The following is a 66,341-nucleotide window of genomic DNA, read 5'->3' on the forward strand; positions in this document are numbered from 1 at the left end:
GCTGCATTTCATTTCACTAGTGGCAACATTATAACAGAACATGGTTAAGCCTGGAGAGTCTGTTGAAGGTGGAGGGAGAACAAATGCATGAGCCTAGCATCAGGGTTGAGCACAAACATGACCAAAAACGTGTCCCCTATGTTATCAGAGTGCAGGTATACTGGTAACTTTGAGGAAGATTGAGTTATTTCTCTCCCAGACCCATCCAACGACCTAAAGATGAAGGTATCTGCATGATCTGCAAAATATGTGTGTTGGAGGACACAAGGTTGTGCTAGACATCATTTATTCTAACAAACATACTGCCATTGCATTTACTTAATGTGTGTGTGTGCTCTATAAGCTGTAAAAGGTTTGAAAACATTTTAATTTCATCTTCCTTTGTCTAACATGTACGACATGATAATGAACATGCAGACTGTGAAAGGGGAAATGAGAATGATCCCTGAAAACCCACAGAGATCTTGTTGTTAGTGGAAACAGAAAAGCAGTGAGTCAAACTTTTCAACTGTTGGGCATTGGCTTTATTAATGTGCAAATGGGTGTATTATACGCTATAACATCACCATCGGGCTGTTCTATGTTATTTTTCTCCCTCCAAACATTGAAATAGCTATTATTTTTAGTTAAGTTTGACTTTGATTGCGTCGCTCTCACACAAAGACTCATCTGGTTGCCTGAGGTGTTATTCCACCATGTATAATCATGAACAAAAACAAAGCTCAGCAACGTCTCACCACCCTCGGAACACGCATATGCAAACACACACAAACTATCACACACAATCTGACTCTCACTTAGAAGCACACGCACAAACAAACACATACACACATATATACGCACACACACTCAACATACGGACAGTGAATGTTTCAAACATCAGAGCTCCCTCATGCAAAGCCGCCGCCAGTCCTGGAAAATCAGTAAACTGGGTCATGAAGGAAATACTGGTGAGTTGGTTTACCACTGCAGCACATGTGGGCTGGTTTGTTTTTTCACACACACACACACACACACACACACACACACACACACACACACACACACACACACACACACACACACACACACACACACACACACACACACACACACACACACACACACACAAACTGTGTTAGCTGTCCAGTGCAGAGCTAACCCAGACCAAAACAAACTAAAAAGTGGACATAAATTACTGCTGTGCTCCACTAGTACACTACATAACTTGCACACAAAATTAAACAATAGATAATGCTACATGCAAATCACATTATGTCTGTAAATAGAATTTACAGTCATCCTGTGGAAATACAATTCATAGACAATTGTTGCCCCAAATGTTTTGTCTGTTAATTGTTTTTTACTTTAAATCCATAAATTCTTACTGTAATAAATTCCAACTATATTCATTATAACAAAAACAACTGAAATTAATTTTTCTGATACTAAACGTATTCATATGCAAACGCAAATATCAGCTCTGTCTGTCTATGGAAAAAAACCCTTGTCTGCATGTGTGTGTGTGTGCGTGTGTGCGTGTGTGTGTGTGTGTGTGCACCTGCACATCTGTCTTGTGTGCATGCATGTGTAAGTGATTATGTGGCAGATTTCCTTTCGTGCCACAGGGCTCTAATTACCAGCTTCTTTCCATCCCTGCACTGCTTTTTGCTTGTATGAAGGAATCATATAAAGGCAACTTTTATACATGAGCTCAGCGTGCTTAAGTCACTAATTACATATGACTAATGACTAAAGCTTTGCCAGGAAGTGATGTGTTACAGGCTTTTTTGAACTGAAAGGGCAGGAACTGGTGAAGTGTGAACAAGGGAGACAGAGATAGAGGCTCAATCTGTGAGCAAATCAACACCCAACAACATCTGACTTTTCTCTCCAATGGGAATGGATGCAGTCGGTGTTCACTCCCAGGTCAAATGACTTTGCAGTAGACACAGGTTTTAATCAGCTCCATCTCCGCTCTGCAGTGATGGTTTTGTTTCAGTACATAGAACAAGATGGAGATTATGTTTCAGGGTCTACCACACTAATTAATATACCAACCACCAGTTGATGTTAGCGGATGTTAGCGAGCTTCTTCTTTATTTTGTAAGTCTTGATAATGACGCAGCACAACATTACGACAGGCATTGAATTTCAAAAAGCCATGAGCGTTTGTGTACTAACAGTTTTAACATCTTGGTAACCATGTGCAACAACAATTTCTTTCTTTGTATCGTGCAAGATGGAACACTGGCAAGACATCACGGTTTCCAAAGCATTTGTGACGTCCAACATGACTCCCCTGGGAAAAAAACTACACAGGCAAACTCCTCTACTGGCAATGGAGAAGGAGGCAATTCCTTCTTTTAATGGGGTTACCCGTGTGTAAAAAGCCTTTGTATACCTGTTAAAAACTCGTTTCCCAGCTGTTCACTGTTTAAAGTCAGACTAGTTTCTTTCATCACGCAAGTTGAATGGTTCTCCACACAAAATACAAACAGTGATCCTTCTTGTCGGTGTTTCAGGTCCAGCCGACATGTTGACTAATCTCTATTAACAGCGATGAATTATACGAATGCAGAAAAATGGCTCGCAGCCCCGCAATCCTGTCCCTCACCAACAGACTCTGCAAACGAATAACTATGTAATGTGTCATCGTCCTGTATTGTCTTCGCAGCTGCTCATCACAGATCTGCATTCCTCTCAGTATTTAGAGGAGGACGTGTTGACTTGTTCTACCTTTGAACGTGTGACTGTGCATTTCCACCCCTGAATTATCAGCTGCTGCTTCCCAGCTCTCAGAGTGCGCAGAGGGAAGGTTGAGGAGAAAGAAAACTGTGGCGCGGAGGACAGATGGGAGCAGTCGAAGAAAAGGATGTAAATCTGCATTTTGGACCAGGGCGTCTTGACATGTGTAGCACAAAACAACAGTTTGTTTTTAGAGAGACACGAAAGGGCCATGCACTCTGTTCCAGCAGCAGCAGGTTTCCACCCTCTTTCACAAAAACACTGTTATTTTGCCCTGTGCTGTTTGAAATGAACCACGACCCTCCGCTCTCCTCTTTCAACCGCCGAGTTAAATAACAAAGCGAATACCTGTCTTTATTCCTCCTCTCTTTTTTGGTCCGTCTCTTCTCTGTTGCCCCTTCCACTGACATCACTCTCCTTTGTCATGTTCTCCACACCTTTGTCAGCCTCTTTCTCTCGCTCTCTCTGCCAGTTCTAATCAGTGCCTGTGGTAAATAATTCACTCAGTCCGGTGTGGACTGAAACTCTTTGATTGGCAGCTTTATTCTCCTGTCTCTTACATTATTAACATACCTCTATCAGGCATAGTTGCTATGGTAAAGGGCATTACCCACCAGAGAGGAGTCAGCTGTTTCATGCAATGACCACCAAAATACACGTCCTTAATCTTTTCCTGCTTCCATCCCTGATTCCTCCTTTGTCTTTGGTTTGGTTCCTCTTGAATGCCACTGCTCGATAGAGGCACACAGAGCTGAACTAATGAGTGTCAGGTGGCCTTTCAATGTGTGCTTAGTTAGTCTGGAGGCTACGCTAATAGACATAGAAGTCAAGTGTATTTGTGGTGCCTTTGTTGGACAGTCAGCAAACACACAATTTTGCATGAAATGAAATGCGAATTTTTTCACATTTTAAGCAAAATAAAATAACAGAGAAGCCTGATATGCACCTGATAAGGATCGACACATAGTCAGACCTGAATCAATGTTGTAAAAATAAAGGATAATTCCCTTGCTGAAGGAAAAAGAGAAAATAAATATAATATTAAAACCTTATTTATTATTATTGATTTAAATAATTTTAGGAATTTAAATTAGGTCAAGCAAAGATACGTGAGTGAGAAACACAGTTCAAGAAAACACTTCCCCAAGAACAGTCACGGCTCCTGGTTGCTTAAATATGTCTATTTAATACTGATGTGAGCACACAAACCGTGCACGTACACACAGTACACACCCATGACAAGCCTGGAATGGGAGGAGTGTGGATGAGCGGTGAGCAAATTGAAAAATGAGACAGAGGGTGAGAAATGGAGGGAGTGTGGGGAGAGACACAATAGAGGACAAAATGACTCCAGATCTTATAGAGATTGAGGCCACCACAGCTGCAATGTAATTGAGCTTTAACTGTGCCAATGTCATTCTCTGTGTACGGGCTGTGTGGGTCAGTGTGCATTTTTGTGCATTAGTGTGTGCGCATGTTTTCCTTGTTCTTTTTTTCCTTCTTGGAATTCAATTTACACTGTCTCACATCCCCTGGATGCCCGAGGACGTCATCTGTCAAAGTTGGTAGCTGGGGGAGGTCAGTGGTGGGTGGGTGCGTGTGTCTCTGCACCACGTCAATGTGTGAGGGTCTTTTGTGCGGCAGTTTTTATTTGCTCCGATTCCTCCAGTTGCTCAGGCCTTCCATGGGCTCAGTGCTATTAGCCTTTACCCTGTTCTGAATGGAGAGACAGAACAAAACACCCAATGTACTTACACTATAACTTCAAACTCATAACAGCCGCTTCTCTCTTCTCTTCTCTTCTCTTCTCTTCTCTTCTCTTCTCTTCTCTTGTCTCCTCTCCTTTCTCTCCTCTTCTCTTCTCTTCTGAATAGAAATAGCACAGGGTCCCAGGACAGCAGCCCGGCGTCCAGCAGAGGTGAGTGAAGAGCCCAGATGTATTGACTCTGACTCCGTGAATGATGCTGCAAACTAAAATAGGATCCTGGACTCATTCTGTTTCTATAGAAGTGTGCCGCTCTTTAATGATACAAGTTTCTGACCTGCTCAAAGAAATTGTCATTGTTGCAGCCTCTATGGGTCCATCAGGTGCCACTGCCTCCGTGTGTGTGTGTGTGTGTGTGTGTGTGTGTGTGTGTGTGTGTGTGTGTGTGTGTGAGAAAGTGTGTGTGCTTGAGACAATCAAATCAGCAGCCTTTTATGGGAAGCTGTGAGAAATTGGGTTAGTTCTTTCAACACATTGTCCTCTCTCGCAAGAGGGAACAGAAAGCTTGTGCGTCTAATTAACAAGCACAGAATCACAGGCACACAATGTGCCAAAAGACAATAAGTTTTAGAAAAGAGCAGTCACAAGAGAATCAGGGAATGTCTTTTTAAGTTGCATTACTGTAAAAAGAGAAATCTGTCATCTGTTGCAGAACTAATGAAGCAGTGACAGCGAATGGTTTCTGCAGCCATTGGACTTCCTGGTGGTGAACACCAGTAATAACAGATTAAAATGGATCTTCCGCATTCATGGAACAAGTGATGAGTTTATCCTCCAGCAACACTCAAGTTGCATGAAAACTGTGTGACGAGGGGATTAACGGTAAAAAATGTCCCCCTTTTAAAGAATGCAGTTGGAAATACAACTTCCTCCAATATTCCCCTTTTACTGTAATTAGTACCAGGCCTTCCTCCATCTTAATTTCCACGGTGGAATCACTTAAGAGCGTGGCTCAGATTCGCCTGTCAGAAGCGCCTCTCTAGTTACTGACTAGAAACCTTATTTTTCTTCATAGAGAAGACTCTCTGTTCCTTTCTGAGACAAAACTGATGTGATGTTTGGCAAGAACACGTCAATGTTCAATGCTGTTCAATGATCTTTCCTGTTTCAGTCAGGTACTTTCATTCGAAGGTCTACTGCATTCCAACAGTCATTGAGTTTTGTGCTATTATATTGGCTCCTGAGTGTGATGTTTGCATTTTCTCTTGTACCATTATAAAATAAATATAAAATAAAATATAAATATCAAATATTGGTTACAAGGACAATAATAAGAATATTGACTTCCATGATTATATATTTCTAACTTTTTTCACGATGATAATGTCTCATGTTTGTCACAGGTTCTTATGTTTTTCACTACAGTAAAATAATCCACTGTATGTTTCCCCCTTACAATGCTGATGTTGTCATTATCGTTGGTCTGAATTAAACATAGATCTCAATTAAATATTGACATTCTTTCCAGCTTGGTGTGATTTTAAATACAGTTTAGAAAACGCACATGCCTTGACGTCAGGATGTATGTGACACGCACACATTTAAATATGTGTTCTCTGATCACAAGGGCAGAGATTTCTAAATGCCACAACTGAATAATTTATCAAGTCACCTTTCAGAGAGGTCAGTGATGGGGTGAAGATGAGGAAAGGATAGCAGATGGGTGTGATGAATGAATGACCAGTGAACAAGAGGAGAACCAAAATGGTGGTGGAGAAAAACGATAATTGACACAAACACACACACACACACGCATGTACACACATCACAATAACTACACTTTTTTATTCATAAGATGACACAGTTGTATTGTTTTGTGACTCTGATTCAACACTAAACAAATTAAGTGACAGCTTAACTAATTACTGTTTTTGCAATTGTGCATTAAATAATTTACATAAAATGTAAAGGTACTTAAAATGATCAATTAAAAGAATATAAAAATCCCCCAAGTCATGGCACACATTTTTTTGTTCTTCAGCCCAAATCAAACCATAACGATGATCAGCATAAATCTTGGAGGACGTGCAGATAAGTGATACCTTAAGTGAGTCACCAAGAGTTCTTGAATTAGCATGGAGAGTCTTCAGAGGCGTAGGGCTGCTATCACACCAATTTACAAATTATATATTGTAAATTATAGCAAATGTCTTACTTCAATTTGGATAGTATTATAGTATATTACACATTTAAATTGTTATTATCAAAATATGCAGAGCCAGTTTAACAGATTGATATTATTTATACATCTCTTGAACCTCATCATCAATACACTGGGCCGGTTTAACTGTCTAAATGAGCCAGAGAGGCACACAAAATGATGTCTGCACACACTAAAAGTAGCAGAGTCAGCAAAAATGTATGATTTTTATTGACTAGAAAATATATCTATAAAAAGAAAAGCAATTCAAAGTTAATCAAATATTTATTCTCTTAATTTGCAGCCCTGAAAAGACCCAACATCTTTATTAAAATGTAGCAGATTATCACATGAAATTACTGAAAATCATTACAACACTCTTTTAATTACTAATACCATTAATCCAATTTTTCCGACTAGGTAAAAGTGTGTGCAAATGTAATGACTTGTAGTTTGCTGGCGTCAACACTTTCCTTTTTAAAACCCTTGTCTTTCAAAAATAACCTTGACTGTATCAATAGTTAAAGGGAAATGAATGTGAAGTCAAACGACATCAGCCTTTTTAATTAAACCCTCATTTGCATAAACAGTAGTTACAGTGGGTTTTACAAAGACCTTTGTCAAGCTGTTTAGATGACAACAGGTCTCGGGTGACAAACTCCTCATGTGTGCTTTAATACGTTAAAGAAAGAAAGCGGCTGCTGAATCTGCACCACAGTCATGTTGACAGTGTGACCTTGCACTCAAGGGGATTTACAATTGCCTCTGCACACTGGCATACATGCATATTTGTTGAGTGTACAAGGTTTACTGCCGAGGGATGATTTTTCAGGACTTGATCTTAATGTGACACAAAACATTTTAACAGGTGAAGAGCGTGATCGGAGGTGAAAGTAGAATAAGAATAAACTCGAGGAGAAAAGTGAACGTTCGGCAAAGACAGGCTGACCCACTTACTGTGGATGTGTGGCCTTAGAGAGAGCGCACGTGGAGGCCAGAGAGGCCACCAAGGAGCTCCAGCCACAAAGTGCGTGTGTTTGTGTGTGTGTGTGTGTGTGTGTGTGTGTGTGTGTGTGCGTGCGTGCGTGCGCGCGTGCGTGCGTGCGTGCGTGCGTGCGTGCGTGCGTGCGTGCGGGCGTGTGTGTGTGTGTGTGTGTATGTGTCATCTTAGTTCTGCTAATGACTTATTGCCTCTGCCTCTCTGGGGTCCATGCAGGATTTGAAAAGGTGTTGGACCTCCCATGGTACCATCAGCACACACACACACACACACATTCTCGGGTGTGAACACCTTCCTCTCCCTCTTTCATCTGTCTGTAAAACACAGCGGGAGAAATATCCACAGAAGGGAAGTATGGAAATTGGGATGATCAAGAGTTCATACTGCAGCTGGATTCTGTCCATTCCAAACTATTCTGCATAACTAGTCCTTTTCACATAATGATGTCATTACTGCACAAAAAAGGCTTAAGATAAAACTGACATTAATGCAGTCGGAGCAGATGGGATTTTGTCTCCGTGCTCGTTCAATCGAGTGTCAGTCTGGCTACGGGTGTGTTGGTTGAGAGTGAAATATCTCATCAAGTGCTGAATGGATTCCTCGTGGTCTCCAGAGGATGAATCCTAACCAATCAAAGTTTCTATTTTATGTGAAGTATCTCAATATCTTCTCAGTGGATTTGAACAATATTTGGTACAGATATTCATGGTCCCCAGCGGATGAAGCCTAATGACTATATGGTGGTCCCTTGACTTTTTCTTTTACATTTCTGACTGAAATGTCTCAACAACTTTATGATAGATTGTCGTTAAATTTAGTGCAAACATTCATGTCCCCCTTGGGGTGAACCGTCATAGCTTACTCAATGCCTTTACTTTTTATTTATCAGGTAAGAATTTTAATCTGGCCAACACTTTTGTTTACGACCAAACATCTGCAGATCTGATGACATTCCCAGCAGCCTCAGCTTCTCAATGCAAATTAGCCAGCATTAACATCCTACCATACTAAATGACCATCAGGAACACAGTAAACGTCACCTCACAACATTAGCGTGTTAGCATTGTCATTGTGAGCACGTTTAGCTCAAAGGTCTGTCAAGTACAAGCTCACAGTGCTGCTGTAGAAACTTGTTTTGGTGCATCGTTGACTCAGCTGATGTCTAAAAGCTGAATCTGAAGCGTCAGAATTTGATGGCTCCATCCTGCAGCAGAAGGAAGTGGTTTGCATGTCCTAACATCATTATCTAAAGGTCATGTGACTTCACTGAAACTGTGGACCTTCTGTAAATGTTTCGCAGTGGAAAACCGATCTCTTTAGGAAACGGTTTTGTGTTTCACGCTGCCTCAACTCTACACGTTATTGATCCGGAAAACCAGGGTGATCCGGCAGCATCTTAATTATTGGAGATGGGCTCATGTTCTTTTCTTGTTTTGACCACAATCCGTTATTTAGTCTGAGTACAAATTTGTAAATACATACTGCACATTAACCTTGTAAATCCTCTCACCTCTAGCAAGACAAAACAAACAATTAATAAAAAGCAATCCTATTAATCTGTGTCTGAAACGGTGTCACATGGTTGCTTAGAGAGGAAATCTACCCTGTGGTGTGAAGGACAGTAGAGTGTCTGGATGCACTGGAGCATATTTCATGGTGTGTACCTACAACCATCTGGACCAACTGGGGACACGGTGGTTTCCTGAGCGAAGCCTGGAAAGCCAGACAGCAGAGCAGAGAGGAACGTGTCAAACAGAGATGAACTGTAAACACAGATGGGCACAAATACGTTCCCTTTATAAACACATTCCATCAACAGATGCACTCAAATACATAAAACAACAGCTTGCATCAGCCAAATCCAATTCAGCTAAAATAAATAACCAAGCTTTGATTTGGCAACATCAAAATATATATTGAAATATTGCATAATTTATCCTTTAAACAGCATTTGTTCTTCTTTAAAGACAATTAGTGCTTCAGGCTCGGTACGAATTGCACCTACTTTTTCAAATTAGTGACAAAGAGATGGCAGAAGAGTGATTCCATTAATAATCCTAAAATATATCGGAAATAATGTGAATTTCTATCGACCGTCCTCTCCATGGGAGCATGAAGAAAGATAAAGCCATGCACACTTGCTGCAGGCAGAGAGAAAAAGAGATTAAGTACCTTGCCCCAAAGGAGAGGGCTGAAATATTAAAAAGTTGGGAAGATGAGGAAGGAAAAGATTAAGAGGTGTGGAAAGTGATGAGCGGAGGTGAGAGACATGGTGGGGGAGAAGAGGATGTGAGAATGTGAAGATGAAGAGGAGGAGGCGGAGGAGGAGGATGGAGGAGGAGGAGGAGGATGGAGGATGGAGGATGGAGGATGGAGGATGGAGGATGGAGGTGGGGCTCTCATATGTCATGGCTTCCCCACATCTTTACACCCAGAGCTGCCACCGAGAGACAGAATATATGCACCCTTGTTTATTTTTAATGGACTGACATGTGAAGTAGCATGTGATGCAATTATTTAGCAGCTGCTCTCGTGGCTGCGACTCTTTAGTTGTGAGAAAGATTTGTTTTTTAAGTATGTTCTAACTAGGACAGAACCCAGAGACAAACACTAATTAATAGATCATTACGAGGCTTTATAATTCATCAAAGTCCTGCGTGGTCTCCAGAGCTCCGATATGTATAACACAGTCCTCCGCCTCAATCAACCTCAGCCTTGCAGTGTTTTCTCCTGCAAAAGTGAATTTGTTGTTTTTCAGTTGCTGTCCTCATTCTGTTTCTAAATTGAACTCATGGTCGGTGTGCACGAAGCAGGGAAGCCCCCTCTTTCTCACTGCTGCAGCTGATATGCTGTGTTGGGACCATATCTATTATGCATACATATCGCCTGCCTCTACGTATTCATATTTATGACATTCCTGTCCTGGTGGAACTCTCCTACAACTTACTGACTGAAAGCAATTCCACATGAAAAGCAGATGTCTCATTTTTTTTATGGTGTTGGGAAAATAAGATGAAGCAAAGGTCAAATGGGTCATGTCTGCAAATATGCTTGCTCTTTTTCCTTTTTTTTCTTTACACCACATGTGGTGGTGCACATGCATGAGCTGCCTGTATCCCCGCTGTGTGTATACTTCTCTGTCTTCATCCAGGGTGCAGACAAGATCATCCGGCTCAAACGAGACTGAGTGTCAGACGTGTTCTTTCCTATCCCCTCGTACTTTTTCCACATCCCTCCTCTTTCGGTTGCCGGGGTTACAGCGGGACCTGATGCGGCTCCTGGCCAGACAGGCTTTGTTGTACAGATGGCCCCGTCCTCTCTCACTCTCTCCATCTCTGCCTCCTCTGTGCCTCTGTCATGTGCAGCTGCACCCTGGCCCCGATATTCATAGTTATGCTAATATGAGTAGTTGATTAATTAGTACACACACACACACACACATTGTCTATTGGGCCTCCTCTAAATTTGTTAATAGTACATTCAGCACCCCTGTGTGCTTTTACTGTTCATGTGTGAGAGGATAGGAAGGGGATGTTGGATGTGGGAGGGTATAGAAGACCCTGCTTGTAAAGGTGGAAGACTATGGTTGTCAAAGTATCTTCGAATGACCGATCACTGCATTACATGGCAGTGAAACCTTCACAAGGTTTTCGGTTGGACTCCCAGGTCTGTCTGTGTTTGCATGCTCTCGGGTCTGCCTGGGTTTTCTCTGGGTTTTCTCCTTTGGCTTTCTCAGATATGCACTGAACTCTACAATCCTCTCCTTTTCTCCGGAGGACGGGCATGTGTGAATGCAAATGTCTGAGTGGGAGGCTCAGGATTATCTGCGGACTTTCTCCGCCTGACCTCCTAGTAGAAAGTCGGTAGAAAGTCAGGAGAATCCGATGTGTGAATCATCGTGAGTGAGTCTAACACACGACAGACGCCGACAAAGATGTGAAAGAAGTTTGTGGTGATAAGAGTCGACAACAGTGTTGTCTAGAAAATGATGTGATCTCCCCAGCGGAATCAATACGTCACTTCCTGCCTCTGTCTGCTGCACCCGGTTGCTCAACGTCTCGCCTGAATGATACAGAAGATTTGTTGCTGTTGTAAACGCGTCTGTGCAGAGAACCTCCCCCTGTGTTGTGCATATGTGAAAGACAAACTGCAGGTAAACTCCAGACCCAATTCTTCGGAGTTTACGCGCAGGTCATGTGTCCACATGTGCAAGATTGCAGCATTTATATCTCGGATATTTTGACTTTATTTCTGGATACTGGCAGGAAGTGGAGACGTGTCAGATATATTGCTATGCCGTCATTGAGCTGGACTATTGACTGGGTGTCATTCCATAACGTTCTCACCCCAACTGAAGAGCACTTGGTTTAGCCAGTTCAAGAATGGATCACACTTGGGAATCACTGCATGTAAACATATGGTACAAACCTAATATGTGTACAGTAGTGTAGCCTACATGGGTAAGTCTTACGATCACAGCCTGAAAATGACAGTATAAATGTTTTAATGGGATACTTAGGATTTACTTTCTCTCAAGTATACTCTAACATAACTTAAACATTTTATTGTAACATTGCCAATTTTTGTAATATCAGCATTTTATCATAGGCATGCAGTTAAACTGTGTAATTAAGGTCTAACTCCCTCTTGACTACAAACTACTAAGGGGTAATGGGTTAAATTTTCCGTTACAGCTGTACTGGCAACAGTGTGGTTGTTTGTCAGATGTTAGTATTTCCTGATAAGATGGTCTAAAAGGTGCATTTTTTGAGAGAAACTAATGCTTGTGTAATCTACTTGTGAGGTCAGAGTGTGCAACCACAAGAAAGGCTGACCTGTAGGCGCTGGGGCAGGTTGCCTGATACATCATCCCAATCCTAAGTTTTCGCTTAAAGATATCAACGTCACCCTTTTTCCAGGAACTGTGTGAATGGAGGCCGCTGTGCATCCCTCACAGACAGATCCAAACCAGCCTATTTTCTCAAGTGCAACCAGATGTCCATGACCTCAGCCAGCTGAGCTGTTCATCCTGCAAAATGACCCATTTCCCCCTCACTCTCTGGACATGTTTCAATGCCTTTCAGTCAGCCACATTCCAGTTTGAGGCATTCAAGTGCAATGCGCAAGGTAGCCTAATTCTGCAGGTTAATAAGGGAGTTGGGGTGGTCCTATATTTAACATGGAGAGTGGAAACCACATTAGAAGGCCCTTTGGCCGTCCCTGAGCTATTCCCCACAGGACTGGCTGGCCCTTTTATTACAAGACAGCTTCAATGTGGCCTCAATAGAAAAACAGGCTCAACATTGTCATGAGTCACAGACACCCTCAGTTATTATATGAATAAAAAAAACATATACCAATGACAAGGGTGTAATTGGAAATACTGCCCTTCCCTATTGAACCTCATTTCACTTTCTTCTCTGTGTTGCCTCTGATAAAGGGACAATATGTATTTTAGTTCAAAGATGAACGAAGACAATGAACAGAAAGTGAAGAAAAAAATATGTAAAAGACTTCTCTGTATTGTGTAGGGAAGTTAGCATGCTAAACAGCTAGCTCCTGCCCATCACATCTTGTAATACTACTTTTTACCTCAAAAGGTGATGCTGAGTCACTGTTGCGTTCAGTCTTTCCTTCGTGCATTAAGTGAGTCCAAATATACTAAAAACACAATTTGCTGCCATCTTCCCTCAGCATCATTCGTCCACTCTTTCCTGAAGCTACTACTGCTGCTGCTCCATCTGCTCTCGCTCTTCCATCTTGACCCTGTGTGGCTCCGCCTCTACCCCTGCCATCGCTACGTCTTCCCTGTCTCTCTTTAGACATGACCTGTGGGTACAATCCGAAGAATTTAGTCTGGAGTGACGTTTTAACTCCGCTGCGTAGATCACGTGATTTTCACCACAAACTCTCCAGACATCTTCGTCTGTGTCTTCGTCTGTGTCTTCTGTTGCACGTTAGAAGCGTCATCACTTGCTCACTAGCTGGAACCACTGTTTTGAGGTTCCACCGATACACCCGCTTAACCAATCACGAGTCAGTCCCCAATATCATTCATGAGAGTTAACTACGAATTTAAAGCATCAAATAACGAATTAAAACCAAACTTATATGAAAATATATTTCATGGTTATATATCCATCAGTATTATAAGGACAGAAAACATGTATTTGACATGTGTTTTGACTTTTTAGTTTGGTCCATGTCCCATCTGCTAACATGGAGGACATGGGGTTTCTGGAGTATACTGAAGCCAACCACCAGGAGGCAAATAAGACACTTTGGCTTCACTTTGGGGGAGCTATCATGTCTTCCATCTTCATTTACAGAATAGAAACACGTAGAAGTAGAAGCTAACTTTAATAACCTTATACTGCAAAACTTGTTTCAAGTTGCTTGAAAGTTTAGTTGCTGACATATTTTTGATATTTTTTCTGCTACTGGGAATATAATACATTTTCTAAAATATAAATTCTTCTTAATAATTGAAACAGGGCAAAACACCACCCACACTATGAAACATTGTGTTAGAATAACTATTTGGGCCCTCTAGCTGTAATAGTTAAAAAATCCTCTGTGACCACAATTAGCATTTCACTTTAAAGTTACTGCATCAGTAATGCGGCATTTATGATTAAAGTTAAGGCCTGAAGGATGTCAATGTAATATCCTCATTAGTACAGTCCATCAACAATAATCCTGCTTTTGTGTGTGAGGGTGGGGTTGCATGTGTCAGGTTGGGTGTTGCCACATGATGACGGGAAACCTCTCAGATGAGTCCAATCATCCGAGGCTCATTTAATTTAATCTGGAGGAAGCAGATGTTCATTTGCTGTAAACACAGTCATCCCTCACAATTACCCCACGGCCTCTTTCCTCCCTTCTAAGTTTTGTTCCTTCCACTTGTTGATATGTTGTCTGAGACTGTGTGTGCACGTCTGACCGTGTTGTAAAGAGTGTGAAGGTAAAAGCAGAGGGATACAGAAAATGTAATGATACAGAAAATCCCTGCTAAGAATACACGACTCATTCTGTCTTTGTATGCAGATTGCTTTTATCTTTGTCCTCTCTGCTATTTATGTTAAACTATTTTATCTGTCTGTAACAACTTTCTGTTTTTATTCTCTTGTCTCTGTTTCATTTCATCCTCCGGTAATTTATTAGAATGACCTTGTTCAGTTTTTTTCTGTTAAAGACGTCAGAGGAGGGAAAGACTGAGAGAGAGCTGCTGAACATTTTTTTTAGGACACTCTTTTTATTTGTACTTTTCTTTGTTGAGCAGTTTCAGTTTTAGTCAAGAGAGAGAGAGAGAGAGAGAGAGAGAGAGAGAGAGAGAGAGAGAGAGAGAGAGAGAGAGATAAAGGAGGAGATAAAAAAAGTGTGAGAGAGCGAGCTTGGCATTGGCAGTAGACTTTAGGACATTCCATTCCATTTCTCCCCAAACCATCTCTTTTAGGAGTGAGGTAAAGTACATCTGTCCTCACCTCGGGGTATTGTTCTTGTTTCTTCTGACTTTGTAAGGAAGTTTCAACCTAATAAGGATTGTGGGAGATTCCCTTCAAATGTCCCTGTAAGCCTAACACTGTTGTATAGGTTGAACCAGGCGGCCATCCAGGTGATCACATCCATTTTTGTTTACTAAAGGAGTAGATTGCATAAAAGTATAATGTATTTCTGGAATTATGTTGAATTATTAAGAAAAAGTCAAAAAGATCTCAGAGGCTCTAAGGTCAGAAAATGTCCAATAGTTTTTTGTCTTATGTTATTTAATCTATATTATGTGATACCGTTGGAAGGAAAATGTAATTCATAAAAAGATATTGTAGTTTTGAGAAGCCCTGGTTCAGGAAAGTACAGGGGACATTAAGTGAACGTGGTATTTGCCGATTTAGTCAGAGCAGTTTCACTGATGCTGCCCTTTCAGACCGCTGCCACTCCAGCTGTGTCAAGTCTTTATAGGTTAAAGGTCATCAGTTAGCGTATCGGAGTTTTTTTTGGCACGGCTTAGTGACAGGGCTGCTCCTATAGGTTCGTTAAGCTTGATTAGTAAATAAATAATTTGGAATGAATTCTGAGACGTTGAGGCATTTATTACTGACAGTTTGAAATGCAACAAGGCTTCTTTGCTGTGTGTGAACACTTTCAGCACGTTAATACCAAGGCCATAAGGGCACCCATATATTAAATACCTATGTCAATTAAAAGTTAACAAGTGAAGCCAAAAAGACACTGTTTTTCTGGGTATAGTTTACCTATAGTAGCTATTATTTGACCAGATTAATTATGATCAATTTGGCAGCTTTTATGAAGGAGCTACAGCAGCTTACAAGTGGAAGCAAGTAAACTACACGTCTCTGCCCTCCAGTCCTTTTCACAAAGCTGTAGTGTAGTTATTGTCGTGCTTTGTTTATGCTTGTTCCTTAATTAGTGAGATTGCTTCAAGGTCTGTATAAGAAATATCTCCTTTTGAGAAACATTAAAAAAACTTTTGGCCTCTGGGAACTTTCACGTTTTTCATTTCAGCACCTCGGACAGCAGCCTCCAGGAGCATAGCTCAGAAAATCCCTGCAACTCATAATGAAAAAATCATAAATACAAAATGTAACCAAAGAGCAACTAGGCTACTGTTTGCAAAGAACACATTTCTGGTACCTATTTGGCACCAGGGAAATCAAATTGAATTATCTGAATGCACCTAAACTATAAAGTTCCATACACAATGTGTCACTTTTATTGTCTATCTATCTATCTATCTATCTATCTATCTATCTATCTATCTATCTATCTATCTATCTATCTATCTATCTATCTATCTATCTATCTATCTATCTGTCAGTCTGTCTGTCTACAGTTGCCCTTTTGACATTCACCATATTAACCTTTAAATATTACATGGGACTGGTGTGTGTGTGTGTGTGTGTGTGTGTGTGTGTGTGTGTGTGTGTGTGTGTGTGTGTGTGTGTGTGTGTGTGTGTGTGTGTGTGTGTGTGTGTGTGTGTGTTCCATCTCCATCCTCTCCTCCTTCCCCTTCCTCCTTGTTTGCTCCTCTTCACTTTAACACGTACCATCACCACTTTGGGATGCGGGCATCACTTAGGATCTCAGCCGGAATGCAAATCGTGTCTATCATAGTTTCTCCCTGCATTTCAGTCATAACAGAATTATGTTTAGTGTTCAACTTCCAAATGCATTCAATTTTACAATGACACACCCATGTGCGTCCTCCGGATGAACAAAAGATGTGACCAAGGGTGGCGCGTAATGTCCGTGCGTCCTGCAAGTGTGACAGTGAAAAGTGAAGCTCTGATACCTTCTATATTTATAAGTAGCCTATTTATATAAAATGCCCATATCCCTGTGCAATGACCTTGTTTCAAAAGGACATTGTTGGGATTGGTAAGTGTGTGTGTGCAGGAGCGCGTGTCTACAAGACGGAGGGGGGGGCAGAGGGAGGCGGGCACGCCCAAACCCTGGTGTTGAATGACGCCCGTCTGTTGCTTCTTGTGTACATCGGTGCGTCCTGCGATTGGCTGAGGACAGTGGAAGGTACCCAGCGTCGGAGCGCCGGGGGCGGGTGGAAGGCTTGTTTATAAACCCAGATCTCCTCCTGTGGGCGGGAACAGCAACAGTAGGGAGAGTGAAAGTGAAGCACTTGGAGAGAGTGAGAAAGGGGGGGGAGAGAGAGAGAGACGGTGGAGGAGACGAGGCTGTGGCGGCGGCTGAGGTTGACCGGGGTTCGCGGAGGGGGCGAGGCGGCCGCCCCTGTTTGCCTCTTCAGCCGCGCATGGACGACCACCTCAGCCTCCTGCAATCACCCCCGCCGAGCGCGACCAAAACTCGGGGCAACAACCTCGTGAACCACGGGTTCACGGAGACAGAGACCGACGTGATGACGGTCGTGGCGTGTGACAACATGCTGGAGGAGTCGGCGGCTCTCCCGGGCCACCACTCTCTGGACAGATACGAGCCGGATCACGAATGCTGCGAGAGGGTGGTCATCAACATCTCCGGGTTGCGCTTCGAGACGCAGCTCAAGACTCTGTCCCAGTTTCCAGAGACGCTGCTGGGGGACCCCAAGAAGAGGATGAGGTACTTTGACCCCCTCAGGAACGAGTACTTCTTCGATCGGAACCGACCCAGCTTTGATGCCATCCTCTACTACTACCAGTCTGGCGGGCGCATCAGAAGACCCGTGAATGTGCCCATTGACATTTTCTCTGAGGAGATACGCTTCTACGAGCTGGGCGAGGAGGCTATGGAGAAGTTCAGGGAGGATGAGGGCTTCATAAAGGAGGAGGAGCGGCCGCTGCCAGAGAATGAATTTCAAAGACAGGTGTGGCTGCTGTTTGAATACCCGGAGAGCTCGGGTCCCGCCCGGGGGATCGCGATAGTGTCTGTTCTGGTCATCCTCATCTCCATTGTCATCTTCTGCTTGGAGACTTTGCCGGAGTTCAGGGACGACCACAGGGAGCCGATCACCATTGAGCCCTCGATAAATGGCACACTCCCGTATTTCATCAGCCCCTTCTCTGACCCGTTCTTTGTAGTGGAGACGCTTTGCATCATCTGGTTCTCCTTCGAGCTGCTGGTGCGCTTCTTCGCTTGCCCGAGTAAAGCCACGTTCTCCAAAAACATCATGAACATCATAGACATTGTGGCCATCATCCCCTACTTCATCACCCTGGGCACGGAGCTGGCGGAGAGGCAGGGGAACGGGCAGCAGGCCATGTCATTAGCTATTCTGCGCGTAATTAGGCTGGTTCGGGTATTTCGCATCTTTAAGCTCTCGCGTCACTCCAAGGGGCTTCAGATTTTAGGACAGACTCTAAAGGCCAGCATGCGTGAATTGGGCCTGCTCATATTCTTTTTGTTCATTGGTGTCATCCTCTTCTCCAGTGCTGTTTATTTTGCCGAGGCAGACGACCCAGAATCGGGGTTCAGCAGCATCCCAGACGCCTTCTGGTGGGCTGTTGTCACCATGACCACTGTGGGTTATGGGGACATGCACCCCGTGACAATCGGGGGGAAGATAGTTGGATCTCTGTGCGCAATAGCCGGCGTGCTTACCATTGCCCTGCCCGTGCCCGTCATCGTCTCCAATTTCAACTACTTCTACCACAGAGAGACGGAGGGCGAGGAGCAGGCACAATACCTACACGTGGGCAGCTGCCAGCCCCTGGCGGACACGGAGGATCTGAGGAAGAGTCGCTCCTCTTCCTCACTCAGCAAGAGCGAATATATGGTGATAGAGGAGCATGGGATCAACAGCGCGTTCAAACAACAGCCCAACTTCCCCACCACCGTGCACAACAACTCGCAGAACTGTGTGAACATAAACAAAAAGATTTTCACCGACGTGTAGCCACTTTTTAAGAGTTATGGAATATGTATGGACACAGGCGGGGGGATGTGTCAACATACAGCCGGTTCTGTTGTTGGAATCCCCGGTTTATCAGACGAAGAAAGAAAGGAATAAAGAGAGAGGGAGTGAGGAAAAGAAAGAAGAAACCCCTGTCTGTTCAGATCCGCTGCTTTGTGCTCCATTTAATCCAGAGACAATTTTATATCAGTGATCTGAACTCATAAATCTGTATGTTTCCATGCGCAATGGGAGAGAAAAGCTCCTTGAAGTATTAAGCCTATACTATTCCTTTCTGAGGGGGTGACCTGTTGTGCGTTGTGCAAAAGCCAATATATGATCACAACAGGTAGAAATAGAAGCCGTAACTGTGAAGGATGAGCGCAAATGTATGCTGCTCCGAGAACACTCACATTGTATTAACATGCGTTATGAGTCGTGATTCGTCAGTCATAGCCTGCGTATAATATTCGGCATCATTTAAGTGTGTGTAATGTCTGAAAACACAGTTCAGAATATATAATCTCAATTAGACCGTTCTGTGCTATTTGCCTTTATCGTGCGTTAAAGTCCGGGTGCTACTGTCTTCAAAAGAATAACCCTCTTTGTTTCCTGATAGGCTCTTCAATGCGTAAACGGCACCATGTAAACACAGGGGCCATGCAGCCAAGTGTCAGGGTCTCGTCATCGGTGCAAGACACACGTGAGAGAGGAATAAGACACACAACACACTCAGTCACGCACGCACACAGCGATCAAAGACGGAGCGTGCCTCCCTTTGGATGCCTCAAATATAGCCCGCTGTGATGTAGTCTCCATGGCGACGTTCGCTTCCGCGGTAACCCCTAGTCGCCGTTGCCATGGCGCCCTTGTTTCCACAGTAACCTCCGAGATGGCTTGGGAGCTTCACATGGAAGATTCACATCTAAATGGCTCGTCTCCGGTCTGTAATAAGATTGTTTTGCCATCGTGCGTAAAATACGAGCCCCTCAGACGTGCCTGGCGCCGCTGACTCTAATCGGTGAGCTCACTACAGTGCCACGAGAAAACAAAGAAAAACAAATTGGAGTAAGGAGGTCTGTTTACAAATTGCAACCACGAACTGTCCCATAAACATCAGAGCTGGAAAAAAAAGGCGCAACTCAGGGAGGCTCTACGCCAGGAGACAGCATGTGAGGAATTATGAATGGGACTGGGTGCACGATGGCCATGAGTGCGCTACTGCGGGTGCTCACCAGAGGCCGCTGTTGTCCCACTGATTGAAATGGTAAGTTGTGGTTACAGTCGTGCCCCTGTCTCTTCGTGGATTATTGATTTGTCTTTGTGTACTGTTTCAAGATATTCGCAAGTGTTTCATACACTAATCACCTCAGGAAATTCAGAATGACTCTTTTAAGAATTGCACTAATTGGAAATGACACGATCTCTGCAAAGATGTGTAGATCCAAATACTTTGACTTGCAGAGACACAAATGTGTGTGTGTGCAGTCTGTCCTCCTTTGTGCACTGGGCGTGATGCTCCTGCTGTGAGCCCATTTCGACTTTCACCTTCATCTGACTTTGTCTGTCACATGAATAAGGGCAACAACAGCATGCCCATCCAGCTTGTCTCACTGCTGCCCCCTGGTGGCCAATAAAACAGGCGACTCACGCCTACTTTGTGACCTCTGCCCTCCTTTGCCATCGACCTCCTACCAAACCCAGTGTTTCAAATAACAGTGGAATACCAGGTAGTTAGAGTAAACATAGATCTGCTGGATTGACCCTGCTTTGTTCTGTTTCTTATACAGATGATTCATTCTGTATTTTATTGGGTAAAAACAGTAAATTATCATTTGTACACTTATATATTAATATTAATATATAATATATTTTCTTTCATAAACATTGGGTTGAAAATGGTCTTACAGGCCACAGTGTAACCCTCTGCCTTTTTCCTGTACTGGATTCCTGTCTGCTACTCTGCTAATCTCACAGATTTATGTTTAGATTTATGTTCAGTGTCTTCTCTCCCTGTGATTACTCCAAACTGAACTGAAACACAGGCGATGGTGTGAAGGAAACAACATTAAAGTAAAAGGCAGGGCGGGGAATCTATCAAGCAGTTGGGCTCTGAATCTTTTTAATGTGGCTCTGTGTTCACCTGCATGTGTGCTTTTGAGCAGGTGTGTGGTAGTAGACTGATAACATGTATACCTCTGCAGTTACAGTTGAGAGATCAGTATAGGGCAGTCTCATTAGCCATGGTGCCCTAAAGTGGGACATCCCAGTGAAGGACTTCTTTATTGATTATTCCTTCCCACGTTGACCCCGAACCTTGACTTCATACAATTTAGGTGAAAATCTCCATATTTGTCGTCAGTTAAATCCCCCTGCTCATTTCTCATGTCGCGTAAAAGTCCCAGTGACGAGAAACCCAGGTCTATTGATCAGTAAGCGAGATACATTGTCGAGGACACGGGAGCCGCTCGTTCATCTTCTAATAAGATTGATCAGTCTGGGAGCTGCTCTCGTTGGCCCTGGCAGGATGGATTGTTAGAGACAAAAGCATGGACGTAACGCAGGATCATGCCGAGTCATCTTTTCAATTCCTACTCTGTCCACCTCCGTCTGCTACTGCGAATCCCTGCAGCTCATTTGAATTTTACATTTGTTTCTGTCGGACTGTAATCGCATCTCTTTACCTCTGCTCCTCTCGGTTTAAGTTTGCCACAGTGTAGTTGATGCAGGCATGTGTGTAGCTCTGAAGTCCGTGACCTGGGCGTTATCCAGGACTGCACCCTCTCATTAAAATCCCAGTCTGTCACCAAAACAGCCTTTCAGCACCTCAAAAACATCTCCAGACTCTGACCCTCACTTTCAGACTCTGTGACCGAGATGCTAATCCATGCCTTCATCACCTCCCGCCTGGAACAATGCAATGGAGTCCTCTCCGGTGTACCCAACAAAGCCCTGGACAGACTCCAGACTTTTGGGGACAGAGCTTTCAGCGTGGTGGCCCCCACCCTCTGGAAAGCTCTGCCAATGTTGATTCCCAATGCCACACCCCCTCTGGACATTCCAAAAACTGATTCCATCTGTACTTGTCTTTGTCTCTGTCACCTTAAATATGTCCTCAAACATGAAGAGTGCTCTTGGGTGACTTAAAGGTGCTATAAAAATTTAAAAAGTAAAAAGTAATTATTATTATTATTATTAAAGAAAAAATTGACCTTGGACAGTCCCTCTCCTCTCCTCTCCTCTCCTCTCCTCTCCTCTCCTCTCCTCCTTCCTGAACTGACAGTGTTTACAGTTTGACTTTTGCATGAGCGGTAATGAGACAGCAGGGAGAAGAGGAGCAGCCTTGCATTGTTAATAAGACCACAGAGCTGTGTGATGGGGCTGTCTGCGCTGCCTGGCTCTAACACTTTTTTTTATCTCCTCCTTTATCTCTCTCTCTCTCTCTCTCTCTCTCTCTCTCTCTCTCTCTCGCTCTCTCTCGCTCTCTCTCTCTCAGGTAAAGCTTGTTCCGTTTTTCTGCTCAGACCTCCTGGAACCCCTGACGACCCCAATTAGACTACATCCCATTCAGGTAAATAGACTATTTGATAAGGATGTTGAATCTGGGTGAACTTCAACTGACATCCACTGATAATTACTCTAAGAAGTTTTCTCATTTAAAATCTGTATCCATTAACCTGCAGTGACCCTGTTTTTTCTGTAGGGGTGCAATGAGTCTTCCTGTTGGGCCGGATTGGCCAAAATTAAGAGCTGAGACCGAACACGCACTGGATCTGATTTTCTTCCCCCAGTCCTCGTCCTCCCGACTCTTCAAACCTTCTAACAAGTGGTGCCTCGCATTTCTCCTCCTCCAGTGGACCACCATTCAATCCAAAATGGAAAGAGAAAATGCAATCACAACAATGACAGATGAATAACATATTCCACTTACAGCTTTGTAGCTGCAGCTTTATGACTGTTTCTGTTGTTGAGTTAACACAGTGTGAGTGTAACCATCACAGGATCAGAAGTGATTAAGACAGTGACAGAATTCCGAGGGAACTGTTACGGACTCTGACGTTTCTCCAAACTGCTTCTGTGTAACAAATCCAAAAGGACTGCTTCAGGAAAACAGCCAGCAGTTTTGCAAAGCACATTTGCATTTCTGAACTTTCTACTTTCTGTATCCATGTTTCTGGCACATGATGTCCATTACAGACGAAAACTGTCAAACAGCTTTTGCTTCAAGTCAAAAAGTGGCAAAAAATGAAGCCAAACCGTGATTTGCTGATATGAAACTGTGATACAAATCAAAGACTGTTAGCCATATGCCTTTGTTAGCTCTGTGTGCTCCGTATTGCTAACATGTGAAACACATACTGTACGTGTGCTGGTTGCTGCTACTCCCCTGACCTACACATGAAGAACAAAACCAAGGAGTGCACATACACATGGACACAAACACAGACACAAATGTATACACATGCTTGTGGATGGCTGTCTCTTCAATCCCAGAGTGCACTGGTGTTTTTCTGGGATGGGGCAGGATGTTGTCATGGGGAAAGCTGTTGATGGCAGTATTTGTTCCGTGTTATTCTGTGCTGTCTTAAACATGACCCATATAAAGAGAACATGAGTTGTACTGTCCTTATTTAACAAGAGCTTTGGTCTGCTTCGCTTTTCTTGGAGAATATCTCGGTCCAATCGCAGACCTACACTATATTTAAATTACGGCAAACATGGCTAGAGAAGTTTGACACAATAAGACCGATTTTTTGTGAATGTTTGTACAAGTAAAAAACTTATTTTATTCACTCTATATCAAATTTTTTGTAAAAATATTACTTCACAGGATAAAGGTGAAATAAAGGCACGGCAACAACACATTGAATAGTTCAGGGCATTAGAATAAGTAATTAGGTAACACTTCTACTTTATAAAAATGTGATTCTGTCGCTTAATCAGAGAATTATATAAATGCTGTTAACACACAGGAAATGTCACTGTATAATAAGTGTTTCCCATGCAGAGCCTTGCACAGTGGCAGCTTTTCAGAAGTGAATAGCAGCATCTGGCTCGCAGCCCTTTAGAAAGAGCGCTTACAGAAAAAGATCCTAATACAGCACAAGTCTTTGTAATGCTGCTGTGCATGAACAGAAATAACATCCTGACCATAACAGGGTGACCAGGGTCAGTCCTTTATGAGAGAATACTTCATACATGTAAACATCAGCGAAAATTATTAAACCAAAAAGACAAACATCAAAAGTACCACTGATTTCACACATTAATTCTGTGAGAGAGCGATACAGCATACTACATGACAAGCTGCTCCCTGGAAGTGAAGGTCTGGGCCTAAGCGAGAAATGAGCGCCGAACGAGTTCAGTGGAAAACTTCTGATCATCTCTGGTCCGAGGAGGTAAATATTAACATTCTAACAAGGGTTTACAGCCATCACAGTGTCACGCTGTGTATGAGCAAGTGTGCTTTATTGTTCCAGTAAGCCCACCAGCTCGCTAATAGCTCTGACATCTTTGTGTAACTATCAAACAGCCTTTCTAATGTCCTACTGAAAATGTGGTGAGAGACCTCTATTTTTTTGTGTCTAGATTTACTACTTAAGATGTTAGTGAAGGTGTATTACTGCCTTTGTGATCCCTTAAAAATACCTATGATGTCATCAAACCTCGCAATCAGCCATGGTGCGACAGCAAGAAATCTCCATAGCAACAAGGGACGGTTGTTGGTAAGATAAAGAGCCATAAAGAACAGATCCAGCTCTCTGCAGGTGCACTGGAGAGATCGCCACTTGACCTGTCTGCTGCAGCATTAACGTGCACACAGCAACGGTGGCGGTGTATGATTTCGCCGGTGCCAGTGTGTTTATGGGTTTTGTTTATGTGTGTTTTAGTGTCTCTGGCAGAGGATCAGTGTAGCGCCCCACAGGCAGATTGAGTCTCAGGGACTCCATTTGGACGGCAGGTCTAAGTGGAGTAAAGACAATGCCAGCAGACATTCATGAGCCAAAAAAAACAGATTATAAGAACACACAAATACCACACAGGTGGGGCTAAATGCCAACAACAGCTGTAGATTAAAGGGAATCCCAGCATCTCCAGGCAGATGGAATTATTGAAACTTCCAAGAACTGATTCTTTTGTGCCACTTGAGGGCAGCAGAAATAAGTTTGAACACTGTTTGAGTTGTTTCTCTGACCATCCCGCAACCTTTAGCCCATTATTTCTTGTCTTTCAGCTTTGTTTTTGGTCTCTAACATCTCCTGAGGCAAATATGATTCTTTAGCTTCTTCTATATATGTCTTCCGTTTGTCATTAAGCAGTTGGAGTATACCGCTAAAGAATCTCAAGCCAGGATCAAGGCCCGTTCTGTGAGATCAGGGTTGAAGGAGGGATTCACCTGCCTGTGCAAGGGGAGGAGTTTTGAAGGGGAAGTTATTTAAGGTCTGTAGTGTATCCAGCCAAATCCCTTTGTTTGAGACCATGTGGCCATGCACCAGTCAGGTTAAGTTTCTATCCTTTGTATTACATCCATCTATCATACATGTCATCTCATTTTATGTTTGTTATGTTTGTAATGGTCCCTAATGTGGTGATTTATGTGAGAAATTTGTGTTCCTGACCAAGAACTCAGCTGCTTTGTTGACAGACTGCAGGACGTATTTAAGCAACCTTATGTTTGTTTTATTAATTTTATTATTGTTTTTTAGAACTGCTGCTTATGGCAATTAATCATGTTGTTTATTATCCAGAAAAATAGTCCATTCATCCTCGATTCATTCATCCATTCCTCCATCAACCTATTGTGACCTCAATAAATGGTTGAATGGCTCTTGGATACTCTCATTCAAATGTACGCACCAGCTGGGAGATCTGGGAGATCTAAAATGAAAAATAACGGGGAACTTTAAAGCTCTCCAAGAGAAGCTGATAATTCTCTGTATGTCACATTGTTTTCAGTTTTCCGGCTCATGGTGCTTGTATTATTATCTTGTTTTACTTTTTTTCCAGATTCCAAGGGTGTTAAAGATGTTAAATGATGCTCAGGGTGTAAAGCCTCGTGCTTACAAAATTACCCAACATACATTACATGACACACACCATTTATTCTTCACACCTGCCTCCTATAGAGGATCACCTTTTCTTTGTCACTTTCAGTTTTGTGATATTTCCGTGTGTCACCAGCAGTCTCACCACTGGCAGTGCAGGGAAGGGTGGTTGCTAAGGCGGATGATGCTGTTGCTAGTGCTTCGGCAAAAATCTGATTATTTCTTGCTGCTGATTGGCTAACCAGTTCCAGTTTCGAGACACAGGCACAGCATACAAGGTGGGGACTCCCAATCCACATGCACAGTATGCCCCACATGCACAAACAGAAAACACTCACATGTACTCTGATGCATATTTACTCACACAGGCACATACAAACACACAGTATAAATTATGTATGTATTATACTCAGACACAGATCTTAAGGCACATTTTTTTTCTCGCTGTTTGAAGAGGTGATCTGCTGCCTGTCATTTGCTTCAAAACAAAGAGACACATGTTGGAGAGGGTGATGGTGATAAACGTGGAAATGGACAGAGCGAGTGATGCTGCTGTGCTCTATCGGATGACTCATCACTCTGTCAGTGCGACCTTTCTCCTCTACCTTCTCCACCTCTATTGTTTTTCATTTTCTGCCCACCTTTCTCTAGCAGCATTTCTTGATGATCTTACTCTTCTACTCTCCCTCTTCTTCTCTGTGCCGCAGATCGGTTCTTCCTGAACGAATTTCAACCCGTTCCTCCCTTTTCTTAACCTTTCCGCCCCCTCTGATCCCATCAGCATCAATGTGTGCTGGCTCTGACACAGCGGTGCTACATGTGGGCTGTCACACAAGACAAACAAACTACGGACAACGCGATGGCCGATGCCTGTGGCTGTCAGACTGTGGTTCTATACATTAACTGCTGATTTGATTGAACTGACTAGACAGGGAGCACTTAACTGTTGCCGGCAGTGTGGGAAGAAAACATTTGCAGGTGGAGATTTCCTTTGTCGGTGGAGTGCACATTCAGAGGATATTGCAAAGTCACACCAAGCCTAGCATATACCATACGTGTTCAGTCCTGCATATATACTCATGCAGTGTTGATATCATTAATATCAACCCTTAGATTTCCTCTCTTAGCTGCACCACACCCCCAAATCAGTTAAGCCATTGATTTTTCCTTGTTTTCTGTGGCGGAGAAAAACAACAGAAAGTGAAACCACATCCAGAATCAATACACACAGTACTCTACTCTGAAGGTGAGGACATATCTCATCTTAAAAGCAATGATCATCATCTGCCTGGCAGCACTCAACAGGCAGGTAGAGATCTTCCAAGGTCAATCTCTAAATAAAGGGGGAACCCAGAGGGCAGGGGGAGAGTGTAGAACATGTGGGGAAAAGTGGGACGAAGGGTGAAAATAAGCTGGTAATGGCAATGAAGTTCCTTGGCTTGTTGTCATAGTTGAGGATGTCTGTTGTGGAGAGTTTTTTTTGGATGCCTACATGACATGATTAATGAGGAATAGATGGATTTTGTTCTGGTCACGGGGGGGAAGGAAAGGTTATGAGGGCATGTGCTGCTGTCATTCAGGAACTTATGGACATCAGTGGAGGAAACAAAGCAGCTTTGTGTGTGTGTGTGTGTGTTTGTGTGTGTGTGTGCATTATGTTTTATAGGGGCGTGATCACCTCCAGCAGAGGTCATCCAGGTCACCTCTCCTCTCCTGCAGTCTGCTGTCAAAAGTTGCATCAACACCCTCCTCCACCCTGCCTTGTCCTCGCTCTCCTCCTCCCTCTCTCCCTGCTCCACATGGCCTGCTGCATAGAAAAGGGTGGGGATCTGAGGTGTAGGTCTGCTGACTCACTCACTCATGCACAAATCAGCCGTCATATCTCTCAATGTGTCATCTTAACTGAGCAATCTGTGTTGGACTGCAATGAAATGGCTGAATATGAGGATTAAAAGCAAGTTTAAAGAGCATGTTAACTGAGCATGTTTATATCAAGAGAGGGTTTCACACAGAGAACAGAGGTTTCTGTCTTTCTGACATTTTCGGAGGGGCCCTAATTGAAGGGCACAGCTGCCATAGTGCACCAGTGAGTCACAATCAAAAAATGGCGAAGATGTTTTGTACAGTGAACAATGCACTGACATGGTTAACACAGTCATGTTGTGTCATGAGTTTGAAAGCATTCTTGTGTTTCTCTGTGAGGTTCCATCTGGTCTGCTCGCCTGAACACAAAACAGAATCAATCCTCCCGTGCTGCCGAGACTTGGCACAGCCATGAAGGTGACAGGGAACTGGAGACAGAACTGGAGATCTTAAATAGTTGGGGAGTTAGTTGGCCTCAAAACCGTGAATCAATTGTTCTCCAGTACTTTAAAACTCTTTATCAAGTATACAGAGTTCTCAAAGTCTTACAATTTGTCCCCTAATTCAAGTTTGTTTCTTCTAGGATTTTTCATTGTCTCTATTCACAATTAATTCTGCAACACAATCATGTCATGGAAAGTATCGCGGTGAATAAATTAGACTGGCACTCAAAAAATTGCCCAACAGTCTACTCAAATTCAATCAAGCTGCACCTTCATCAAAATCCATTAATGATTCCCTGGGAAGTCAGTGAATATGTACAAAAAAAAAAAAAGAAAGCAAAACAATCTCACAATGTTAAAGAAAGTGAAAAAGAAATTCCTGGATCTGCCCCATGATCCGGATCCAAAATCGAATGGGTTCTTTCCTGACCCATATCGCATCATTCTACCAAGTTCTGCGTTTATCCATTCTGCAGATTTTGTGTAATCTTGCTTACAAAGACAACAACTTTCTTGGTGGAGGAACATTTTTTGTGTGTCTAGATTACACAAATTTTTGATTATAGTTGGACTCCCTGGGTTTTAAATTAATCTGTATTTGACCCCTCTCTGTGTCACAGTCCCTGTTGCAGCTCCAACAGCCCAACCATTTTGGTAAACAGGACAAAACAGGATGAACTACAATCAAGCAACCGTCCCTTTCACCTCAGGCCCACAGTTGGAAAACTCTGCTAAACCTGCCACCTGTATCTCTTGCAAATAATTTTCATTTGCAACAACTTTTTCAACATTTAAATCTTTTTTCTCTGTAAGGTTTTTATCAACCATTTCAGACATAGTGGATGAAACTGCAAAAACGAGTTGTGTTTTTGTTTTGTTTCTTGTCAATGAAGGTAGATTGGAGATATCAGGCATGATAATGTTAAATGACTCTTTCCTTTGGGCTCCAGTGTGGTTTGTGTTAGTCACCTACTACAGGTCAGATGAGGTTAAGAAAATGATTGAAGTCATTCTCATAAATACTAAATTTGAACATGTAATAGTTTGTGCATGCTAAATGAAATAAAACATAAGTCAATAGAGGAAATGACCCCCCCCCCCAATTCCAACAAACTCAATCTCATATCTCATCATCTAAGTGCCCTCTACCTCAGCCTACTAGTAAAACTGTTAGGGATAATTGCTGTGAATGTGGCGGTGGATGATGAATTGTTACACTGCTGACATCGAGCATTGGATACTGGTGGTTGCATGGGCTCTCAGCTGCCCAGCATTTGGAAATGGGGCTTCCTCATTTACATTCATGGACGGTGGGGATTTAAGAGTTCCCGGCCATCAATCAGGCTGCATATGCACAAGTGCCCAGTGCTCGTCGTCGAGACATTTAGCCAGAGAGGAAAACAGTTGCACTCTTTGCAGAGGATGAGCCACTGTTTGCACTCATTTTATGCAGAGTGATCTGCTGTAATCCCTGTGGTCCGATGTCGTCATCTCAATTTGTGCTTTGCACTTTATTGGAGGAGGATGGCAGACAGTGTTGAACCTGTCCTTGGACTGTGGCAGAGCCAGGAGAATGCATGGGGGTGCGTTGGGGGAGTCTGGGGTATTCCTCGTGTATTTCATTCATTTAGTCTCTTTTTCTTTCATGTGCAATTCTCGCTCTCTGCCTTTAGACATATCTGGATTTTCACCTGGCCCACTTCCAGTCAGCGGAGGAAAGGAGGCCATGGGGAAACACCGTCTGCGAGAGAATTTCCATGCACCAGTTAATTTCACCGCATATAATCACCAAATTCGGCATGAAATTTAACTTGGTTGTGATTGTATTAACAGCATCAGTCCAACCTTGAGTGTGAGTGCGTGCCTGTAATAGGTGTGGCCGGTAATAATGCATGTGATATAGTGCAGGTCTGTAAATGATCAGAATAAAATCAGCAACTCAAGAAATTATATTTGAGTCACTCTGCATTTGGTCAAGATTTAAGACCTTACAGGTGGCAGACACATTTCAAAGTACTACCACAAAGTTTGAGCACAGACTGTACTGTTGTATTTGTACAGATAAAACATAAAGTAAACACATAGAAGCACACAAACACATTATTCCAACGCAGGCACAGGGGTTTAGAAACCTGCACTCAAATCATAAAATATGATAGAATTACGATAAGAATGACTCACTGCTTTACAAAATACAGCTCTGGCATGAAGACTAGGGACTTTCTTGTTTTGTTCTCACAGTGTATGAACACATATTGAATATTCTGCCTCGACAACCCTTCAATTCACTCGCCTTATTTCAGTTCAAGGGAAAGATGTCCCTGTTGTAACGTTCCCCTGATAATCCTCCACACCATGAGGAAAATACTGCACGTGTTCCGTCTATCTTTGGACCAGAACTAATTTGCTTTACACAGGCACTGACAGTATTTCAGCTGTAAAGTGTAAATGCAGCCCGCAGTTCCTATTAGAACCATTTAGGAAACGCTCCTGCTCATTTTGTCGCCAGGCGCGTCCTCCACATGCTATTTTCTCACGTATCCTCTCCAGACGCACATGCTCGTGTTGAGACCCAGTGGTGGGCGATGCTTCCCCTTTAAAGTGGAGCGGTGTTGGACAGTAAGTGTCGGGGGGGGGCGCACGGACGGGGCGAGGCGCGCAAAAAGGAGCTGTTAGTATGCGCCGCGATGTCCAACTGCAGCCCACGCACCTCAACTCTGCAGAATCATGGCGAAATATGATCCATACGTGGGAAGAGCCGGCAGCTAATAGACGTTCGGTCGTGATGAGATGACACAGCCGCTGGACACATCAGTCAAACGGGGGAAGAGGGACAGAGATGAGGGACTCGCGACCTCACGGCACCTTTTAGGAGGAGACCGGGAGAAACGGGGTGAATGCCTGCATGCCGTTTATCTGAAATTGTGCGTTATGCTCCGACGGGTGATGCTGCTCTGCTGCTTCTGTTTAGTTTAGTGCATGGAGTGTAACGTGGCTGTCCGCGGTCCACGAGCATGCCTGGCACCTGTCACTCCAAACTAACCCAATAACGCGCAACTATACAGCCCTGCCATTAAACATGTGAATAACCCAGTGCATGGAACTTGGCTGCTTTGTCTCCCCCCTCCCACCACCACCTTTATTATCAGCAACCACCAAAGGACTGCGTGATTATTCATCCTTGGAATGTGTCGTGAAGATAACAGCCTCTGTGCATCATTGGTGTGTGTTCATATGGATAAAGGGGAGGAAAAAAGATGGTGGTTTATAATATTATAATCATACGGACCTGCGTGGATCAAACAGGTGATTCCGCCTCATGGATCCGCTGAAGCATCCTGAGAGCGTCGCCTCCCACAAAAAAGATTAAAAACTCCTTCCCCAGCAAAACCTCTGCAGATATCAGGCTAGAGCTGGGGTGTCAGTTTTTATTTGCACATGCCGGAATATTTGTGAGAATGTGCCCCCGTCAACAACCCCATAGCTTCATCATCACAACATGCATCTGCCGGTCACTGAGGGTAGGGAGGTAACCCCTGCGTCCTCACGCCTTGTCCCCCTTTCCCACTCCCCACTGCTGCGTTGCTGCAGAGCCGGAGCCGCGGGTGGTGATGTACGGTGGGCACAGGGGAGCTGCTTTGACCTGTGGGGACTGACTCTGGATCGGGGGGAACTTTCAGCTCCATGGGCACCCGCAGTCACACATAGACAGAGCGTAAACAAGCCTCACAAGTGCCAGTGAGAATAGGTAGGACTTCTCGATATTGCTGCTTTTATTAGCAAATTCCTCTGTGGTTGTGTCTCTTAGGTCAAATTAATATTCCTTTTATAGCTTTTATGCAATGGCATGTGAAGTTTAAAGGTTACAGCTCTGCAGTATCGCAGTGTAAATAACCGGCTGTGACAAATATCCCTGAATATAATCGGCTGATAAACTATTAATCTGTGACTTGATGACATGTTTCTTCTTTTTGGGACCCCCACAAGAAAAGAGGACATTTATCACAGAGATTGTATGGAGCACTCAGCATATAATCAGATTTGTTTGTTGTAATTGCACCCTGCGAGAGCTGATACATTATTAGTGCCGAGCATATTGATCCTGCAGTGAGCTGAAATGAGAGGGAACTCATAACCTAATACACATAGACACAATGGAGCCAATGCGCTGAAATGGCTCTGCCACTCCTGCCTGTTATTTTCAACTGCCCTGCTTGTGCTTGTTTGTAAGACGGTCGTAAAAACAGCAAGGCGTTTCTGGGAATTACTGACAATTTAGAACTGTGAATTGTATTTGAAGGAATGAACAGACAAGATATACATGCTAAAGAATCCAAGTTGTTGAAAGTCTGAGTTTTCTTGCTTCTTGCATATTAAATAGCACATAACATATGTTGATGATATTAATATTTGCAGTCTTCCCTTGCTTTCTCTCCTGTTCCTGCAGCTCCTCACTGGCTAATATCCCTGAACCCACAAGTTTGGGGCATCTTTGTCTCCTTGTGCCCTGACGTGGCCCCACCCTGTCTGAAAGCTGCAGGTCCCATCTCCCTCCATCATGACGGTTGCGACCAGCGACCCCTCGGATGAAGCAGCAGCGCACCCGGGCGGGCCTCACGACCACTATGACCCTGAGCCGGACCACGATTGCTGCGAGAGAGTTGTCATCAACATCTCTGGCTTGCGCTTCGAGACGCAGCTCAAGACTCTCTCACAGTTTCCAGAGACGCTACTGGGTGATCCCAAAAAACGGATGAGGTATTTTGATCCTCTCCGGAACGAGTACTTTTTTGACCGCAATCGACCAAGTTTTGACGCCATTCTGTATTATTACCAATCAGGAGGGAGGCTGCGCCGGCCCGTTAATGTCACCTTGGACATTTTTTCTGAGGAGATCCGGTTTTATGAGTTAGGCGAGGAGGCGATGGAAATCTTCAGAGAGGATGAAGGTTTCATAAAGGAAGAGGAGCGACCTCTGCCGGAGAATGAGTTTCAGAGACAAGTGTGGCTGCTGTTCGAGTATCCAGAGAGCTCAGGTCCTGCTCGCATCATTGCCATAATCTCCGTCATGGTGATTCTGATCTCCATTGTCAGCTTCTGCCTAGAGACACTGCCAGTTTTCCGAAATGACGATGAGGACATGTACAAATATCCATCCCAGTCCATGTACAATACCACCTATGTTGGCTCTTCATATTTCACAGATCCCTTCTTCATTGTGGAGACCCTTTGCATCATCTGGTTCTCTTTTGAGTTCCTCGTCAGGTTCTTTGCCTGTCCCAGTAAAGCTGGGTTTTTTGGCAACATCATGAACATCATTGACATTGTGGCAATCATCCCGTACTTCATCACACTTGGTACAGAGCTAGCAGAGAGGCCAGAGGACAGCCAGGCAGGCTCGCAGGCCATGTCTCTGGCTATTCTCCGTGTCATCCGTCTAGTCAGGGTGTTTCGTATCTTCAAACTCTCACGTCACTCCAAGGGGCTCCAGATCTTGGGACAGACTCTGAAGGCCAGTATGCGTGAGCTTGGCCTCCTCATCTTCTTCCTGTTTATCGGTGTGATCCTCTTCTCCAGCGCCGTCTACTTTGCAGAGGCAGACGAGCCACAATCCCAGTTCAGCAGCATCCCTGAGGCCTTTTGGTGGGCCGTGGTCTCCATGACCACTGTAGGCTATGGAGACATGGTGCCAACAACCATCGGAGGAAAAATCGTCGGGTCTCTCTGCGCAATCGCCGGTGTGCTGACTATTGCCCTGCCTGTACCTGTCATCGTGTCAAACTTCAACTACTTCTACCACAGAGAGACGGAGGGCGAGGAGCAGGCACAGTATTTGAATATGCCGAGCGTGCCTAAAGCCAGCTCAGCTGACGATCTGAAGAAGAGTGTTCGGAGCGGCAGTGGGTCCACTCTCAGCAAATCTGACTACGTGGAGATCCAGGAGGCTGTGAACCACAGCACCGAGGACTTCAGACCCGAGGGCATGAAAACAGGAAATTGCACACTGGCCAACACTAACTATGTAAACATCACTAAGATGCGTACCGATGTATAATGTGAGCTACTAAGGATGGTTAACTTCTGTCAGAGTCTACAGGGATTGTGACAGGAATGTCGGTCCCTGTGTTGACCAATGTATGGCGCCTCCAGTATGGGAGTCCAGAGCAGATGAGTGAGATTATCTTGGAGAAAAGGTCAGTAGAAAGACCTCATATTCTCCCATTATCCTATAAGGACCTATCATTGCATATCAAAGAACTGCTCCCTCTCACATTTAGGACATTGTCAGTGTCTGCATGGAGTTAGTCGTACCTATATGACGTAGTCGTCGTGCTCGCAACAGTAGCCAAATAGTAGCCTAACCAGTCATAACCAATATTAACAGTGTAAAGGGACCACAAGTTTCTACCTTCTCGCTCAAGCTGCCGCCTGGAGAAGATGCAAGATGACAATAATTCAAATCAGCTTAAAGTTTGTTTTTAAATGTAATTAACTTACTTGTGATTTAAAGAAAAAAAAACAGGCCATACTATCGGCTTACATAAGCGACTTTCATCGGCTGCTCAAACTGCCAAGGTCCTGACTCGGAGAAAAACCAAATCACTGAGATCACCGCTGTTCTGTCAGGGGAAAACCAAGAGACGGAGAGAGAGTATTTGTTGCTTTCTCTGTGGGAGAAACAGTCTGAGGGCACTAGCTTTACTCTCTTACCCCTCACTAGATATTCTAGCCTAGTCTATAGTACAAGCTAGGGGCCTCTGTGGAGATATATTAGGATTCTGTTGTGTAATTCAGGACCACAAGAGCACACCACCCTCTTTTTCCTGCCAGTTATTCCATCTTAACGAAACTCAAGTAGATTTATCGTACATATGTACTCTCTTGCCAAGACTCTGCCTTGTTTTTCCAGTAAATGCAGGCTAAGGGGTGGACAGAAGAAATGTTCCTCTGAACAAAGTGAATGTCTGATGTATTGTTGTATGTTCGTTTCATTTCTGGAAATGTGTGCTTTTTTTAATCAACATGATGAATGTGTGCTTCTTACCAACTTTTTTTAATGGTTAAAACGCATGATGTAGAAGGAAAGACTGAATATATAGTGTTCTGATTGAGTGCCTGTTTCTCCATCCTCTTGACTGTACCTCCAAGTGTCTCTTTGGCTACCACCTGCTCCACTGTAGCAGTGAGCACTAGTTTAGTTCGACACCACTGCCCAGCATTAACGTTGCTCTCCTTGACTTCACAGCATTCCATGTTTGTACAAACAGATCAGACGAGATTAAGGACCAAATTTGGTTTTAGGCTTTTATTTAACCCAGATCAAATGTTAGCAATTTAAAGAAGAGCTCATTGATCAACCCAAATGAAAACGTCCAACCATTTTAAACCAGCGATGTCGGCCACTGCAAGTCTGCTTATGATATCCAGAGTCTCACTAGCAATACTTGTAAAAATGATTGATCTTGCCCAATCAAACTGAGAGCTCAACACACTACCTTTTAAGAAAGCACATGGAAATAGACACCATACATACAACGGAGAATCATATCCATCAATTTGACAACACAGGCACGGCAAATGGAAAACATACTGCTACTCTGCCAATTCAGGGAATCTGAAAAAATCCACTTAATTTTGAAAAATGCTAACATCATGTTAGCTAGCTATGTAACATGCTAGCTTTGTCGTTTTCAGATCAACATGTCTTTACTGTGGCGTTGTTGATCTGGTTTTGGTTTTGTCGTCAATATTTGGTTGTGTTGTGAGCATATGGTTGCGTTGAGAGTATTTGGTTGTGTTGTGCAATGTGAGTATAGGGTTGCGTGGTGAGTGTTTGCAGCGCATACTTTATTTGCCGCACATGTGTTTTCAAATTGATGAAGATGTTTCTCCATTAACATGTGATGTGTCCATTTGCATATGTTTTTCTAAGTTGCTGTACGTTGAGCTCTCGGCCGTCGTATTGAAAAGTCATTCCATTGGGGCATTTTGCCCAAATAATGCAGGACCTAGCGTAAGTGTCCTCTATTAGCTTATTATCAAATGCTAAGATGCTATTCTGCTATTGTAGTGCTGCATGTCCTGAGTATTCATCATAGCATGCATTAGTATGAATAGTATTAAAAGGGCAAATTTCCATAAATATATATGTATTTATAGATACTTGCGCTTTACGCGATATATGGGAGACAGGTGTCTTGTTTAAGAAGTCTGAGTGATGCTTCACATATATGCATCTTTCTGCCATTGCTATTTGAAATGTTGTTGAATCCATGTGAAGTATGTACCCCATGAGGCTTGTGTGTCCATTAGAAGATTTAACTATATCTAATCGGAGGAAAGGAAACAGGTTACATGTACGGAAACAAGGAAGATATGATAGATTCAGAAAAGACATCAGGATTGCCAAACTGACAGTATGATCCACAGCCCAGATGTTAACTAATGTCCCGCTCCAGCTTTATAGTCTTTACCATCTGTTGCAGTCACAACCCACTAACTGTGTGTCATAGTGAAAGCACAACAACAGCTACTACTCTGTATGAGCTGCCAAACCCAGTGTACGCGCACAGACTCAAGCAGTTGGTCAGTGAGACTTTTTGCTCAGCCAAGTGTATCATAATGCTCAGAGGGACTGTCTCTGACATACAGGTCCATCATGCTAAGTGTGTTGTGTTGTCTGTGTGTGTGTGTGTGTGTGTGTGTGTGTGTGTGTGTGTGTGTGTGTGTGTGTGTGTGTGTGTGTGTGTGTGTGTGTGTGTGTGTGTGTGTGTGTGTGTGTGTGTGAGAGAGAGAGAGAGTGTGTGTGTGTGAGAGAGAGAGTGTGTGCGTGTGAGAGAGAGAGAGAGACAAAGAGATTGTGAGAAAGATCTTTTAGATACAAGCTGCTTGTGTAGTTTTATAGACAATGTGGCAGCAGTTATCCAAAACACTGCTCTCCTCGACTCCAGGCCTGTGGTTCTCTGTATGTTCGACACCATCTCAGCACAGTGTTTACAGAGCGTGTGCATACTTAACACATGCATCTAGTATATTAAACGAGGAAAACTGAAGGGAATGTCCCGCTTCACTCGCCAAAGGTGAGATCTACGAGCATGTGTTTACGACATACGCTGTGGTATCAATTACTGGGACTTGAAGAGAGGAAATAGAGGGAAAGTGAGGAATGATTTGGAAGGAAAATATGATGATGAAAGTAAATCAAGCACTGCCCACACCCTCCTCTTTACTCTGGTGTATTCTTGTATTTCTCCACACTACTGGAACGCCTATGTGACTTTATGTGAATCTTCTGGACCTCCGTCTTTTCCTCTATTGTTACCAAGCACACAGTTGAAGTGGCGCGCTCTGTCCAGACAGGCAAGTTCTCTCAGAGAAACCAACACGATCGCACATCAGGATTTGAACCAAGGAAAACACATCTCTGCTGTACTTTATTACATACAGCTATTGTACACGTGTGTACACACGCTGCCTGTGTGGTGACTTCTGCTGCCAAGAAAGACATGTTCCTGTGGTTCTATCAAACTTCAATACACACAAACTGAATGGACTTAAAGGCCACAGCTGGTGGTGAACACACATAGCCATGTAAACAATGTATTTAACAGTTATATAAAACGGCTGCTTTCAGTGATGTCTTAAAATGCCTAAAGCTTCTGCTTTAAAACGAGCTCCTGCCATGTACAGATCCCTATGTAGCAGGGAATCAAAGTGTATGCCTGCTGAACTAATCCAAGAAGCTAATGTTTCATAGATGATGAATTAGCTCTTAGGTTTTTATGCTCAAAGGACAAAGAATGGAAGTATGTTAAGAATTCACAAAGGGAATATCATTTCTATGAGAACTTTAATTTATTTGTGTTATCAGATGTCTAACTGATCTTTTGTTTGTTTCCTCCATGGTTTCGTATTGAATGTCATTATTAGCTCTTCTTTGAGCCTCACACGTTGCATGGGCGGAGGATTAACTGAAATCCATATGCAGGTTTGGTTCTGTCTGTACTGTCTCAACACATATTTACCTCCAGACTACTGATCTCAATTACTCTAAATCATCTGCCTTCAGTCAGAAATAAGTTTGAATGTGCTTTACATAATCCACAGTATTCACTGTATTATTATTCTTAAGGTGGATTCTGCTCAGCTCCATGTGTTTGTTTACAACCTGTTGTTTTTTTTCTACCATTGTAAAGAAAAAGACTGAACCATGATGCAAACTGTACGATGTAACATGCAAAGGAAAAATGGACCTGAACGCTTGCCATGCCGGTTACAAGGACTTAAAGTGAATATAAACTGAAAGAGGCACTTTTGTCATTCAAAACCATTGTAAATGATAAAACTATTATGAATAATAATACTAATGGTCTGATGATACTAATGGTCTGATGATTATATCAATAATAACATCTTTACAATAAGCCTCTTTTGCTTCTTCTTGTGGTCTATGAAATTGGAGTGGGCTTAGATCAGTTTGTCCCATCCATCCATCCAGCCATTATCTACACCTATATGTTCCTTTGAGGGTCGCAGAGGCAGCTAGAGCCAAGTTTGTTGCATGTTTATTTAAATGTGAGTCCAAATCTGCTCTTTGAACCAATGGCTTTTAACTACAATGTTGTTTATCTTAACAATATACTTAACGCTTGATGTTCGGGATGCTCAGAATTGAGCAAAAATTATTTCTTCATATCTCAGTCAGAGATTCTCTATAGTGTGTGACAGATTCATTTCCTCTTCCATGATCTTAAAGCAAAGAACTTGGTCATCATGAGAAAGAAAAACTAAATATTTCATCTATCATTCAGTATAAATTGATGAAAAGCGGCCGCTCTCTTGTCCACTACAGACGATATATTTAAATCGACAATCGACCCTCACCTCCTGAATGTGTCCTGCTTTCCCCCGTGAGTGAATCTTACGTACGTTGTGGTTTCCTGAGAAAGCAAAGTGGTCTATTTATAAAGCCAGCGAGGGGCAGTGGCAGAGAGGACGAGGCAGACAGAGGAGAGCAAAACGCTCTTGATTCGCAGTTCAACATATTGTGGTACAAGCACAAACACTTTGAGTATCTTTTATTCGAGTCAAACACACCTCTCCCCAGTTGCTGGAAATGTTTGCCTCTCCTCTTGTTCCCTGCATCGCTCCTGCTTGAGTTTGTTCTCACTTTCCCTCTAACTGTCATTTGCCCTTCTCACATTTCATTTCCCACACATTTCCCCTCGTGTTCATCTCTCTTCCCCCTCCAGCAGCAAAGTGATGCACAGTGAGTGATCTGAGTCTCCCCTCAGACGTACATTAGCAGGAGTATAATGCTCCCTCTGACCATCTCAGCTGACCGTGGTTCTGGTACATCAGCTGAGCTCAGATTCTAGACAGCCCTTCAGATAACTGATTGTCATTGAATCGCATATTGACGTTTGCTATGTATTAAACATGAGCTTCAAGTTTTCCATGTAGGCCAGCCAGACGTCCAATATTTATTTATTAGATTACCTAAAGTGGCCATGAGAAAATAATGAAATTCATATGTTACCAATGCGTTTTCCGACCCAGTTTATGCCATAAATCCTGTCATTATGATGGACACGAGTGCTCTTGTGACTGTCGTATGAGGCAATGCCCAATGGGCCAAGTTCATAGCCCATTGCAGTATGAGATGATTTACAACCTAATATACAGCCCAGTTCATGGCCTGTCATCCTGAACTTTCTTTATAGCATGCCACGTTCCACAGGGGAAACCTGTGTTCATATTGTGTGCACATCTGAACATTTCTTTTATGAATGTCTGTGGTGGAGGGGGAGCCCTTTCTTTATCGCTCCTGTTCACTCATTGGAGGCTCCTTACCTCCTCTATTAATAACAATAGGTTTCCTTTCTGGTTGAAGGGAATGCCTGCTTCTTGCTGTAAATACTCAAACAGCCAGTGGATTGTGGATATTCCACGGTGGATTTTGTTGGATTTGTAGTAAATCTTGAACACAAATGAAACAAAAGGTTATTTTTAAATCAGTATATTAGATGCGGGGATGATGTGACCGAAATAGAATGTGGATAATAGGAGGGGTGGACTGGGAGCTGGGTTGGGTATTTTGAGTAGATGAGAAGGTGGACATACCAGTAAAGAATGTCACTGGGGAGCTCCGGCCTGTCAATGAGTTTAATGAGCTGAATTGATTTATGGGTTTGGCCCACATTCTGTCGGCTGCTGTCCATCATATACCTTTACTTACAGCAAAACACAGCACTGCAACAGTCTTCAATATTGTCTTGAAATATATTTATAGTAAAAGAAATAGCTGTTTATAGCTGTTTTTTTAAAAAAAAATCATATTATTTGATTTATGGAAATGGAGTGAGGAACAGACAGTCTTTACAGCTACAGTATATGTATATATGTATGGGTATGTTTATGCATAGAGAAGTTTGCAATTCACTAAATTCTTTATTCCATCTGATCGTTGCAGTTTACTTGCAGTTGTTGTAGACACACGTTCATACAGCAAATATTACAAAACATAAGAGAAAGGAGGCATTCCCCATATACATAACAGAAACCTATAGCTGTTAATCTTTTCTGCAATTTGGTTTCTTGCCCTTATGTATGAGTAGGATCTTGAGAGGCAAGAACAGGTGATTTACATACAGTTGTTTACTTAGCGCTGCAGTGAGCTTTAGAGGGAAAAAACAGTGTCAAAGATCGTGTCTTTTCAGCACGTGTGATAATGTGTGACGGAAACAAACAGCACCTTTCTCAGCTAAAGGGTATTAATAAAAAAAAGAGCAATGATTATATATCTAAAAATAATAATAAACCTTTAGCAAGTCAGCCTGGACTGACATCTGCGTTCTTTAAGGGCCTGCAGAGATGAAACTGAACCCCGTGCATGTACGTTGCTTCACAGTAAAGACAGACATGAGGGTTTCTTTACTCTCTAAGTCTAAACAGTTTATAGAATCATCTGAACGGAGGTAAACCTGCAGTCCCCTCCATCAATCAGCTGCACAAGGATCTCTAGTGGAAGGGTGAGCAGATGGAGGACCTCCTTAAAAGTTTCCACTTCACTGTCGGCCTTTATGGAACTTTCTGCTCTGACAGGTCAGCCTTGCAGGAGCCATATATTTGATTTGTATTTTCCAATTCTTTTTCCTTCTGAGCTAGAGGTGTGTTTGTGTTGAAGGCCAGAGGACGTTTAAGATCATTTTGGTTATCACAGACTTACGGCTGATGTAGAGCAGCTACAGTTGTTGACCATGGTCATACAACCTTTACATTTGTTCCATTCAATTCAATTCAATTTTATTTTATTTTATTATCAAGGCACTTTACAAAGTAAGGTCAAGACCTTAGAAATTATAGTTTATCGTCTGTGTGGAAAACATATTGGGAGTGACGGACACTAAAGAAAATAAATGCAGTATTTTATAAATCAGCTAAATTAACCAGGTTCTGGTGTTTCAGCTCAGCAGACACCAGACAGCCACACAGATGACTGATCAGTATTGATTCACATTTTGCTGTTTGACTGTAGCAAAGTTTGGATTTCACTTTATTATAAGAGCAAGGTCTGTAATTATATCTCACTTTTCTCTTCTTGTTGACCACCCCACTCTATCTCCTGATCGACAGCAGCAAACAGAGCTCAATCAGCAACCAGTGGCCTTCCAGTATTGGTGAATCCTAATTCATGAATCCACTTCCTCTCTGCCACCTAGTGTCCACCAAGAGACATGATTATATCTGCAGATGCTGAACTGGAATAAGTTGCTCACCCTCCTCGTGTGATACTGTGCAGCAGGATCTGAACCTTGATTCTGTGTTGGTCAAGAAACAAAATGAACCAAATTCATATGCAGTAAAAGCCGAACTGTGACTGCTGCATTATACAGTTCATAATTAGTACAATGTGATATTCAAACTTTGAAAAGCTCATCTTACAATATTTCTTATTTTGCTTTTTGTAGAAAGACAATGGTTTTGGTTATTATGCTTTATTACAGTAAAAAAGAGCCCAGAGAGCAAACATAGGACGTGTCACTACCCAAACAAAAAAAAGTTCCCATAATGCATTCCTAAGCAGCCGGACAGGCCATTTCCTCTGATCGTAAAACGTGCTGATGAATACCAAGGATTCTTCTATTGCTCACTGAATGAGATCATGTGGGGAGGCAGGGTTGTGTGTGCGTGAGTGTGCATGAGGCTGAGTACGATAATGGTCACCTCTGTGAGGACGCAAGCAAATGATATCCACTTCCTCTCCTCCTCTCCATACCTCCACCCACTCATTTCTCACAGACATGAAATTGGGGTCTTAAAATATCTCATCCGTATAAATAATTCATAAACTCAAAAAGAAACCCACATTCTACAATCCCTTCTAGTTTCCAGTTCTATTTCCCATCTCCCCCCTGCTGGTATTATCTCTCGTTCTGCAGGTGGGTTTTTACTCCTCGGTTTTGCAGCTTCATGTTTGCTTTGTTGAATGAATGATTTTCTACCTGACTCTTGCTTGAAAATGGTAAAAAGACAGATTTGCAGATGTGCTCACACAGACACACTAGACAAACACACACACACTCTCCCCCACAGATTTGCTCTTTGCTTTTATTCCTCTTACCTCTTAGCGTATTGATCAAGAATGCATCAGAAGTGGATTAATGGGTGGTGATTGGAGAGCATTAGCAGTCAATGGTTACTTAGCTTAAGGGTGCATTTACTTCCCTCCCTCTGCCTGGTATCCTGTGTTCAATCCCAACCAAGGGAGAATATAACTTTTTAAAAAAAATTATTATGTTATGGCATCTTTTATCACTAAATCTGTGATACATATAAAGTATGTAATATTGAATTACCCATTCAATCTCAACCTTTTGGATTCCCCCGTAAAGTAGAGTTCACGTAAAGTTCACGTAGAGCACCAAAGGAAAAGAAATGCAAAACGAATTTAACAGACTTACAAAAGAAAATCTTCCGGATATTCTCTTTGTTCTCGTCTCCCTCGTCATCTCTGCAGCTTTGTCTTTGAAGTTGCAAAGCCGCCGTTCTCTCTTTGGCATGTATTTTGTAACTCTAATGGGAAAGCAGAGTAGACACAGAGTGTGTTGGCAGTACAACAGCTTTTGGGAGGAATAGGAAAAACAGAGAAAATGAGAGAAGAGCGGGAGATCAGGCCTGTGTAGTGGAGGATTCCTGGAAGGAGACAGTGCAACTCATGAATATGGATGGAGGTGGAAACACAATCAGAAAACACAGAGAGAAATATGCAGACTTGTGTGGCTCCGTAAAGTGGGAAATAGCAGTGCGATTCATGGGGAGGAACAGATGTCGAGGTGAATGATTTAAAAAGTTGAGAGTATTATGTTAAAGTAGAACAGCAGTCACCTCCACCAAGGCCAAACAGTGGCCTCATGAAACCACATTTAAATCAGCCAGAGCTTGATTCTTATTTGCCAAATTGCTCGCATTCATCTGCATCAGTCCCCCAAGTCAACTGATTATTTTCATAAATATGAATGTATTATTATTATTATAACCTACTGGAACTAAGGCCTGGAGAGTGAATTTTAAAAGTGCAGTGCCACCATTAGCCTACAGAGGGAGACCTATCCATATTCTACAGTGATCTCCATGTGGCTTCTTAATGATCCAGGTTCAGGAGCATCTCAACCCCCCAGAGGCTGGATGCAGGTCCAGGGGTCAGGGGGTCAGGGTCCAGGGGAAAACTTGATGCCATTTAAAACAGCGATGATGGGAGATGAATATATAAGCAAGGCAGCGTATCGATCTTCTTCAACCACAGAGAGTTTGACCTGCACTTACTTAATAATACACAACAGATGATAAAGTGGTGCAGGTAAAACTGTCAGAAGAGGAAGGGTTGATGGACCGCACAAGTAGAAAGTATTAATCTTAAAACCACACTTCCATTCCCACTGTGCCCACTGTGATTCTTTCTGGTTACTTAAATCGCCCCTGGCCCTGAAGTAATGTGATGGGGGGGCACAATCCACAATTCTGCACGGTTCAGCATTAAAGAAAAGTGTTCATCATCCATAGGGTCTTTTAAGCAGGAACGCTATTGATTTAATAAATCAAATTCTGTTCACAGGTCTCTGGGAATGCTGTCATCATGACTGTAGCATTTCTGGGCAGGTTCAGGCCATGTGTCTGTTGGCACGGGACATTAAAGTGACCAATAAATTGATGAATATTGTCAAATGGATAGTTTGACCAAAAATGAAAATTCACTCATTATCTATTCACCACTATGCCGATGGAGGGGTCGGTGAAGTGTTTGAGTCCACCAAACACTTTTGGAGTTTCAGGGCTACACAGCGTTGCAGCCTCCGATATGCTCCTCTGGAGCCGCGTTCGCATCTGGATCACAGCGGACATTTAGGCTAAAAACTTGGTGTAAATGACCTCGTTCTGACTCAAATTTGAATACCGGGTCTTACGGGCACTTCGATGACACCATGAGAGCAGTATGGATGCATTTTATGTTTATTTCTGTTGTTTTTGGACGTTTTAAGAATCGGTCACCATTTACTCCAATTTTATTGGATTTGGCTGCAACGCTGTTTACCCCTGAAACACCAAAAGTGTTTGGTGGACTCAAACACTTCACCCGCCCCTCCATCGACATAGTGGTGAGTATATAATGAGTGAATTTTCATTTTTGGGTGAACTATCCCTTTAAAGTCCATATTGTTGTAAGATGGAAATTGTGAATGTGTCCTTTGAGCATATTGATTAGAAATGAAAGGTTATAATGAAAGATAGCATCTCTCTCTCTCTCTCTCTCTCTCTCTCTCTTTTCTCTCCTCCCCTCTCCTCCCCTCCCCTCCCCTCCCCTCCCTGGAGATAAACAGATATCCACAGGCTGCAGCTTTTGGTTGGAGGACGAAAAAGAAAAAAAAAGAAATAAACAAACAGGGCTTTTGCCAGCGGGGAATTGGCCAAATTAAAACGTAAGCATGCAGTTGTTATATCATTGTCACATCTGGCCGGGCCACCTCCACCGCGCCTGCTGTCGGTGCGGTCAACCCGGGGGCGACAGGAAGTACGTGGGGGTCAGTGGATCCGGTGCGCACTAACCATGCCTCCGGCACGGCCCGGAGCGCACAAACTTTCGCCAGCTAAGCCCGGGCATGTGCGGGGATCGTGACGGGACTGAAGGTAGGTTCCTTTCTCCACTTCTCCTCCGTGCGTCCGTCACTGGCTCCTCATGTGCCATCCGTCACCACCACGCGCGTTTTCTTTCATTCAACCAGCTGTTGCACGGTCGCGCTACTTAAGTGTGTGGCTGGAGCAACAGAGAAATCACACCCGCCTTCTTTCACTGGAGAATAAAAGATGAAAACTTCAACTTTATAAAAACAGACCAGAGGAAATAAGGGATACTTCTTCCATCAATCTGGACAAAGCTCTTATATTTCCCCTCCCTGATTTAAGGAGGTGCTGAAAACAAATCAAACCCTCCTCAGTGAATGATTAATGGTTTAAAAAGTTCCTCAACTATAATTCAATTAAGAAAATGTATAAAGAAATGATGAATGAAACAGTATGAAGTTATTGAGTGTCATTTATGTTAGGATGTTGGCTATTGATTAATGGATAGTTGATTTGTTATATGTGATTTTTGAAAAGAAAGGAAGTCAAAAAAGTAATGAGCATATATATTTATGTTACACTCAAAAACAAATTATGCCTCTAACGTTGACTTTATGTAAGTCAATTACATGTTAAATTTCCATGTAACTTTATAACATTAGTTCAATGTAAAGTGCCACATGTTTTCTATCAGGTTGAGTTAGTGTGTTTAAATCAAATAACTTGAGAACTTCTACACAAAACATATGGAAATGTAATAAATGTAACAAATTGACATAAAGTCAACTATTAAGGCATAATTATTTTGTTATTAAGAGGATGAATAGTATTAGATTTTTTTCTTCCTGCTCCTTTTTTGTTGGTGGGATGTCTATAAGTGTGTAAGTGTAATGGTTTTATTTGTAAAATTGATTTGGATAACACTGAAATGGACGATATAAACTAAATTCACAGTAGGCTGCAGGACTGGCATATAGCTTCCTCTCCTCTGATACTGAATTAGTATCCAGCACCGTGGCTTGATTTCTTTCACAGAAACGGGCCTGCGTAAAAAGTAAAATACAGCTGTTACAGAAACAAGTAAGAAATAGTTGAATTGTCGGCTCTGTGATGGAAACCGAAAAGTGAAAAGCTCCTCTAATACCTACCTGAGATGACATGGCTCTGTAGAAATTGCAACTGCTCTCTGTTTAATGTGTGCTTGTCGAAATTAATGGAATTTACAGTAAATATCCCATTATGTTAAATAACATTGTATTTACTGTTTGCATTTACCTCGTTGTCATGTGGTGTTTCCTTTGTCTCCTCGAATAGTTTTAGTCTTCTTTAATACACATGGTGGAGCATAAACAATATATGAATCCTTTGACGACCATTTCTTCCGAAAGATCACCAATCAATAGCCATAATCTGGCCTGTTGTGTTAATTGTGTTATTGTGTTATTGTGTATGCACATATAAGTAGACTTGTTGCTATGAGTCTGTCCCTGTCAGTAAGCTGATACTGTGAGGGAGAAAATTCGTCTTGAGGGTTCAAAAGTGTACAGCGTGTGTCATTTATAAGCAGATGTGGAGCTTCACTGTGCACCGTGTATTTTGGCATCTGTGTGTGTGTGTGTGTGTGTGTGTGTGTGTGTGTGTGTGTGTGTGTGTGTGCACGTACATCACTTGTTAGTATGCTACCTGGGATTAGTGACATGTGGAGAGTCAGACCAGATGGCCATATTTTCTCTGTCTGGAACTGGCACCAAAAAAGCTTCTAAAAAAACATAACGTCATATTTTTGTAAATGAGACCGGCTTAATCCTCACTGGGAGAGAGGAATGCCGGGGTGTGTATGTGTGAGAGTGACCTAGGGAAGCAGTGGAAGGGATAACACTGCGTGAGTTGTCTGTACTTCATTGCTTTTGAGATAAAATGAAATGCTCGTTTAATTTCATTCAACCTGCTGCAAAACACCTAGTGACTGTCAAATCCCCTCGGACGGACCTATGGCCTGATGTACTTTGGAATTTCATTGTGCGTTTATAATACAAAAAAGCCTGTGTGTGTTTCATTGATAACTTTGCTCTGATAGTTGCTGGCCACAGCTGCATGTGTGGCGTGTAACACTTTCATCCAGACAGACTCGCACTGGCACATCAATCTTTTTGTCAGTGCCAGTAATTGAGGGCGTCTTGACAAAGCAACAAGATCTGGCATGTCTTCCCTTTTTTTATTGACCAGACACATTAACCAGCAGCGTTCAGTCTTTGTCCTTATTTAGAAGTGATGCACTTTAAATGACCTGTTCCTCCAGATTTAATACCTGCATTTAGATTTTTTTTTAAACCAGAACATCTGTCTGATTCCATCAAACTGCGTTTTTATTTATCCCTCTGCCTGAGCACATAACACAGGTCGCACCTTCAGTCTTATCAATTTCATCGCCTCCAGTTAAGTCTCTGTGCTGTTTTTAGCTGCTCCACTGGAAGTTTTTAATTCATCAGGAGGATTTTTGGCTGTACTCCCCTCATGCTGTTGTTGCCGTTGTTGTGTGCGTGCGTGCATGCGTGCGTGCATACGTGAGTGTGTGCGTTTGTGTGTGTTGTCAAAAAGCCAGGGGAGGATTTTGGTCCCAGCTGCTGTGCACTGGGACTTGGCCTGGAGCCTGCAGACACCCATGTCAGCATCAGCAGCAATGAGAGTGCACGTAGACAACAAATCTGCTCCAGACAGACATATGGAGGAGGCAGGGGTGACATGAGCAAACTTATATTAAGATGTTTTATTTTACATTTTTGGGCAGGATATTGAGTATCAGCCATGTTTAATTCAGTTTCACCACATTTAAATTGACTAGACGTGGATTTTAATTTTGATCTGCACCAACATTTTATGGTTTATTCTATGGTTTAAGTCTCTTGGAAATCTGTCAAGTAGTTTTTTTTGCGATCCTGCTAAATAACAGACAAACTAACAAACCAAGACGAAAACATAACCTCTTCTGTGGAGACAGTAAGAAGTAAGGTTACAAAGACGGTTGTAGTCGTCATCCAAAAATCTACTTTTATCCACTTGAGTCCGTGGTCCCTGGTCTATACTGTTGCACTATTTTAATGTGTTTAATGTGTGTGTGTTTGTGTGTTACATCTACACTCGCTCTACTCTGTAATTGACCTGTTCATCAAACAGCCTCCAACACAGCATCATCAAAAGTTATTCAGCAAATTAGTGAAGCAATAGAGCACATGCTCATTTCAGGATGTAGCATCCCACGCGCACACACACACACACACACACATGCAATAAAACATAAAGTATAATGTCACCTTCTATAACTGCCACACTCTGGAGTACATCAGGGTCCATTTTGCATCTATTTTTAGCTCCATTACTGAGAAGCATTGTTGGCTCTGGTTGTGAGGGCTGCATTACCAAATGGACATTTGTAATTCATATTTCAGTAAGTGATGTAAAAGCTCAAGAGAGAGGGCTAAGGTTACGATATTCGGATAATAGATGTTTGATAATTAAAAATATATTCTAAATTACCATCTGCAATACTGGGTTTTTAACTAACAATTATTTTTAGTAAAAATTAAGTTGGTAATTATTTGCACAATTAATATTCATCAGATATGTTTGTTTGAAATGAAGCCACAATATCAACACTGATCACCGCATAATGATCGATACTTTTCTTAAATGAGTAAGATCTTTCTTCATAGCTGCATGCACTCCGCTCTCTCTCTCTCTCTCTCTCTCTCTCTCTCTCTCTCTCTCTCGTTGACACACAGACAGCCTGACACACTCACTCAGACACACAAACATTGTCATCGGACACGTGTAAACTCAGACTGGGTGGAGATGGCTCAGTTTGGCATGGTTAAGTTGGCAGTGCGCAGCGTGAATGATAGAGACGCAGAGAGGAGCAGTAAATTACTGACAGAGCCGGTAAAATATTTTAAAAAATAACTTCATGTTCAATGTTTGAAAAGATCCAAAATGATTACTGTAAGCAGACTTAGTGGAGCTGTGCATGGCTCCCTGAGTGTGGCTTTGTGGCGCTGTGGCAGCCACTCTCGCCTGTGCAGTTGAGCTGTCTTGGTTCCCTGGGTCTGTGTCCCGGCTCTGTGCACTCTCCCTCGGGCAATGGAACTGCCTGATGGCTCAGTACCACTTTTGGAGCTCTTGTGCATGAGTTATCATGGAGTGGAGCTTTAGTATCAAGGTCCTGCCCATATCTGTGCTCAACCAAAAGTCAGTCTTAGCTGTCAATCATGATGTTTCATTTTGTTTTTATAGCATCAAATAACTAATTCAAACTAAACTTACCCTTACACAAATGAACACTTTAATTTTTCTGATAAGAACTAACCTGGTTTTGATGAGAAGTGATGAATGTGAATTATACAGCATATTAACCTATTCTGTTAGACTACCAAATTAAATTCACAAACCTTCCCAAATATGGGCCCTTTAAAATGTCACAATACTACATCCAATCTAAAAGAAAAAATGAAACTTGGCAAAAATTCTGTAAGGAAGCGACCTACTTTCAATCCCAAGCACAGTTTCCCACTATGTCGAAGCTCCACCTACTCATTCTTGTCTCATCCAATCACAACCTGACAATTTGCCTTTAGCCAATCACTTGTTAGCTGTCAACCTTCAAGTGTTGTCTGTTTTTTCGGTTGTCATCCATCTGTCATTTCAGCACCATGAGGTTTTGTGTCTCACCTCTTCACCTCGACTGTAGATGCCTGAACTTCTACCCTCTGATCAGAAGTTTCCTCTCATGAAGTCATCAGCTCCATTCCTCATCATCCTCACCAGTGTCTATCCTCAGAGGAAGTTTTCTACATATTGAAACCATCATAGCACTTTATGACCTTTTAGTTCAAGCTCATACGTGACAAAGGAAAGAGTCAAATATGCACATTGACAAACTGGACCCAGAGAATTATTAGTATTTAAATCGAAAAAGAATCATTGAATTAATCTTTTTTTAACCAAAATATCCATTAATCAACTACTCATCACAACTAATGTAAGTGCAAGTGGTTTTAAACACTGAACCTTAACTTTAGCTTTAATATAGTTTCGTTTCTATAGATGGATTATGAAGTTAACAAAGAATATTTGCTCGTAAATCTGCACATTTGTGTGTGTGTGCGCTCCTTTTTTGCGTTTGTGTGGCTATCTGTGATGGCTCACTATCATATCTGTGTTGATCTGACGGAAGAGATTCCTCGGCTTATGGCACTGAGCTGCCCAGCCTGCATTAATCTGCTTAATAGGGTCAAAACTCCGGTCCAGAAATATCAGTTCTACCAAACCATGCCCTCACACAGCCACAGACCACCCCCACACAGCCACAACCACCGTATCCACCAGCATGATCACAGGATCATAACAAATGCTGCAGCGCACAAGGTCAAACATACTGTATTTACTTGCCTTAATGTGAGAGTATCTCCGGTGATAGTACTATATAGTCCCCCCCCACCACACACACACAGTGAGCGCACTTAACAGATACACCAACTGTTCTCAGCTGCACACATCTGGCACACTGCAGATTTATTCTTGTGATAATGAATATTAGTCAGTAAAGTGTGTTGGAATTTGGATTTCAGTGTGTGCTGAGGGGAGTGAACCATCATTTAAAGACAGAGATAATTTTAGGTTAGTTTGTCATTTATTGCACAGGAGGCACGGGCTTTGAAACAACTGCAGCGGTAGAAGTTTCAAGTATATCTACTTACACAATATGGTATATAGTTTAACACTATTTGTGTGGAGCCACATACTGAAGTACTTAGAGGTTAAATAACTTGTCTATTAAGAGTCAAGTTTCTGTTTCAAGCTGTGACAAAAGCGGACCTGACGACCACTTAGATTAAAATGTGAAATATGCACCAGGATCAGCTGCAAGCAAAAGATCACTTGAAACTTTAATGAAGCCTCAACCCTGAGTGGAATTACTCAGGGATCTCTCTCACACACACAAACACACACACACATGAAGAAAAAAAAAGTAGAAAAACACCCCATAAAATTGTACCGGCTAACGTCAGACAGACATAATGGCCGTAATACGCTAAGCTTGATCTCCTTAAAAACCTTTCATGGCTTTAAAAGATCTGAAGTCAGCAGTCTTGATCCGCACCAAAAGCAAAATGGAGAGAATGTGTTGTCTCTTAATGAGGAGCAGGCAGAAATGTGAGATCATCCAGCTCAGTTGGAGAGAGTGAGTGTGTTGCTGTCCGTATCTTTTTCAGTGATGTGTGTTAAATTTTCATAAACGTGTCTTCACATTAAACCCGTTACTGGAAAGTAATGTAAGTTGGTGCTGCACTTGTCTCCAGTAGTTCACGTTTGCATCGGTTAATGCAGCAAATCCTCCGCTGAATTAATCAAAACAGAAAATGGTTAATTGTTACTCAGTGTAATACAATGTTGTGATGTCTGATGATGGTATTCCTTGCCGACCAGCTAGCAAAGCCTTAGCTTGCGGTTAAGCTAGATCTGCCTGAACATCTGCTCATGTTTACGCACATGTGGTAAAGTCACAAGGGCAAGCTCACTAAACTGCACAGTTGCTCAGCACTGCGTGTAAGAGCATGTTTCTGATGGAGATTCCCATGTTGGCCCACATATACAGTTACCCCCCCCCACTGTATGTGTGCAGGGCTTTCCTGTGTTTGCTTGCATCAGAGCTTTATATGTAGAATGACTTTTCATTGTTTGTTTTTTTCACCATGTCTCCCCGTGTATTAATAGAGTGGTAAGAATAGTCATGTGTTGGCGTGGGCCCCATATGACACCTCCTTTTTTCGCTGTCCTACCGCGAGTCAAGGTCACGCTACCTCCTCGGAAGCATTTTGTCCTCACTGCTGCAATACACAGCTGCTGCTGTCTGGCAAAGGCTTGTATAATCCTGTACATGTTTATCTTAGATGATTTATTTATTCTTTTTTTTTATCTTGTCATTACTTTGAGCTTAAAGGGATAGTTCACCCGAAAATGAATATTCACTAATTATCTACTCACCACTATGTCGATGGAGGTTTTTGAGTCCACAAAACACTTTAGGAGTTTCAGGGGTAAACAGCGTTGCAGCCAAATCCAATACAATTGAAGTAACTGGTGACCACTTCTTCAAACGTAGAGAAACAACAGAATAAAAACATAAAATGCCTCCATACTGCTCTTGTAGTGTCATGGAAGTGTCTGTAAGCCCCAACATTCAAATTCGACTGGAAACGGCGTCATTTACACAAGTTCTCACGAGACAAGATCAGCGAGAATTTGGCTGCAGTAACTATAGGAGAAGGATAGCAGCGGACATTTAGGCTAAAATTATGGTATAAATGACACAGTTGAATGTTAAACTGCATATTGCTTTTATTCTCAGTACAATCAGAGTTTCTGTTTTGTTGTTTAATTCAGCCATTTTTTCCACTACACCTCCAATCCAGATTCAAGTAAAAGGTATTTTTGCCAATATGTTTTCTGTGATTTATGAACAGATTTTCAATGGATTCTAGAAAACGTTTTTATATCATCCCTACATTTACTCTTTCGTTGTCAGTTTAGCTTAGTTTGGTTATTCTTTTACAACTAGTACTCAGTAGGGCATAAACAATTTTTTTTTAATAGATAAATATCAGTTCCCTAAATATGCCTAATTTCTTTCTCATCCAGATCTATGAATTATTACGCAGCGTTATTGGATATGCCCTTAATGTCCTATCCTTCCACCAAGTTTCGTGGAAATCTGTGGAGTATTTTTTGCATAATCTTGCTGAGAAACAAAGAAACAGATGGGGGGGCGGGACATAATCTGCTTGCTAGAGGTAAACATGCAGCACATTTGTTGTGATTAATTGACATACATAAAAAAAATCTGGATCAAATGTCTAAACGTTTTAGAGAAAAGAAAAATCCTGTTTCAAGAGGATAAATAAATATCAAATACCAAAATAAATATTGATGTGATATTGAATTAGCCATAGTTTAACAGTGTTGACATGACTCTGTCGTTGTTCACACATACTCATGGAGTGGAGTGGCAGCTTCCCTGCATGCCTGTGTGCACAAATACATTTTACACCGTGAAGACAGGGAGGTATGTCAAGAAGGCAGCTCGCTGACTCTGTCACTCTCTCATCGTTCTTTCCCTCTCAGCCATGTCAGACACGTAAATCGATTTGCTAAGCATCAATTATTAATTGTGATACTGTTAATAAATCAGATATGGTGTGTGTGTGTGTGTGTTTAAGCATGTAGAAATCTGAGGATCTTATCGCACCGTTCCACTCCATTGGGCCTTGAGCACATCACCCAGATCATGATGTGAGACAGTTTATAGGACACCTGGGCCACAGCACTCACACACAGACACATCCACAAAATGAACAGTGTTTAGCATCAGGTTCTTTTACACTGTCTGTCTTTTTTCCCCTTTGTTCCTCTGTGTGCATGCCTGTTTCAATTCATTCGTGAGTGTGCATGTGTTCACATGTGGCCTTTGCCACAGCTCTAGTTTCTACTTCAGCGTAAGGTTACCCAATGCTGTCTGTGATAGATTAGTCATTCTGATCCTGATTGTGGCCTTAGCAGAGAGCAGCCGCAGTGGCAGAACCTGTGGAGGAGCCTTTTCTCCCCCTTCTGTTTGACCTTTTTACAGAATATTGTACACACGTGGCTCGTAGGCTTCTTCATAAGTCAGGTAAGGTGTGTGCTGCTGTTTGTAGCTCTGTCTGTTACCATGTCTGGGCTGTTTGTACTGTTATTTCTATGGTGTTTCTTTATGCAACAGAAAGAGTCTAAAGAGCAGGTTTGCAGCTGATGAAAGTAAATTCCTAAACCAGAGACTCTCAATAGATCTTGGTAGAGACCGATCGATATGTATCGGTCGGCAGATAATACTGCCCAATATCACTGACATAGCGGTATCAGCGTTTTGCGCCGAAATGAAAACTTTTACAGAATATTCAATGCAGAAAAGTTGTGCATTTAAATTTTAAAAAGATTCAGATTTTAAGTATTCGTTGTGTTTATGTTTTCTTTTTATTTACTCCCTAATATCAGTATCGGCATCCCCCAAAGTTCTCGGCCACGACTGTAATTAAACGTAAACAGCTGAATCAGTGCAAACCTCTTGATTCGTTTTAGAAACAATTTGTCTTTTCAGAGCGTCGGAGCACTCGCATTGCTTTCAATTACCTTTAGAGACAGACATTTAAGAGTGTTCAGGTCTGTCTGTTGCAATAAGCAACAGAATTATTGAAAACAAATTAGGAATCGGACCAGCAGAGAAATATCATTGGCTAATTTCTATATTCTGATCTAAGGATAGATGTTTTGTATTTCTATTTTAAGATATGACAAAGTTCTGGTTGTTTAAAAGGTCAGATCATGTCATTCCAGTCATGTGGTTGAAGATCGGAGGAGAGAGGGGTTGGATTGATCATTTTAGCTGAGTGGTGATCTGTCATTAAAGCTGTAGGTGTTTTTCCTATTAGATACATTTGTCAGTTTTGAATCAACCTTCTTCCTGTACGGACAATCTCAGCTCTTGTTTCTCTTACCCCCTCATCGTCATCTGGTTCTTCTCTCCGTGATAAACCCTCTGTCCAGACTTGCTCTCTCATCATCCTGTCTCTCCATCCACCCACCTATCAACTCCCATTCTCTCTGACTGTCACTTTCCTTCCTCATCTCATCCCACCCACATCCGTCTTCCCAACAATTTTCACGTCATCCTCTTTATTCACTCAGCTGGACTCTCCTTCCCCCCAGCAGGATTGGTATCACTGGTGTTTTAGGTGGTGAATCATCTCTGGAGTCTTTAATTAAACATCTGCAGGCGTCAGCACTCGATCGCACACGTGTACAGTGCAAGCACAATGCACACACAGATCCACACTCAGACAAATGCATGCACACCTCACAAGTCAGCCTACAAATGATTTATTTCTTTATGTTAATGAAAGATACATTTAACAAAGACGTAAAAACAAACAGCAGAATAGAAACAGTCAAACTAATGTATTCTCAAGGTGAGAGGAAATTAAGGGGCACTGTCCAGCTTATATATGAGCCCTGGTGTCTGGAGGAAGTGAAGCCTATGCTATCGCAGCACAGCCATTTAATTATGCACTAATGTATGCACGGCCCTGGTTGTCCTGTCCTACCCTCTCCTCCTACAGCCTGATTTCAGGTTACTCTAACAAATAAGCCCTCCATTAGCTACATTTACGTCCAAATGTTTGGTCACTGTTTTGTTTAATCTTTTTTTCTTTTTCACAGTTACATGACTCATCACAGTGCCTCCACAATAACAGACTGTGGAAAGAAGTTTCAAAGACTTCACTACTACGTCTGTCTTTCCAAACTGGTCAAATCTCCTCCTCATGCCAGTGTTACTGCTTAATCTCTTCTTTCTTTCTACCATTCTCTAGCAGCCTCAACCTCTTCTTCCTCTTTCTCCCCTCATTTCCGTATCTCCAACTCTCACTCGTCTTTCTGGTGCTGGCTGTTTCCAGAGAGATGGGTGTCTAGGAAACGAGGAGTCATGATAGTATATGTACTTCCAGACATAATATTCTTGTCAGCTGATGACAATTTTCACAAAACAAACCCTTCACCATTGACAGGAAGACACTAACTTTCTTTCTCTCTGTGTCTCTCACTCCGCAGGTGTTAGAGGGAGGAAAGGATAGAGAAGACAGAGAATTCGTCCTGTTAGTGTAGGTTGTGCTGACGACAGGATTCTCTGGTTCTCCGCTGCTGAATCCTGTGACTGAGCCGCCAATCTGTCCATTTGTGTGAGTGTGTGTGATTGTCTTACCCTGGGCTATCAAGGCTTGGCACTGGCTGAACTGCAGCCATGGAGGTGGCCCTGGTAGACTTTGAGAGCCTGGATGAACTTGACGGCAGCCTTGAGGATGAGGTGGACACCTATGCTGATGAGACCACAGCTCTCACGGTGGACCTACCCCCAGAGGACCACAGCTCACGCGGCAACTACCTTCTGCGAGCTTCTCAACTTTCCTCTACACCCTCCCACCACAGTACTGTGCCCTCCTGCATTTGGGAATCCACCTCATCTTCACCCATTCAACAAGCACATACACTGGTGGTGCCCCAGTCCCCTACGATACCATCCCCAAGCAGGCAGGGGCGCAGTAGCTGCGACAGCATAATCTCCAACTGGAAATTGCTGCTAAGTAGTGAGGGCACTAAGGAGAGTGAGACGATCTTCAATCGGCTTGCTAAGGAGTGCTGCGAAGATTTATTCGCCGATAAACCTGGGCTCGATGATGGAGAACAGAAAGTCATCATCAACATTGCTGGTCTCCGTTTTGAGACGCAGCTCAAAACATTGGACCAGTTTCCTGAAACTCTGCTTGGAGACCCTTTGAAGAGAATGGAGTACTTTGATCCAATGAGGAATGAGTATTTCTTTGATCGGAACAGACCCAGTTTTGACGGGATCTTGTATTACTACCAATCAGGGGGTAAGATCAGACGACCAGCTAATGTTCCCCTTGATGTGTTTGCAGATGAAATTGTGTTTTATGAGCTTGGAAATGAGGCCTTGGAGCAGTTCAGAGAAGATGAAGGATTTATAAAGGATGTTGACATACCTCTACCTTCTAATGACATGTACAAGCAATTCTGGTTACTGTTTGAGTACCCAGAGAGCTCCAATGCTGCCCGGGGTGTAGCACTTGTGTCTGTTTTTGTTATTGTCATATCCATCATTATTTTCTGCATGGAAACTCTTCCGGAATTTAGAGATGACTCTGACCCAGTTGTACCCACAGTTCTACAACCTTTCAACCAATCCAGAGGTAGCACGGCTCCACCTGGTGCCAATCCCACAACTTTCTCTGATCCCTTCTTCGTCATTGAGACCGCCTGCATCACCTGGTTTTTCTTTGAGCTCTGTCTGAGGTTTTTGGTCTGTCCCAGCAAAAAGGAATTTTTCCACAACCTCATGAACATCATTGACATTATATCCATAATCCCCTATTTCGTTACTGTGATTACAGAAATGGTCACAACGCCAGAGGAAAACTCAGGGCAGAACATGTCTTTGGCCATTCTTCGTATCATCCGCCTTGTCAGGGTGTTTCGTATATTTAAACTCTCACGTCACTCCAAGGGACTGCAAATCCTGGGACAGACTCTAAAAGCCAGTATGCGTGAGCTCGGCTTGCTCATCTTTTTCCTCTTCATTGGAGTCATCCTTTTCTCCAGTGCTATCTACTTTGCTGAGGTAGATGAGCCTAACACACAGTTTGTCAGCATACCTGATGGATTCTGGTGGGCTGTGGTTACCATGACCACTGTGGGCTATGGGGACATGTGTCCCATCACCATGGGGGGCAAGATGGTGGGCACCCTGTGTGCCATCGCAGGTGTGCTGACCATCGCTTTGCCTGTTCCTGTTATTGTCTCTAACTTCAACTACTTCTACCATAGAGAGACAGAGGCAGAGGACAAGTTGCCGTTGACAGATGCTAATGAGCAAGACATGAAGGCTGAGACAAATAACAAGCAGGGTAGCAACACCTCACTCAATATACCCAATGGCATTTGGGAGATGAACAAATAACTGAAGGACTCTGTTAAAAAGAAGAAGAAACTTCCACAAAGCAGTGTAAGAATTTTGAAGATATAGAGACTATACAGAGATTTAACCTTCATGATTTGTGTTGAAGAACGACTAAGTGAGGTATGTTGTTTGTAAACTTTAAAAATATGTTTTATAATGAAATACAGGGCATACCCTGATTGCCTCTTCAGTGTCTATTATGAGAATGACACATTGGAAATAACAGACAAGTCATGTTCAAGATGTCAACATATTACAAGCTTACTTTGTGTTAGGACAATTTGTTTGTTAAGCATAAAAGACCCTTATTGTCATATTTCAGCAGTATATATGTTTAAAGTTGTTTTTATAATTTTTGTCTTATTTGTAGTATCTTGGCCATTAATCCTAATGCTTATAACATTTTGCGCACCAGCTTGACTGCTGAGATTTTGGACACACAGACTTGAAACACAACTTTAAAAAGAGTGAAGAGTTGAAGTTTCTTCAAGGGCCATGAAAGTACAAGAGTTATACAGGTTTTAACCAGACACATTTAATGAAAATAATAGAGAGGAGTTAAATGCCACCAGCCTGCGTGTTATATGGAGCAACTTCTTGGCTCAATTTATGGGAATGACCTTTCCGCTGCTGCAATAGCTGACAAATAATGTTTATGACAGTAACATTACTGGCTTACTTCACTGATAGGTCAAGAGGTCGTGCAATAGGTCAAGTGAATCATGAGGCAAACTACTAGAACAAAAACTTAAAAATGTGCCGTATAGAGTTTCCACAATGTTACTATGACAATACTGAGAGTCAGTTTTTGATGCTTGAGACATGTATAGATGATCTATTGCACCCACAAGATGATGCAGCTTTCTTCAGATGTGCAAAATCATCAAGTGATAGGAATGATGGCCAATCCTTCTCAAATAGGACCAAGGTTGTTTATGAAAACATTGCAAAACACAAATATCTCAAATTAAATTTTTCTGTAAGAATGTGTACCTTGTATATAGTTTCTAGGATATAGGTCTGCTGTATTTATTTATTTTTAAATGTCTCACGATTTCATTGTATTTATTCATTCTCTCTGATACGTATCGGGGGTAACAATACTCCACTAATTATAGTCGTCTGACTTCACACTATGTATTTAATGGAGTGCCTTAAAATACGTATTTAGGAAACTGTTGAACTCGCCATACATAATCTTACTGTAACACCCATCATCATGCATATATACTTATATACGTATTTTTTATTTCAGCTTGGTTGAAAATGTACAAGTTGTTCTCCATTCTGGCATTTGATTGTGAGAGTTATTATCCAAAACGCTGTCCGACAAAGAAATGCATTCTGACCTGAAATACAGTATATTGTAGCCAAAGTACAGCAAAGATTGAATCTGTTTGTGAAGCGGATACCTTTTGGATCTCATGTATAAACATCATCAGTGGACATCATATTGACAGAATAAAAGTTTCAGTTACAACGTGATCAGAAAAAAACAGAAAGTAGAGAGAAGCCAAAGATAACCATGAATACAGGGTATAAAGGGAACTGTTATAGCTGTTGCATTAGTCCTGCTGTTGCAGGACTAATGGTAAATTATGCTGTGTTAATGCAATGTCAAAATGGTATTTTTTTATATCTTGTATTTACTGATTATAAAAGAAATGTTTGAAAGTAAGTTGCATGTTATTCTAGCTCCAGAAGGATATTATCTCAAAATAGCTTGGTCTTGTATAATGTCTGGATTTCTGGTTGAGCATAAAATCCAATTAAATTTACCACCAACCTACAAAAAATGCTTTCATTGGTAACACACACACGAGTTCTTTCAGATTAAAGTTAGCTATTGTGTAAGTTGTTAACCTTAATTTGAAGTTAAAAAACTTCAGTTGTGTGTTACCAAATAAAGTCATATTTTAAGTTGGTTCAACAATTTCCTTTTTCAGTGTTATATGCGTCTTCAAGGAGATGATACTTCAGCTTTAAGGATATAAAGATGATTACAGTGGTTATACAGTATGCCCATTTTAATGATATGAATGTCAGTCCCTTGTCTGTAAAGTCCCAGTTAAGTAACTACTCAGAGGTAGACTGGCCTGAAGTTATTACCTTGTGTTGTCAGGACTACAACGCGGGTGAGGGTTTATCACACCAACATGACCATTACACTGTATTTGTATTTGTACATATCAGTATATGACTTACTGTTATGTTGATGCAATATATTCTGGAATTTTAATAATGTCTCCTCATGTTTTATGTGGTCTGATGTTTTTCAAAAGGGTGTGTGTGTGTGAGCACGCTCTTGTACAGCTATCTTTGTGAGGACCAGTACAACCTACGGAGTGAGGACATTTTGGGAAAGTGAGGACCTTTTGGCAGGTCCTCACTTTGTGACCCCCTTTAATGGACTGTTTGGGGGTTAAGACTCGGTTTTAGGGTTAGGGTTCGAATTAGGTTTAGGTTAGGTTAAGGGTTAGGGTTAGGTTTAGGCATTTAGTATGGATGGTTGGGGTAAGGGCTAGGGACTGCATTATGCCAATGAGTGTCCTCACTAAGGCAGCTGTACAAACGTGTGTGTGTGTGTGTGGGTGCGCGCGTGCGCCAGGTGACAGAAGAAGAAAGTAAGAGGGGTCGGTGTTCTTGTAATTTCTCTTTATCTCAGTCGGTGTTAACCCAGAAAATGCCCCATGTTTTATACGATTTCGTCATTACTCTCAGGAGTCTGTCTCTGCTTTCACCGTTATGTTAGTGCCACACGCATACACACACACACACACACACACACACACACACACACACACACACACACACGGAAAGGTAGAGGTCACATTAAAGCAAGTGAATCAACAGTATCACTGGAGATCTTCCAGACAACAACAGGATGCCAGTCTGTGGATGACTAGGAGTAGTCTGAGCTATTAATGGTGGCCAGCTTCACCCGATACCCTTCTCTCAGGACTCACCTCAGAACCTTGTCTCGGGCTGAGGAGGCTCCTAAAACCTAAGGCTATAGATTCACTTCATAGACTTGAAGCAATAAATTGTGGAATAACTCAACGAACAGTATAACTGCTTCACAGTCACCAACAAGCTTTTTTTCTTGCTTCAAGTGTGATGCAGTGTGAAAAGCAATAGACCCCCCGACGAGGTAACGTGAATCTAATTTCTTCATACAAAATAACAATGAATAAACTGTGTCATGCATGTTCCTATGAAGTAGCTGGTGGGACAAAGTGGAAGATATGTTGTTGACAAAATGGATAAGTAATCAGCAGTCGTAAGATCGTGTCTAATATCAACATCTTTATCTGTGACTAATATTCAGAAGATACAATAAGGTGATGAGATTAATTGCTTTTGTATTACATGTTCATATTGTTGATTTTCAAGTTCTTGATTTTCAATGCCTGTAAATTTTGGGCAAACCTACAACATAGTTAATTATTGTTTCCATAAGAAAACTTGAGGAACATTTTTAAAAGCATCATATCCGGGATAGATGCATCTCTTTAGGTGGTATTATAGTGGCGGAATGAACTGAGAGACGTTAAAAAAAAAAAATTGATTTCAGGCTTGTTTTCCATCTTATATTGAAAAAAATACTATAAATTCAAATTGTTGATATCAGTATTGTCTTATTTTGTGCACAACAGTGTAGCAGTAGGTTTTACTCAGAGGGTTTATAAAATAAAACTGTTACAACAATGATTTGCAAGAAATGTCTAATTATCAAAGACCTACTCACAGTCAACTTTAGAGCTGATTTTATTCCGTATCTCATCACAACTGTTGTGTCATTATGCAGAGTTGGGAACATTAACACAAACATTTTTCTGGCTCTCCGAATTCTCTCGATCCCAATATTGTTTTCCAACTGCTGCAGTAAAACAGGTTGCATTTCCTCTAACCTGATAGCAGGAACCCTAAACTATGAATGGATGTATGTCTCAGATTATGACCATAGGACATGTGGGACATCCAAGGACAAAGAGTGAAAACAGTGCCAGTGATGAAAAGAGAGAAAGGAGGGATGAATAACACTCGGGAGGAGATGGGATTTTTGAGTTCACACGTTACCTGTTGTCTGGTAATGGACTGTCAGACACACGGATAGGTTGCAAGCGGGTGTGGAAATAGCCTCCAAGTGAAATTGATATCTGCCACCCACATAAATCTGCATGTTCACACGACACATGCTCTCACACACAAAACACAACTGAGCCTGTAATTTGTGTAACTGAAGCTACAGGTCAAAAAAAGACGTGCCATACATTTATAAGGTGTCATCTAAGATGTCAAATTGGAATAACAGAGATTCGAGAGGAGATACCTCTTGCATGCCTGCATGTTCCGGACATTTTCCTGTTGTTGTGTCTAAACTGAAAAATCTCTAGCTGAGTTCTCCGTAAGTGAAACACAAAATCTAGAAAAGGAAACGATTCTAAGAATTTTCTGTTTCAATTGAGATTCAATCTCAAATTTGAAAAGGACAGAGCCAACATCCTAAATTTTAAATCCAGATATCATCCATCATATCAGCGAGGACTAAAGCAGCTTTTGATATTAATCCCAGTGTCTGTTTTTTCTGCGTGTGTGTCTGTGTGTGTGTTTGAGCGTCCCACATTCTCATGGCACTGTGAGGTTTTAACTACAGCCAGTCAATCTGACTGGCTCCTTAACAAGGTTGGGTCACAAGAGGTCACTAAAATTGTATTCCATTACAGTCACCAGATACCTCATCAAAATTGTAATTGGTAATGTAATCCAAGGGATTTCCCAAACTCTGAAATAGAGACTACCAGATTACTTTCGGTATTTCTTATGTAATCTTTGAATAAATAATGTTTAATAATTTCATTTGTCAATCAGCACAAGCAGAGACCTTTGATCTTTGATATTGTTGCTTCTTTCTGGTCTTAGTTGTCCAGTTAAAAGTATCTTGTTCCCCATTTAAAATTGATTTCAATTTTAGAAAGTAGAATCCATGTCCACCACCGACATGTGCTTTATCCATTCCCACAACAGAACAGCCTGCCCCTGCAGGCAGAACCAACGTGGGTGAATTTGTTTGTTCAAAGGACTCAAACTGCACAGTGGAAGATACTTGTCAAGTGCTTAAAGATGCATGAGAGTGCTCCATCATTAACGAGATGCTTTGATGGAAAGTTCCACACCGGAGTGGAATATATGGGCAGCGAGTGAGAAGACAGACAGAGGAGGCCACAGTAGGCTTAGTACAGAGAGAAAGAGAGAGAGAGTTTTTGTGACACTCAGGACACAGAGGAAAGCACTGGCACACAGTTTATTTCTGTTCAGTCTGGAGCCTAAATCTGTTTACAGTCACATTTTGGGAATTTCTTTCATTGTGGGACAAAGAGAAACATGTAACACTGAATTTGAAGGTGAAGACGTGCTTGAAGTTTAGGGAAAGGGTAAGGTTAGGGTTGGAAAAGTAATAATTATTGTTAAGGTGAGAGTATTGTTACAGGAAATGAATGTATGTCAATGTAACGTCCTGAAGTCCAATCTGATCATTTCTTATCAACATGAAAAGCATAAATACCAAGGATGCACATTTTATAACTTCATCACACAAACAGCAACTTGTCTGTGTTACCATGACAACAACTCGACCTTTTGTACAGTGTTATAATTGTGATAACTTTCACAGCTTTGGTCAACGTGACTTAGAAACTGTTACAATTAAGGACAAGAGACCCTTGTCAAAGTTTCTAAAGACCAGGCCTCATGACTGATCGTCAGGATACATCTGAGTGGCGGAAATTGAAGCAAACACCATCATTACAACCACTGATGTGTCCTTTAACAAGGCCCTTCAAGCAGCATTATGTGTCTATTTTTACATTAAAATAACATGTATGACTTATAATAAGGAAAAGGAAAAAGTTGTGGAAACATTTTCTGAAACAAAAACTTTGGACAACATTTCCTTTTCATTCATTCATTCATTTGTATTTATTATAAACATGTAAATAACAAAATAAATTATACAAACGTATTATTTACAACCAGTGATGAGGGAAAAAAATCAAACACCTAATGATTTAATCTACATATTCAAAAAGGAGTGAGAAGAAGTACAAACTAATTTAATCTCACCCCTTCTCCATAAGTCATTAATTTATAATTATCTTACACTTAACCAACTTCCTATGCATCTATAAATATGTTAACTGTGCTCTATATTGTATGTAATGTACAAAAATGATATGTTATAATAAATACAACATAAATATACATTTTGAAATGATATTTGGGTTTGGGTGGGGTTCAGTCATGTTGGCTGTACTATCTACTTGATTATTTTTTTTACGATGCACGTGCCTCTAATTGGAAGAAACATCCGGCTCTGGTTGGGTTCGGAGGCCAAAAATAGAATCCCTGTTTCTCTCTCTGAATTGCACTCTTTCATTACCACTCTGTGCCTCTAACACTTGCTCTTGCACCACGTGTCTTAGGCATGAGCTGGAACAAGACATGTGTAATTCTTTACGGCTCTATGTCACACAGAGGCAGAGCTGAAGACACAAGCTCCTGCAGTGTCGACATTTTAGTGCACGGTTGTTGTGGGTTCACATGATTTCAGTCAATCTAAAGAAATGAATGCCGACTTGCAACGAGTGGACAGCTCAAGTTCTAGTTTGTGCTGAGATGATGATGTTGTTTTCTGTACATGAACTTGATTGCTAAAGCTCAACAGCATCCTGTTATTATCACTTGTGGCTGCAGAGGCCGCTGTTGCCAGTGTTGAGTCTTGTTTTAACTTTGAAATACTCCACACTGGAGCATCTGAGGCCAGCAAATACCGGGGACTGTGTTTGTATTTTCTAGGAACGTTTTGAACTGTTAACGTGGAACAGGGGGAGCTAAGAATGACACAGGGCTGGTGGTTTGCATAATTAGAGCCAAACTCAGAACAAAACTGTGATTCACTGCCGCCAGTCATGGGATTCAATAGAGTGGTCACCTCCAATTGGTTTCATTTACATTTCAAACATAATTGTGTAACAGGCTGTTGATGATGAGTCCTTCGAGTTTTCTCCGTGTTGTTGTCGTCTCTGCCTCAGAAATGACAAACATGAAAAAAGAATTTCTCCCTGATTTACAAAAACAGTTTTACAAAGTTGTGATTTTCTATACTTTTCAGTGAAATAACCACTACAGCAATGAATTATTGTAATGTTTGCATATAGACTTTTATGCTGGACTCACACTTACGCGTTGTGCCAGCATGATCACATACACAACGTAGCCAGCTTTCGTCCTAAGGTGCTATGCTAGCTATCAATACAACGATAAAGAGAAGTGCACAGGAAATAAAATCCACGACAAAATAGAAGACGCAGTAAGAAAAGATTAGAAACAGAGACCTCTTAATCTTTTGCTGTTTACTCGCCACTTAGGTCACCAGGTCCGTCTGAGTTCGTCTGAGACAGCTCACACACACACACACACACGGTGAGAGAGAGGCTCACTCATTAAAACGTGTTAAGTTGTTCTCCGTAGTGAAACCTGACAACATCTGTTTAAGTCTGTTGATTGAGTGGACAGAATTAATCATCCTCTCCCGATCCCTCAGATTACACATCTTCAAGACAGACAAACAACCACGAGCTGATAGTTGGTCACATAAGGCTTTGGTCTTGTTGAGATGAAGAATTTTCTCAAACTTACTTTGACATTGTCTTGTCTTACATCCAACGCAAAACTGCACAAGGTGCCAAAACGCTTGATGCAAGTGTCTTTGCTGTTTTCAGACAAATACGGTTGTCTTTCCCATCCTGTGCCAATGTTACTCAAATAGCAAATGCACCCTTGATTAAATAAGAGACCAAGCACAACCATTTTGAAATATGCGTGTGGCGCAGTAACCTTTGTCTGCTGTTGAACTTACAAAAGTGGATTCGGAGAATAGATTCACGGCTAAATTTGTGGTAAAGACGTACTCTCAAGACACACCAACAACTCCTGATTGACCCTGTGGCTTAGTGTCATGGTCATTAGCATCAGAGATTTCATAATCAGGATGAAGAATTTCCTCCTCGTCTTCCCCATGTTCTCATCTCTGTGATCATTTCATAACTGCAGCCTGGAATCACTACATTTTGACCCATTTGTGTAAAGTTGATGTTTTTTTAAATCTACTTAAATTAATGATAAATGCATAGCTTGTGCAACAGATGGTTAGTTTATGAAAGTGCACTAAAATCATTTCAGTGATTCTGTCCAAACCATTCACA

General features: G+C 42.1%; 3 protein-coding genes and 1 long non-coding RNA gene across 5 annotated transcripts; all 4 read left to right on the plus strand.

The window, feature by feature from the left end:
- Positions 1-17,214: 17,214 nt before the first annotated feature.
- On the plus strand, positions 17,215-19,272 carry LOC118111187 (potassium voltage-gated channel subfamily A member 3). Its single transcript, XM_035159586.2, has one exon. The coding sequence runs from the start codon at positions 17,417-17,419 to the stop codon at positions 18,992-18,994; it is 1,578 nt and encodes a 525-aa protein (XP_035015477.1). The 5' UTR covers positions 17,215-17,416; the 3' UTR covers positions 18,995-19,272.
- Positions 19,273-19,307: 35 nt separating this feature from the next.
- LOC118111188 lies at positions 19,308-22,757 on the plus strand. The gene is made up of 3 exons (XR_004697056.2): positions 19,308-20,258; positions 22,488-22,562; positions 22,695-22,757. It is a non-coding gene; the product is annotated as an uncharacterized LOC118111188 (long non-coding RNA).
- Positions 22,758-30,896: 8,139 nt separating this feature from the next.
- Positions 30,897-38,768, plus strand: kcna2b (potassium voltage-gated channel, shaker-related subfamily, member 2b). 2 transcript variants are annotated; one of them, XM_035159584.2, is made up of 3 exons: positions 30,897-31,236; positions 31,935-32,091; positions 32,791-38,768. In XM_035159584.2, the coding sequence occupies exon 3, from the start codon at positions 32,902-32,904 to the stop codon at positions 34,396-34,398; it is 1,497 nt and encodes a 498-aa protein (XP_035015475.1). In that variant the 5' UTR covers positions 30,897-31,236; positions 31,935-32,091; positions 32,791-32,901; the 3' UTR covers positions 34,399-38,768. The 2 variants fall into 2 exon arrangements, with proteins under 2 accessions (XP_035015475.1, XP_035015474.1); XM_035159583.2 differs by lacking the exon at positions 31,935-32,091.
- Positions 38,769-45,220: 6,452 nt separating this feature from the next.
- kcna10a (potassium voltage-gated channel, shaker-related subfamily, member 10a) lies at positions 45,221-60,466 on the plus strand. Its single transcript, XM_035160278.2, has 2 exons — positions 45,221-45,527; positions 56,154-60,466. Exon 2 carries the CDS (start codon positions 56,344-56,346, stop codon positions 58,075-58,077), a length of 1,734 nt encoding a protein of 577 aa, XP_035016169.1. The 5' UTR covers positions 45,221-45,527; positions 56,154-56,343; the 3' UTR covers positions 58,078-60,466.
- Positions 60,467-66,341: the final 5,875 nt, after the last annotated feature.

The sequence above is a fragment of the Hippoglossus stenolepis genome, chromosome 6, assembly GCF_022539355.2.
Source record: "Hippoglossus stenolepis isolate QCI-W04-F060 chromosome 6, HSTE1.2, whole genome shotgun sequence".
Lineage (NCBI taxonomy): Eukaryota > Metazoa > Chordata > Actinopteri > Pleuronectiformes > Pleuronectidae > Hippoglossus > Hippoglossus stenolepis.

Excerpts from the sequence above, each read along its gene's own strand:
- LOC118111187 (XM_035159586.2), top strand. The coding sequence starts at position 17,417 with ATGGACGACCACCTCAGCCTCCTGCAATCACCCCCGCCGAGCGCGACC.
- kcna10a (XM_035160278.2), top strand. The coding sequence starts at position 56,344 with ATGGAGGTGGCCCTGGTAGACTTTGAGAGCCTGGATGAACTTGACGGC.
- kcna2b (XM_035159584.2), top strand. The coding sequence starts at position 32,902 with ATGACGGTTGCGACCAGCGACCCCTCGGATGAAGCAGCAGCGCACCCG.